This window comes from Nyctibius grandis, chromosome 24 (genome assembly GCF_013368605.1).
Source record: "Nyctibius grandis isolate bNycGra1 chromosome 24, bNycGra1.pri, whole genome shotgun sequence".
Lineage (NCBI taxonomy): Eukaryota > Metazoa > Chordata > Aves > Nyctibiiformes > Nyctibiidae > Nyctibius > Nyctibius grandis.
This window is the reverse complement of record NC_090681.1, coordinates 3,060,138-3,122,899: the sequence shown is the minus strand read 5'-3', so window position 1 is coordinate 3,122,899 and position 62,762 is coordinate 3,060,138. Positions and strand designations below refer to the sequence as shown.

Here is a 62,762-nt window from a genome sequence, read left to right as displayed (position 1 = left end):
AGTGCTGTGAAGAAGAGGTGAAAAAAAAAAGTCTCCCATTAAAAGAATCATTCAGGCAAGTGCCTGGCAGACAACGCGACGTACCGACACACTCTGCAGAGCCAAGTGTTTATAGTGAACTCTGTACAGATACGCACTCTAGGCTGGGCAGAGATCAGGATCACAGCAAGGGTGTAAATAAAATTATGAGTGTAACATTGATTCCAGTTTGCCCACTAACAACATTCCCATTCGCTGAAGTAAACATTCCCAGGGATCGCTCCTATCTGCTGTCTGGCAACTCAGGCTGCGCTTTTCTCCTCTGTTGAACCAACACTCCTGATAAAGCAGGGGGATCTTGGGGAATCGTGACTCCTGGATTCCTTCCTGGCCCTTCTGCAGACTCTGGGAGAGGCTCTCCACCCTCCACATGCAAAGGGGGGGCCCTGACATGTGCCTGCGCCCCACTGAAGCGGGTGCATTTATAAGCTCAGCTCCCCACGGACATGATAAGATCGATCCTTGGAAGCAGCGTAACCACAGCAGGACAGAACTGCAGCTGGGTGGTTTGATCTATATACAGCACCCCAGACAGAGCTTCACCCCTTTGGGCCAGGTCAGAGCCGGGGATCTCTCCTCCGGGCTGCGCTGCACCATGTAGACACGCACTGGGTGACTCACACAAGGGCACCCGGAGAGTCAGCAGCAGAGCCAGCTACTGCGCCCAAAAGCCAGTAACCTGGAGGGACCCCCAACGAAGCTGTGAAGCTCAGCTATTCTTGGGAACCAGTCACAACTTGCCTTGGTTTCAAGGCCTCCTCTTATCTTTTGCAGCAACTCGGGCTCATTGTGAAATCTTACCACTGGAGATGTTAACAGCCAGGATTTATGGCTTCTGTAGTTTCCCTTTAATAGCTTCAGCTGGGGAAGCGCTGGCGAAGGATGAAAGATGCTGGTACGGGATGGATGTCAGGAGAAGACTTCAAAGACTTCCAATACATTGAGTCGCGTTATGATACTCAGGATCCTTCTCTTACAACCATCCAACACTTTCAGGAGCCTCTCCCTCCTCTTTAAGCACAGGCTTAACCATTTGGATCCACAGTCAAGCACCTGCGTCTCAGTTCTCCAGGCTCACAGGCAGGATTTTGCCCTGAGGAGCCCCTGCTCAGTTGCTCCCAGCAGGTTTCTCATTGCCTACAGCACATCACACCGCAGTACCTTTCTCTTTACCCCAGACTTCCCCAAATCCTTCACTCCCAAAGACGCTACGAAATGCCAGCTGGTTCAGACCAGTGCAGTAGCCACTACCAAATCCAGTCTGCAGCAGGGAGTTTCATGGGAAAGCTGAGCAAGTTCTGCTGTAACCAGTAACTACCCAGAAGGAAAGTCTAGTCTGGAGGGGAAGGACAGAACAAGCCTGAGAAGGGATTTTGCACACTGGTGTCTATGGGATTGCGTTGCCCTGTGGGCCAGTCACACTGTGAGAAAGTTTGCTCATGTGCATCTTTCACTGCCCACTAGTACCAGAGGATCCTAGAGTAACCGAACTGGTCTCTCACACACTGTGCACCTGGAAGGCAGGTAGCTGGGACCCAGGGACGCTCTCCATCCTGTGAGTGGCCTGAAAGCGTGCAAAATTTCTCTCCTCAAGGAATCCAGCACAGAAGAATTCACCCAATGGTCCACGCTCCTTCCCATGGTAAGTTTTACTGCATAACTGGTTCTGGCTCAAAGTCCAGAAAACGCTCTGAAATTAGTTAGATCCCCTTGAAATCTCAAGCTGAACAATTCAAACCCACCAACCCTTGCTCGACGCCTGCAGTAAACGCGTATGTGCTGTTGTGTATCTGATTCTTAGGCAAGTGGGTGCAGCAAGACAAAGCCAACTGCTGCCTTAAAAAAACACAAACTACAGGAACTCCCAGTCCCTATAAGAAATATTGCCTGAGGAAATTAAAACTAAGAAGTAGCTGAGGCAGCATATGCCTGCCTACACCTTAACCCACATACACAAGCAGGAGCTCTAAAAACTCTCAGCATTTTCCTACCCTATGTCCTTGCATGGTGCATCCTGGCTTCACACGCTCGATTGTTGCAGGTAACGTGTCCTGTGTCACCCGGCATTCAAACAGCAGTTTAAGTTGTCCAAGTGCCCTGAATGACAAGAAGCACAAGCTTCATCATTCAGGTTTGTTTCAAGCACATCCACAGCAGGAGCCCATGGATACTGATCAACCCATCCAGATCAAATGAAAAAAATCAGCTACAAGCCACAGAATGGGCCTGAACGCTAACGCAGCTTTGTTACACTGATGTAACTTCATTCTCAGTCAGCCAGAAACAGATAACACGAGTCACTGTGACCAGCAGAGCTAATAAAAGCCAATGTCCTTAGGGCACATGCCCTTGTCCTCAAGCGCCCCGCTCTACTGCAGCAACCTCAGCTCCCCTCTTCACCCCATGTCTCCTGACACAAGGTGCAGCAGTGCCTTGACTCGTCTGGAGCTATGTGTGTGCTCAGGCCAGCTCTGCTGCCGGAGAGCAAGTGCATCAGCTGAGCTCTGCTCTCCAAAGGGCCTCCATTTGGATCTCGATGGGAGGTGATTGTCCATGATACCACCTTCTTTAAGTTTCCTCTTTGGTACCTACAGATGGAAAATACTACCAAAATCTTTTAAAGGAAATTATTCCCCTTTTAAGAAAGCAAAGCTGAGATAGTACAAACAGAAACAGCTTGCCCAACACAGACAAGAAATTAGCTCATGGCCCCTAGAGTCAAGTCTAGGGAACTATTGTCTAGACCACTCTTCTTCCTCGTTAGACTCTTCCCAACAAGAACTTCAGCCCAGAAATAACTTCCAGTGATTGTGCAGCTTCATAGTATTAACTCAACTTGTTGGCTCCTGCTTTATGTTTAAAGGTCCAAGTCTCTACTGGGACTCAAGCCTTGGGCAGTAATTTGTTCAGTAAGACGACCGGGGTCTTTGCCTTTTGCCTGGCATCCCGCAACAGCTGCAGGAGTACCCAGGAGTTTAAGTTCCCCTCGGAAAGCTGTGTGCAGACAGCATGACGTGTACAGAGCAGCTGGGCCTCTGGGAGAAGGCTGTGCCACTGGATTGAAAATAGGAGCCAGCTGCAGCTGTGCTCCACATCCCCGTTAAAGCACCACACAGCAAAGGCTGCAGCAGGGGTGTTCAACCAAAGGAGAAACAGGAGCAGAAGTTGGCAAGGATGGAAGTTCCTTAATGCTGGGAACAGGAAGGAGGAGTCAAGAGAGTTGTCTGTATGTTGGGCAAGTCTGACCAACAACCATCCGGTTCCCAGTTCATATCACTCTTCAAACTTGATAGGAGAAGGAAAAAAGGTAAAAATAATGGCTGTCTGCTCCCGGGTTCTGCTCCCACACCAACTTCTTGTAAGATACTGAGCAAACCCATTTCTGCGACCCACAGTCCCATCTTCCTAATGAGAAGGACTGGAACAGGAGGCTTGAAATGCATGTGAGATCAGAGAACCCCCTCCAGGGCCCAGCTCTGCCTTGCACGCGCCTCTCTCAGCTGACTGAGCTCCCTCTTCAGCACACTATCAACCCTGCTGCCTTCGAGGGTTTTACTAGTAACAGCTTCTCACCACCAGCTTTTTTAAAATCACACATGATTTAAAATTTTGCCATGTTCTACATTTAAGGCTCAGCACCGTAAATGCTTTCTCCTCTACCCTGCATTCAACCAATGCATGGACAGAGAAGGCCATTTTAACGAGCATAACCTTCAGACTCATTAAGAGGAGCACTATCACTTTAATCAGACTCTTCAAATTAAGAATTCCATGTGCAAACTGACAAAGTCATTCTCCTAGGTCCTGCCAAGCCCTTTGCCGTAGGCAAAGGAGTTGAGACGTCCCTTAGCATCAATTTTGTTTGTTTATTTATAAAGTTCACATGTTTGATCTTTGTTTAGCAACTGTTTTCATCTCTCTGTCCAGTGGTAAGAACACAGCAGTTCTTCTCTTGAGTCAAAGAATCATGAGTTCTCTTTTTCCAGCTCTGGAAACTATCCAGCACCAGCTTTGAGAGCTCATCAGAAATTTAGCAAGCCCGAGTGCAGTAGGATCTGCAGCAAGAAGGGTTGCTCACCTCCAGACTTTTCATTTCTCACACACAGTTCAGAGCTAGGCTCTGTAAAGTCGCCTTAAGTTAATACTTTTCAGAAATTATCTCCTGACACTTGACTAATTCACCTCCCCCAATCTCTGGTTACTTTTGAACACTGCGATCACGACCCCAAGCTGCTCAGCTACCACACGCTTTTGGCAGTCTTGGGAAAATATCAACCCAGACTAAAGGGCTTTGTTACTGCCAGTGTTGCTGCTTTTTTTTCATTCAACTGCTTTAAGTCTCACCGCTATGCCTGCTGACTTCAGGAGACCACCGCAAAACCAAGCGTTTGGTGTGAACTATTCACCAGTTCAAGGCGAATCTTGCTTTTGCAGAATGAATCCAATGAAGAAAGTAAAGCCCTCAAGCAGCAGTTCCTAAATGTTTTTTGACTAAAAGGTCAGTCAACTACTCATGGACCATTCACCCTCCGTTAATGCTATCCCCTCCTTCATATAAGCCCATCAGAGTCTCTCCTTGGCCTCCTGGACCACCTGTGATCCACTAAGAGGAGTCTGGGAACCATTACAGTTAAACATATTCTTGATTAATGAGTCACTACATCCACCCTTTCTCCTGGAGACTTTCAGAGACAGCAGAAGTGTTTAGACATTCAGCTCATACTTAACTTTCATTGTAATGAGTGTCCAAAAGCCCTCAGGCAACCAGGTCAGATGAGTTCCTTTTCCACCCCACTGAATACAAAGGTTTGTCCAGGTTTCTTTTTCCTTCCATAAAAATCTCAACTACCCTCTGACAAATTGGTTTACTCCTACACCAGTAAGTACTCAACAGAGATACTTGCAGGGTCTCCTCAGCCTTTTAGCTACTGTATTTTGCTGTTTATAGGAAAACTGAGTTGAGGAAGTAATTAGAAAATTGTTTCTGGAACTTCCACAGCACAATTACTACTACTGAAGCTTTTGGCAAATAGTATGTTTTAGCCTTTTTGCAGTAAGAAAAATGGAGCTCTGATAAAGCGTGCTAATGGCAAAAGGAATGAACCAAGACAAATCAGATCAATCTTCTGAAATGTGTGCAATAGCCCCACGTAAAAAATGGAACACTGCTAACAAAATAATAATTTAGCTCTAGGAACTTCTTAGTGAAACATCACAAAAATAAGTTGATGAGTATCTAAAATAGTATTTCCAAACAAGGTGCCAACAAGGCTAGTGCCAATCAATACACATCTCAAGGTGAACCAGTGCTCAAGATCACTACATCTCCCCCCTGGCTTGGTACCAGAGACTGACACCAATCTCCAGTACACTGTTAGGCTCACTCAGAATACGGCAGAGTACAAACAGAAAGAAAACCATCACTTAAATACAACTGGGGTCTAGCTAAAGCATGTTGATGTTGGGGGGGTGGACAGGACACAGAAGAAGGGTGACACACTGCATAGGAGTCACTGCAGTTCTCAGACTGCCCTGCTCTCGGTCCTTACGATGAGGTGAACAGATACCGACTGCTGTCACAACTCCTACTTATCACAGCTGAGGTAGTCCAGATCCTAAACCACTGGAGTTCATTACAAATCTCTAGACTAGTTTTCCTTGGGAACAAGGCAACATTTTCGGAGAGGTAAGCCAGAGCTATGAAACCTGGATTCAAGCCAAGTTCAAAATTATTTGCATCAGAGCTGTCCCTGACAACAGGGGAGAATGCAGTGGTCAGAAACAAGTATGAAACATTCAGCCTCACCTAGCTCCCCTCAAGCTCTTAAATTCTTCCCATTGCTCACAGAACTCCTTGGGAGTGGGATCCATAGCTTTTGCTGAAGCCAAAATCCAGCTGTTTCTTGCTAGGACATCCAGGAGGAACCTTCCGCACCAGACCGGGCAGTCACCTGAGGCGTCTTAAAAACAAAATCTAGCAAAAAATAGAAAGGTTATTAGCTAGTCCAAAGCAGCTTTTGCAGCAAATCATAATTATACAAAACACTAAGACTATTGCAGCTCAACACTATTCCCTTTCAGCGTGCTCTTCACACGAAGAGGGTGTTACGTTACCTTCTGGTCCACCCTGTGCGTTTCATGGAAGTACGTGACCAAACTCAACCAAGGCGACTGCAAATCTTACCGCAAAATCCACCTCTGATCACAAACCTCACAGTAAAATACTACAGTGATACAGGCATGTAATCCTACCAAGGGTTTAATTGCTGAATTTGCTACTCCTTCAAGCACGTCTGTTACTTCCCTGCACAGGCTCAAACTCAGATGATGGCATCCCAGATTACAGGCTCCAGGAATGTCTTTTGGATTCCACAAATTTCCTTTCAAAAACAAAAATCAGGCCCCAGATGCACCTCAAACACTCACAAGACAGACAAGAGATTGACGTGATAACGCTTAGGAAGTTTTGAAGAAAACTTCCACTAGTGGCTGGTGGTCTTTGCTCTGAAGACCTTGTACCTAGTTAACATATTCAAATCAAAAGCAAGGGTGGATGGTGTTTACCATGGCTAGCTGAGACATACTTGAAAGCAGCAGACAGGGAGGAAACACAGCTGAACCTCAGAGCACAGAGTCTGAAATCCACAAATTCTGCAGACAGGATCAATTCAGTCTCAACTCTTGAAATGGCTGTTTAGGGGATTATCTGGGTGGAAACAAGTTGAACCAAATATGAGAAGTTTTTTGATGTCGTCTTAATCAATTTTCACAGTTCAGCTCTGAAAACAGAGTAGTCCACAGAAAAACAAGCTACCAAAATTTATGTTCTTAAGATCTTCCACTTAAAACCTGAAAAAAAAACGCTTTTCATAATTTCTGTAGAAGAATTCAGTATTTCTCTATTTGTTCTTTAAGAAAGTTAAGTTCTTAACTTTGTTAAGGGGCACAACAGCTAGTAATAATGTTAGAATCACACACGTATTCTGCCTCACATCACACCACCACTGAAAAAAAAAAAGAGAAGGCCAAAAACTGAGGATATGATCACCACAAAGTTTTCTTCTGTAGTTTAGCACACCACATTCGAGTCGTTGCTTACGCACGCGAGAACTGTAGTCTCCAGAAAGAAGAGAAAGATCTGCTTGGTAGTGAAAATATAATTTTATTTTTAACAATAGCTGCCAGCAGTATACTGGTATATCTGTAAAAGTTGTTCCAGAGAGTGAAAGACATAAGCAAACTACAACAAATTGTATCAACTCTTCAAGTATTTCTGCAAACAATGCTCCAATTCTTGATGTCCTGGGAGTCTCGATATCCTGTTCTGCTCCACTATTCTCCCATCCCCCCCCACCCCCTCCAGAAACAAAATCTAATAGTTGGTGGCACAGGTTCTGAGGCAGATTAAATAGTTTTCACTTGGGATAAAGCCTTCTTCTGAAAATATTAACTGGATGTATTCAGATAGTACTCGGAGTGGCAAAGAGTAAAAAGAAGTTCACTGTACTTAGCCACTTTTTGTTCTACACTGAGATAGGCATCAGTGGGTTTGGCTCAAGCATCTTCTATTTATTCATGTCTGTGTTCCTTTGATACGAAATGCTAATTTGCTACTTTAGCATAGAAACTTGATTACATCTCTCTGCTTATCATGGAACTGCACGCAGCTCTCAATCAGTTTAGACATGCCCATTGAGGAAAACACACCAATTTTAGGGGGAAAATACAAACGTACAAGCTCCAGGGCTGCGACTGCCCGTGAGGGACGTTTACACAGACCGGCAGTGAACAGTAGACGGACAGGAAAGCTTTGGAGTGCATGAAATCGTTTCAGAATTCACATGCCTCTTGTTCAACAGGCAGCTCTTACACATAAGGAATCTCTTCAAGAAGGAAAGCTTTGTTAAGAAAAAAAAAAATTATGCATCTAGTATAATCTGTTCTCCCACACAAAACCAGGGTGAAGATGATGGATTTTCCCTTTATGTTCAGGAAATACACAAGTCACCTGTTTTAATGGGAATTTAAGCATATTTCAGCTTGAGAATAAAGTAGGTTATTCAGCATGCTAATACATGCAACCAACTTGCAAACTGGAATGCCTACTTGAAAGGGTAACTGCTGTTTTTAAATTGTAGAAGGGGTTAGAAGCATCATTTTAAATTTAAACAGGGGGTAGATTAATTGCTGTTTGATGAAATTAAAAATGCATTTAAAGATCAGATTGTAAACAAGTTGACAGAAGTCAAGAATTTACATAGTTATGAAAGGGCTTTTTTAATTAATGTAGCGCTGGTGATTGGGGCCAGATGAAAGTGCTCTACCCACACCAGACGCTGAGCTTTTTACACGCCACCCCAGCTCTGCTCTGCTGTTCTGAAGGGATCACCTACGGAGGTGAAAGCTGCTCGCTCGCCATCAGATCCCTCTGCTGAAGCCAGCCAGGGGCTGGGCAGCTTCTGCCACAACACACCACCACTGTGAACAGGAAGCCTAAAAGATACCGACTCCTTTCACACAGGACAGTTACAGCTCTCCTACGGTAACCGCCTTCGAAATTGCTACCCTGGTCCTCATTTGAATTACACCTACGAGGGAAAGGCTCCGACGCTCAATACTCCATTGTACTGAGATAAAAAATACATTAGTTACAGCAAGAGCTTTGACTTTGTTTACAAGCTTTCAGACACAATCATTAAAATACTTAATGCTGAATATAATGTATTACAGTTGTTTGAAGATTGCCTAAAAAGTAGAGAGAATATATTATCTATAAAAGACAACAAGCCTGGTGTTTTAACAAGTATTTGTGTGCATTGATATGCAGGCAGGGTGCACACTAGAGAACTGCATGGAAGTATTTTCATGCTCATATGCACTTAATTGGTGTACTGAAGTGTGCACACAACAGCTAATTTGCTTTTAAAAGGAGTGAGGCCTGATTACTACAACCTCAGACAACTTCCAAGGGCCATCCTGCTCTAGGTTTTAAAGTAGAGTCAAAAACTTCACAAAGATATGCCCACAAACACGTTGCTTCCTCTAGTTTTGTTTTTAAAGGTTAACTATAGGATGGCAAAGAGCACCAAACCAATGAGGGTTGGGTTTTTTTCACCCTATGTGTCATTAAAAATATTTTCTAACAAAAAAGGAAGTCATTCCTTTTTCTAGGTGTCACGTTGTAGCAAAGAGTGAACCCCTACAGAGGATTATTATGGCTGAGAAACTTTATTCAGGATGAGAACGTGACATTAGAATACAGTAATTATTAAAAGGCTACAGTTAAGTTTTTCCTAACCAAGTCACTCTGCAGAAATTTTCTTTCTGTGCCTAAACATCCCTGTAAAAAATCATAATAGGTCCTAAGTGTATCTACTGTTGTCTTCAAAAGACATGTAACAGGATTGCTAACTGCCTTTATATTGGAGTTCTAGCTTTAGGAAGGCAAGACAAGGCACCACAAGCCATGTATACAAATATGGAACTTTACTTCTTCTATGTCAAACTAACTTCACGGGTATATAAAGTAGCAAAAGCAGGATGCTTAGAAAAGTCAGGCTGGTCTTCATAAAGCCAGTGCTTACCAAAAAAATTAGTGTATAAAAGTGTTTATGTGAGCATTTCCATGTTATTGCAGAATGTTAAATATTCCAAAAAACAACCTACCAGGAATAGCACTTTCCAGCTTCTAAAATCAGTTAAATATAAAAGTATCTTTACAAAAAAATAGGCATATAAGTCTAGCATTCTTTGGAGTTGTTTATGATGGTCTTTTAAAAATAACCTAGCAGTTTACTTCATGCATCAAAATCATTAATTTTAAACAAAAAACTATTCCCTGGTTTAGAAATATTTGACAATTGCTTTTAAAAAAATTGTAGTGCTATTCCTCAGTGTTGCTGTAAAAAGATTATGTATAGTAGTGCAATGATTATGATTACGCAAAATTGCAGTCCAGGTGCACAGACAAGCAACTGGGATAAATTCAATATAAAGGACTTGATTTCATGCACCATTTCTTTACAAGAGTAATTAATAGATTTCCTTTCAGGAAAAAATGCATACTATAATTTAAGGCAAATGTTATCTTTAAAGGTCACTTTAGCTTTCTTCAGGAAAAAAAAAAGTTCCCAGAAAGACTCCCCCTTTATCAGCTATCAGTGTTCAGTCCTGCATCACTAATCATTGCACTGCTATTCACCGTATACAGTAGCTATTTATCAACTAGGACACTAATTGTTTACACGTACTTTGTTTATGACAGCACAGATTTTGTGAGTAAATATCACCAGAAAGACCTATACAAAATAAAAGGCTCTTAACTACCAAAAAGAAAGCCACTTGCAATTTTTAAGGTGAACAGATGGCAAGCATTCCATTCTTCTGGTCTCATGATGGTAAAGGGCATCCTGACAATTATTTGTTTGCTGCAACTCAGATTTCGGGACAAATGCAGGCTGCCAATTAAAAAAAAAAAAAGGTTTTTTTTAATCTCATCAAGCTCTTGAAGACACAACTAAATACTAACTCTGAACTGTGAGCTTCCTGCTATAGCACTCAAGCCTAGATTCAAACTTCCCCGATGTCTGAGGTCATTCAAATCCAAGTTTCACATTTGAGTCCATTCTCAACCATTAGTGTGGTTTCAAATCCAAGAGAAATTTTTTTTTAAAACGTTGCCAAATATTCTGCAAATGGCTCTTTTGGATAATAAGTTCCCTTCTATATGTAAGTAGGATAGACAGGCAGGTACAGTTCAATGTGTCACAGATATGACAATTGTGTAGAGATCTTCTGGAAAAGCAATAAATTCCAAAATACATAAATATTCCTTGTACCATATAGCAAGACAGTCTCCTAAACCAATTCGAAGACAGGGACCAAACGTTTGCAAAGAAAAGTAGCAGGGGCAAGATAACCCTTCATACTGAAGAATTCAGAGTTACCCCAGTGCAATATTAACATAACTGCATTAATGATATTCAAACTTGCTGTGAAAGGAGGTAAGGAAAAACAAGCCTATAATTAAGTCTGCAAACTTTAGGTAATTACTGTACCTGGTCTATCCACCATAACTTTGAATAACTGCAAGTTCATGCAAAAAAAATTGCTATCTTATATGAAAAGAGCAGTCTGTTAGAAGCATTGTTATGGAATATGCAAGAAGTCATCTCTTTTGCAAGTGCTGTTACTTGGTGAGTCTCTTGGCTACGTCGCTGTAAGCTATTTCAATTTCTTTGTCTCCAGGACAGGTATTGGTGAATTCATCCCTGCTATAAGCATTCGTCAGGTATCTCCAAATCCCTGTCATTTCCTTGGGAATCTCAAAGTTGCGGTATTTTTTGGCCACCACCTAGAACAAAAGAATCGGATTATGAATTTACATCCACTTTTCCATCCCTTGTCAGTCTCTCATCAAGCTCTCCTTCCAACACGTACGCTCAAGAGTCACTTCTGAAGTCGGCAGAACCTGCCCCTCTGGGATACGCCTGGACCTGGCAGCACGCTGCCTCGCTCAGTTTGTATTACTGCCCTCACCAAAACAAATCCTTCTGCACTCAGGCAGAAACTTAATCTGTGGCTCCATCTGCAGTACAAAACTGACAAAGATCATTGCAGACAGCGAAAAGAAATCAAACCACGATTACACTGGCACATCTTCGCTCCTGTAGTTACCCAAGGCTACGTCTTTCTAGACGTCAGACTTTTTTTTAATACAATCCTTGTATTTCACGTTGTGTCATTTACTTTGTGGCTAACGGAGCAGTTTTCTCTACAGATGTGAGAAGACATCCACTTCAAGCATTAACTGGTCACATGATGTTCACTTTCCTTCTTCTACCTCATTCTTTTAAGCGTTGCAACTTCTTCCTGTGACCACACTGGTGAGTGCAGTAAAGTGGGTTTTGCGTGTGCCATTTTATCAATGTGCCTACTGGTTCCTACCTTCACTGAATTCAACTCCTCTACTCCTAAAGTCTTTGTGAATTACCCAAATCTTATGCAATTTCATGTACTTTTACTACTGTAGTAAAACTTACATGGGAGCTTACAAACAGTTGAAATTAGCTGGACTCCAGAATGTCATAAACCTTAAGCACTTGGTCCATGATTATCATGTATCAACATACAAGACATTTACCTTGACGATGTGTAGTTTGGGTAGCAGGTTGCAGTCTGCTAATGTCATCTCATTGCCATCCAAAAACTTGCGGGTAGAAATTGTGATATCCTCCATGCTATTTTCATCTATCTCATCAGGTAGAGGAGAGTTCAGATACTCGTCCAGTTTCTGGAGGGTTTTCAAGAGGCCACGTTCTAAGGCTACAGAGGAAGGACCACTTTTAAGAACAAAAAAGAAAGCCAAACCACAGCATGCAAATTTCAAAGCAAATTATCATTTAGAATATTGATCTCAGTAGCAGAACTGAAAAACAAACCACATAATTTTTAACCCTTGTACAATTTTTTGTGTCTTCGTGGTCACTAGTACCACTGAAACTGAACAGGAATCCCTTTAAATATCACCCAGATGCAGGTTATTTAAAAGCTGATTTATTCATCAGTTTGCTCTAGTTTAGAATACTCTAAGACTGTCCACAAGTTTTTATTTTTTGTTTAAAAAGTGGCTTATGTCATTTTCTTCAGACTATTCCTAACTGACTTAAACCAATTAGAATTAAGCTATGCTAGGGTTTATATTCACTTGAAGGTAACCTGTTTAATGTCACAGGCTGAGCTAAGCCACCACTGAAGGCACAGCCTGCCGAGGAGGTGTGGAACAGAGCAGCAGAGGGCAGCACACCCCACAACATCCACAACTATTTCCCCTTGTTTACAAATATTTTCAGTCTCTCCATTTGAAATACAGCACAAAGGCACTCTCATTCCCTGGCTTAAGTTTTCCCTCCAAGTACACTGAGGACAAAAAATTTGTACTAAACTATTGAAAGGTCTAGTTGTGCATTCTTTATCTCTTATTGATGTCTCACCTTCCATCTGCTACGTTCTCTCCACACAGAAAGCTCTTACTTAATCCTTTAAAGAAAGCAACATGAACTTAACTCAGAACTCTGAATCCTAGAAAGGTCAAATATCAAGCGTGCAGAAAGGCCTCCCAGCAAACGCATGGAAACTCGACCACTGGGGCATGACACAAACTCTGCATGGAATTTGGTTCTGGATGTTAAAATCATTTCTACTTAGTTCAAGAGTACTGAGTGGCTGTTGCACAGAGAAGTTCCAGTGCCAGAGATACTTACAAAACCATGCATTCCCCACCAAAATTTTGAATGAACACTGTCTAACTGAAGTTCTCTTTGGAAGTGTTGAAACCTCTGACCACTAACTTTAAACCACAGGTTTAATTCATGAGAGTCCCTCAAGTGTTCATCAACATGAAGGCAAAATTTGTCAGTGAGACATTTTGCAGTAAAGCTGCTCTGAAAAACACAAGACAATGAAACAACGTTTGCTATCAGCCCCCAGGTAACCCACCTTCATTAGCTTCTGGTCTAGAATTTTTGATAAACGCAGAAAATTTGGCAAATATATCCATTCCAGCAGTGTTTGATTCTGGATGCTTTGGTGAAAGTTTTAGGTACCTAAAAAAGTAGAAAGGAGTAGATGTACAGCACGTTTAGCAGAATGATGCTCATCATACAGTAACTAGCACAAAACTGCAGGAAGGATGACAGGACTCTACAAAGGACAATTTAATCTTTAAAACATTTTTTAATATAAAGATGAGGGAGCTGGAGGGAGGAAAGGTATGACAAGCAAGAACACTATTTTCAATGTCTAATCTTCAGCTGATTAATGCTGAAGAACATCTTAATTAGTGCAGAAAACCCCTCTGAGGTGACAAATTATCATTTTAACTCTTACTTGGGTGGAGCCAAAACATCTTCCAGGAACTCTTCAATCTTATTCACATCTGTTTTCACTTCACCATTGTAAGTTATGAAGGGCGGATGAGTGCCTGGAGCCAAATTTTGAAGGTCTGCTGGTTTTCTGGGGTGGAATACAAACCGATACAAAAGTAAACACGGGACATCCATGACCCCTAGCTTTCATTGCTACAATCACAAAAGCACTGCCTGAGGTTTCCACATCCTTGCAGTTTTAAAAAGATATCACCAGTTTTCTTCTTAAAAAGTGAGTTTACAGCTTGATTAGCATTTTGAATATATACTTGATAACAATTATTTTCAAATACTTAAAAACAACTGCTTCCTCCAACCTCTGGCTATGTTTTTTCTGAAGTCAATATAATGTTGACTAGTTGGGGGGGGATATATACCACAAACACACTCTCTCTCTTTCCCAAGACCAGCAGTACAGTGTTTATATATAGTGTAATCTGTGATCAGCGATAATCCTCCCCCTTTACACACAGCTCCTCTGGAAATAAGCAAGTCTGAGATAGAGCAGTATGTATAAACCATTTATTATGTGCACGCAGAATATGGTTCTAGACAAGCTGACAGATGCTTAAACATCACGTTTAAAAATGACGCTCAAAGCTTCCTCCAGTGAAAAAACATTTACAAATAAAAGCAGCACACTTGGGCAGAGGGAGGAGAATCCCCAACATTCGTATGACTAGACACAAGAGAAACAGAATCGAGCTAAAATACTCAGACATTTCTAAATCTGAGTCAGTTTTGGCGAGACCTCTCGCTACTCACTCCAGCTCCTTTCACACTAATCCTGATCAAGTTAAGCCAGGCTATTTTATAAGCAATTGGCTTCTCTCTCCTCTAGTTGTGCCTTGATGCTGTAGTGACAAGAAACAACACTGCAGGCACTTAGGTAGAAGTTTGTATGTCAGCTGCACATACGTACCTACCCACTCACTCACCCCAAAATGCCTAACTTACTCTTTAACGTAAAGCTCTCGCATCCGCCTTGTCAGCAGATTCAGATGCAAAGCTGAAGCCAATAACGAGACGTGGATTCATTACAAGCTGTAAAACCCAAAGCATCATCTAAAAAGCTGCAGCCAATTTTTCCCCAGTAAATCATCATGGTATTAGTTAGTCCCATGCTAGTGCAACTGGCCCAGCGCAAGCAGAAATAAAATCACATTACTGCTTGGCACTTCTGCAGTAGCAGCACTTAAAACTTCCCTCTGATGAAGCTGTTGACTCCAGTCCAGGACGAGTGCTCAGAAGGACGCAGTTAGCTGACTTCTCAAAGAACCTCTCCACATTTCAGAGGACAGTCTGCAACTCCTAGTTCCTCAGACCATCCCTGCATCCTAACACCTGACAGGACACACGACCCACGTGAGGCACGACTTACAACCTCGTTTCTGTCAAGCTGACCGAAGCACACGCTCCAGGGTGACCACCACCTTTTGCTGGCGTTACGCTGGACGAGGAACAACAAACACCACCTGATCTAGCAGAATGTTTGCCAAGATAAAGTTGCCCCTTCGTTACTGTTTGAACAAATCCAAACCAGACCCTAACCCTTGAACTGGGTTGGTGTTTTGTACGACGTGGCCACATTTTTGAGCCAGCACCAGGCATCCAGGAACTGGATTTACTGGATACTGGAACTACAGTTCAAAAAAGCCTCCTGAAAGCCAGACAGGGAAACTGGATTAGTAATATACACACACATGGTCATTGAGGGTAGCATGAGAAAGCTGTGCTCTCAGGGATAGCATGCAGACTCTTAACTAAACACAGTTTACAAGTTTGTCCTGTAGAAACGTTGCTTTCAATTTCTTACAAAATTAAGAACCCCTGCCAGAATTTCATGTCCTGCTCACTGCTGAACCTTTTAAGGAGGGCAAACAGCAAGAGTATATAGTGCCAAAGTGTACTTAGGACAGATATGAGCACTTTGCAGTATATGTAAAACTGATTTTCATACTTAAGAACATTAAACACCCTGCTTTTAGCCAGGTGACAGAAGTCTCGTTAATAAAAGAATTTAACCATTTTCAATTTTTAAGCTTCCAAGAAGTTATTTCTCACTAATAGTTGCCATCACCCTCTTACTTTTAGGATTTAAAGTCTGTCATCGGTTAATGCTTTAAGTAGCTTAACACTTCATTTAAATACAGCTTTGTAACCCACAACAATTACAGGAAGTCATTGTGGCTCCCTTCCAATTTCACATGTTGGCTAGATAAAATTCCTCAAAAGGAATGTTATTTTAAAAACAAACACAGGCAAGACCACCGGATTTGCTGTAATACTATCAAAGGAAAGATTTCATTTCAGAAACAAACTAGTCTAATGAACTAACCAAAAAGTTTTCCAAAGAATCAGAGTGCACCTCAAGGGTCCCACAGCATTTTACTAACCCCTCCTGCCACTCCAGTCAGATCACCTGTATCCTTCAAGAAAAAGAAAGCAGAGAGTAACATACCACAGCCAAAGCCCAAACATAATACAGGGTTTGACTTCGTTTGCTACTCTTGCCAGGAGATTATAAACAAATCCTGGTTTACCACATACAGGCCACAGCCTTTAGAGCACCACAAGTACACAGGAATATCCTTAAAAGGCTAAGAGCAGAACTGCCCTTAACAGGCAAACAAGAAGGCAATATTCTAGTGAAGTTGACTTCAGAGATAAAACTGGACAGCTTTAAAAAAAAAGACAAAAAAACAAAACATAACAAAAAACCACACACACCCCCCAAAAACTTCTATAACCACTCAAAACAATTCCATGATAGCTAGTACCTGCCCCGATACCAGGGTATTTGCAGGCAGGGCCACGTACTCAAACACGTGGCCATCACTAGCTAATTAAGTGGGCAGGCTCTAGAACACCAGAGTTAAGGTATAAACATTTCACGGCTTTGCCACAAACCAGAATAGCAATTAGCATTCAAATAATTTCTTGAAAATCAGACAAAAGCCCACCCCCAAATGTAATATGCTCTGCAGTGATTTATAAATTACACAAGTATTGTGACGAGCATCTGAAGAGTAACATGGAAAAAAATGCCAGCAACAAAAAAAAAAACCCTGTCTCCACTTCCTAAGCAGTATTTCACACTGCTGAAGCTGCATTCACCTCTGGGCAGTTTTTAATATTTACTAATCTCTTTATTCAATCTTTGTCAACATAATTGTAAAACCACACAATCAAGATGTTTAAAACAGGATTCCAAAACTTAACTGAATGCAAGCTGGCCTTGAATGTCGTTACAAGCCCAACAAATGGTTTATGCACTGCAACTCTGCTCTAGTCACCACAAGTCAAATCTCTGAGCACTGAAACGCTGCTTCTGGAAAGGGAAAGAATAAAGCCTCTGTCTGACTAAACAGAATCAAGAACTGCACCATTTCTTCGAAAGGGCGGTACGTCCCACTTCGTTTGCCTATGTGCATATTTTTGTGTCTTAACAGTAGAACTGAGAGCTGCAAAATGTTCGTTTGTTACCACAGTATGATGCCCAGTGCAATTATGGAAGGGAAAAATACACGCCAGAGACTCAATCAAATCAGACTCAGTTTTTCCTGTGTCCCAAGTTACTTGCTTATGAACTTTTGTACCCAGCCATGACCTTTTAAGCCTCTCAAACAGAGCTTGCCTTACTGTTGTGCAGAAATTACGCTATGAGGCAGAAGCATGGTTTGCAAGTAAACCCTTTTTTTTGGGTTTTTTTGGCTAGCAAAATGAATTCAGATGCTTCAAAACATCACCACCTAACTCTTCAAGTTTTTGTCTTTAACAGGAAGAAAAAGAAGAGAGGGTAATTGGCTTGAATAATGTCATTGTAAAAGCAGTTTCTTGTGACAATATTAGAAGTATTAAGGCAACATCTAGCACCTATTATCATTCTGGTGATGCTAATGGGAAAAACACCATCTGGTATAAAACATTTCCACACGAGCAGTTAGCTGCATTTGACATTCTGCAAGCCATGCTACTGTGTGACTAGGTATCAGACAATCTAGAATGTTACATTTGTATTTATGAAGCTTTAAATAAAGTCTGAAAGGAATTAAGTTTGTATCAATAGCTATTCAAATTTGCTTTAGCTTCAGTGTTCCCTCTTTTCCTTTACCAGAAAATACATTCAGCACGCAACAAAAAAGCAGAGTTCACTTGAGCTATTCCTGTGCAGTTTTTAAATTTTGCACTTGTTTTGTGTTTTCTCCTCCCCAACATAAAAATACTGAAAGAAAGCTTTCCTTGTGTAAGAAAGGACAATTTTAAACATCTGCAACCAATTTATATTCTTAAAGTTAAGTCTTACATCCCATTCCTCCCTCCAATTAACTCAAAGTTGCCAAAGGGACACAAATAAAGCCAATTCATCAGGAATCTTTGACATTTTAATGGTATTTCTCAGACTGGTTCAAGCAGTAAAAATGCTTCCAAATATAAAATGTCTCTTTTAACCTTCTTCTCACCCCCCCGCCCACGCCCCGATAGCTGCAATAGGTTAACTAACACCATCATTAAAAGTAAAGGAAGTCCAAAACTACACACAGGATGCAAGCATAAGTCCTACTCCTGAGGTTTCCACGAACCACATGTGGTGTTAAATGGAAGATATGATACATTTGGTTTATGTGTGCTGGCAGCAACAATTACATTTGCAGTAAAAACCCACACTGGCCAGAGAAAATCTTTTGAGCTGCTACAAACACACACCCAGTTGACAAAAGCTGCTTTCTCCCCCTCTGAGTGGTCTGCCTCAGCCTTACCACACATGGAAATATTTAACACCAGTTGCCAGCACTGAAGCAGTAACTTCAGTGATTTTTAAAAATCAAAACAAGTCACCTCCTTCAAAAAAATTACAAGAAGAGGTTAAGTCTAGCAGGGTGATTTCTTTCTTACACATTTTACACTGGATTTGTTGGAGAACACTGTATATTTCTATTGGCTTTATTTCTGAAAATAAGGTTTGGAAGCACTGGCAGTCTCTCCTCTCTCCAGAGTTCAGTGACTAACATTACATTACATTAGTGCTGTGAAAACATTACTTCACTCCGAAAACAAATACAAGGCCTCTGCTGAATTTAGCATTACCACTTCTAATAAAAGTACACGCAACCTTAGGAAATTAAGACCCTGGATTCACATCTCACCCTTCTTAGCCACTAAGGTATTCATTTCATAGATGGAGAAGCTGCAATTTAGGTGACATGCAGCATCATGATGTATTTGACTAACACTATACAAAGGCAGAATATTTTACACTTTATTCCTATCCATTTCACATCTATTTCACTCGTATTTACCTCATGGACAGACATAATCACAGTGGTTTTATTCTTATTGCATAATAAGCAATATTATCTTAAAATCCTTAAAAAAGAGGAGTAGGCTGCACATTATTCGTGAGAGTTATCCAATAAACATTGGAATTTGATCAAAGATTCATTCATCTAAACTACTATTCAGTTATAAGAGACTTCATGTCAGCTATCAGTTTCACAGGAGAGCACCATTTAACACATTGAAGGGAATTTATCAGACCCATTCTTTTTGGTTACAGATACTTATAAATAACCATCAATGAATGCACCAATTACATCAAGGTTGCCTCTTTGTATTTATGAGGACAGATTTGCTTTTTAATTTCAGAAAAAAAGCCATGCAATATTTAGAAGCCCCAGACAAACGTTATTTACGCCAAGTGTACTGTACTCCTGCTTGTCAGACAAACCAAGTATTTCTTACCTCTTCAGGTCAACTGTTGTGACGCTGAACACCACTCCCTTCAGCCAAAGAATCATGAAGAGCCTCTGAGAAAAAGGACAGTTTCCTATGCTTTCACCATCACTGCCAGCCTGTGTAAGAGAACAGATCATTAATTAGAAGGTAGAGCTGTGCCATCTACACATGCTCACAATTACCAGAAGATCTTTATTTAAAGACAGACTCAGTAACAAATCATGGGGTTTATTGCCTGTACAGTCTTCACATCACTAACTCTTCTAAAAACCTAACAAGCTTAGAGTCAAACCTAGTATCATCTTTCAGGAACACTCCTTTGCTCTCAAAGTCCAGCTGAAGCACCTGGACCAGATATCCTGAAGGTATCTCCAAATAATGCACAAAGACGACCATCCTTAGAATATTTAAGTACACTTCATATACTGGGAAGGTACACAATGGACTTCTGCATCATTTTGTTTCTTTTTTTAAAATACTTGCACCTTCCAGTGATTTTTCTGCTGCAGACATAACAAGGATTTTATTACAGTGAAATTCACATATTTATGAAGTCAACTAACCTATTTACTTGTCATGTCCTCCAACAGCTGCTCACATAATGTATCAAAACAAGATTTTGGACAACAAAATAAGTTATCTTTCACACTGAAGATGATCCAACTGCTCTTAACAATCAAGAAAGGGCAGCTAATCACATTCATCTGAGCAGCGACATCTTTTGATGGCAGTTTTCCAATGTCAATATTGTTCTTTGTTCTTTATTATTCTTTTCTCCTTCTTCTACAAGGCATAGCTCATTAATTGTAGTCATCTTCCAGTTTATTGCTTCTATCTCTCACTGTGGGGTGCTACAGCGAGCCAACCGCAACCAGGAACTACGAACCTTTATTGTATTGCAGGTGTTGTAAGGAAAGACATAAGTACATAGAGACTTCACTGACAATAAAGTAATATTCCAAAGCCACTTTTTATAGGCAGTTTATCAGTAAGTCTTTGTCCTACCACAACAAAGGTCCATTACATAGCAACAGTAAGCCACCCCAGGGCACCCAGTGATGGCACACATCTCATGATTGCTCTGACAATGAAGTATGTACTGCCCAGTTGGAAAATTTTAGGTTTTAGTGGGCTAGAATTAGACAGGCGAAACCTTGAATCTCATTATAAAAGTTAATCCTCTGAAAACCGGTTCAGTAGTTAAAACAGACATTATGTCAGATTATCTTGATACATACTTTACATTAGACTAGTTTCAAAGGATTCTGCTTATTATTATTATTAGAGTACTTCCAAGAATAATTTTAATCAGTACAATTCCCAAAACCCGGCTAATTGTTTCATCATTACTATTACCTGGTCGCTAGGTCATTTTAAAACATATTGTAGATATGCTTGTGGTCTCATTTCTACAAGTATCCCCCATCAGAGCTGACTATACTTCTGAATACTTTGTTGTGGAGAACATACAGAGCTATTTTTCTTCAAATCTTTATTAGGGTCATTAACAAGACTTGAAGGAAAAAAGAAGTTGTCTTTCTGCTATAAATTACAAATTGCCTCCTTTATTTTTGGAAAGTAAAGTAAAACTTGCAGCAGATTAATGATACTAGATTGTCTTAAAAGAAAGGACAAAACAGAGTCAGTTTGGTTACTCTGGGCATTCTGCTTCATACCAGCTCAACTCACAGGATTCGATTGTGCGTGTGCTGCTGTAACCAAAGCACATGAGTTATGTGCAGTGACAGCACAGGCGTGCATGCCCCCATCCAACCAAGCTTTACCTCACCTCCTCTGATGGAAAAGCTACCACACGTTTACTATAAAGTAAAAGGAGGAATGTGGGCATTTACCAAGGTGCAACACCCTAAGAGCACAAAGCCAAGGCACCTCACAGGAACTCCTCCCTCTTCATCTTTTATTTAGCACTTCTGACCTCAAAACCAGAGACCAGAGCTGGTGCAATATGACATTGCCAAAGATCTCATCTGATACGGACTAAGGAAACCTCTGAATATAGAAAACAAAGCCATGTAACCAAAGGAAGAATCACTGGGATGCAACTGCAGATGATCCTCAGCACCAAATGAAGTCCAGAGTCTTAGCTTCAGTACTGCAACAACAACAAATGGAATTGAGGCATTGCCTGAGGAGAATTTTAAGTTAAATAAGCACTAGTCAGCTCCCCTCATTTCAAACCAGTATTTGAAAATGCATGAACAGTGTCCTAATGGCCAACAGGCCATTAGACAATCTAGAAGACAACTAGTTTTTACAAGTCACTTTGTTAATTTGTGAGTTGCAAAACACAACTTTAAAAAACTCATTGCAGAGGGCTGATTAAGAGCTTTAAAGATTTATGATCCATCACTAGATGTAGAAAGTAAGGAGTTACTCAGAAGCAGAGAATTAAAATACTTCTGGGTGACAGCACGAGAGGAAAAAGCAAAATGGTTCCCCTATGCACAAAATCGACTCTTTTTGCAGACAGAACCAAATATGAAGATTTGTTATTACAAAACTTCAGGGCTTTTCCTGAACTCAGGAGTTAGTTTTAACATCAACCAAGTATTTGGCTGCCAATGTGATAGGGAAAAGCAGTGACCCTCCACCAGCAAAGCACAGGAAAAAAAATAATGACTAAGAGATGTTAAACATTTTTATATCAGACAGACTTCAGAATTTATGAGCTGCAACAGCAATACAGTTTGAAAGAAAGTCAGGGTATTGGATTAAACCCCACGCCTTCTTTCACATGACAGAATTCCACCACGGAGCTTTATTATTTCTAGGGGAAGATTTAAAAATTGCAACTGAAATAAACCAAACTCACATTCAGAAGGCAGCTTTGTTTACTGTACTACAAATGAAATCTTAGCCTGGCTGGAACCCAAAGCAAAGCCACTTTTAAGTCATAGAACTGAACGAGAAATTGTTTAAAATGTAAGGCCTAGCACAGAACTGTGGCTTTCATTAAGGTCCATTTTCCTAAGCCAAAACCAATACCAAAACCAAAGCAACCAACTAGGATTAAAAAAGGTCAAACCCATTTACGCTGTAATGCCAACTTGTACTGAAACTTTTCTTCTCTCCCAACACATTTATTCAAAATGAATAAACAACAAATAGCATCTGCTTTTGTTTAAGCAAGACGGGCTTTCTGGATTATTTGAATCAGAAGAAAGGATTATAGCCTACTAGCATACAGTGCTTTGAACAAAACCTAATGCATTTTCAAAGCTGCAGCTGAACAGCTAAACTGAGCGTAGAGTTTTATGTCTACATTCAAACGTTTGTCCCACTTCTGCTCCAAACAGTCCCAAGTTATTCTGAGCACATACTGGAAAAGGAATGCAGTCAGAATGCCAAGAAACTTTTGGCTTCAGTGCTCCTGAGCCAAGGAATTCTGCTATGTAACCGTTTGCCCGAGAGGCCCGTTTTCTATCTTCTTGTATTTGATGCACTGAGAGCTACAGCACAGATCTGTTCCAACCAGTCATCAAGAGCAACACCGTGCTGGTGACGCAACACATGATTCTCCTTCCATCACATCAGGATTTTTTTCAGAGGGAGACAAGTTTGGTAGATGTTTCTGCGAGAGTCAGTTCTGACTCTGATTTTCTCCACTGGAGCAGAGCTGGGCTGGCACTAAACTGTAAACCTTTAAATACTGCAACAATATTCTGAAATACTACGTGACTGGTCATGCAGGGGGTTAATCATACAACAACTGTTGTTTAAGCCCACTACTAGAAGCCAGAAACCTGTCACTGCCTTATCTTTGAATTCAGGCCATAATATTCCAGGATATCTTCAGCGTCTAATCCTCATCACCATCAGAGTAAAGAAAATATTAAATGTTGACTTCTCTATATTAATGTCAGCCTAGATTACTTGTTAATTCAACAAGATTATACTCATTCTATACCAAGATGCTTTGAGTTTTTATTTCAAATTCCTTCTAAAACCAGTCTAAACATCTTTATTTCTAAATAATGCCAACCTTCCTATAATTAGGGCTAATTTTCAGTTATCACTACCAAATCAAGCTACCATTATCCACTGAAGGACACGTACTCAAGAACACCATCACACATCTATGTTGCACTAAATGCCTGATTATAACTTGTATGGATTAGGACCAGACAAAAAAGCGCAACACCACACACAGCAAGAAACATGGTGTTTTTCAGTTGTCAGTAAGTATTTTGCTTAAGGATTATACTGATTGAGAACCAGCTCTGAAGAGCCTGGTTTTAATTTACCACCAGGGAAAGTACTCTGTCAAACAGAGTGTTTAACTTGACCATGACCCACTGCCAACTCCTGCCGTGCTAGAGATGCTGTCGAGCAGTCTGAAAAGCTAACAGCTGCCACAGGGGATTTATCACAGTACGAAAAAACTAAAGATATCCAGTTGGTATCCTGAGCAAAGTGGTGTTACCCTCCACAAACTGACTGTAATTAAAACACTTCTGAAAAGGAGGCAAGTCATTAATTGTAAGATGTGACGTGGAGAAAGAGCCGGGCATACAGACATCAAAGCACACACCCACGGAATTACATGAAAAACAAACAGGCTTTTTAAAGAAGCTTAACTAAGAAAATAAGTTCAAATAAGAATGAAAGAGTTACAAGGCAGTAGAGCAAATGAGCATGCTCACTGAGAAGACAATCTGGTTTATCATACCCACAGTAAAACTGCTGGCAACTCCCCATGCCAAGTAGCTCAGCCCCTGCAAGAGTGCCAGCTACTTGGGAAAAAAAAACAAACCAACAAAAACCACACCAAAAAAACACCACAAATCTGCTTATCCCACTGTGTGGAAGATTGAGCTTAGCTGATCCAGCCAATGCAGAAGCCACCTCCTCCCCTTCTCTTCCCCTGAAGCAGTGATTTCATTCAAATGAGACCGTTTTTCCCAAAAACCTCAGAGCATGTAAGTAATCATACATCCATTTAAACAGCTAAACAAGCTAAGGGATGGAAAAAAAAAATCCATTTTCATTGTGAAATGTTTGTCTTTACAGCTGCCTAAAAATTAACTTGACTCATAACACAAAAGAACACTTTACTACTTGGTAAAGTATTTACTTTACCAAGGTAGTGCTGAAGTTTACTGAAAGACTAACAACAACAAAAAAAAATTTGACAAGCAAAGAAACACTTAAAAGGACACAAAGCCATTATTATATAGTATACATCTGAAAGGCCCAACAGAATTCTGGAAATCTTTGGTCCTGAAGGCCTGCAGAATTGTTTCAAACAGCAATCAGTTAAAAGGGGCACACTACAAGTTTCCCAAACTGGATCAAATGACTGCAGAAATAATAATAAAGTCAGAGCGCATCCAATGAGAAGTATAACACAGTTCAGTATCTGCCTACGTAAATAAAACAAAAGGGCAGAGCACTAGAAGACCATTTCCTAATTTATCCAAAACTACCAAGGGAATCTTTCCCAGACTTGACATACCAGAAGTATGGAAAAAATAATTTTGGTTGGAGAGGGAAAAATGTGTTTTAGAGAAGGATCTCACAGAACACCTTTCACCAAAGATTACTATTGAAGCTATTGACTGATTGATTATACCAAAGTCTCCATTCCCCTGAATAAGAAATCTGCAATCCACGAAGTCTAGAAGATTAACATTCAAATAGATTGGGGAAAAAAATATCAGAGGGTATTTTCAAATTTTGAACTCAGCAATCTTGAAACATCTTAGTTCTAACTAAAAAAAAAAAAAAATCTGCTGGGAAAACTACATGAGAAAAGCAGCATGATGCATATCCATTACCTCAAACAGCAGAAAACAATCACTCTTGCATGTTTCATGAACAGTAAGCTCATTCAAAAAATGAGTAAATTAGTAATAATCCTACATGGATTACTGTTCTGAGAGGAAATGGTCTAAGGTAAACTAACAAAGTGACTCAAGCGAAAAACATGCAGCAGTTCAAAACCCCTGAGATGAAAGAATACAGAAAGGAGTGGTTTAATGTTCCACACACAAATACTGAAAATGGTCTGGTAATATCAGTCTAAATCCTTGCAGCATCTACTCAGACCTTTGTCTTGCCCAGCTGGATGAACAGAATTCCCTGCTGTTTACTGGGCAGTGTTTTCAGATAAGATGTGAAGAATTACATCTGTGAAAGGACTCTAACAGTACTTGACGTAACACCAATCAAACACCTCCTCCATATGGTGCCACTACACCGACTGCTTTGTGTTTCTGTTCAGGCAGCAGACGGATGAGCTTCAGGGATGTTACCTGTAAGCATTCACCCTGCAAGCCAAAACATATCTTAAAGGGTCCCAATGTGTCAAATATTAATGAAGCATCATTCAAAAGAAGAAAACAAGTGACAAAGTGGCAAGCTGCAGAGCTCAGGACTGAAAAAGTGTCGTCTGCAATACACAATGTTCGATTCACCCTTACCTTTTCAGATTTGTTAGTTTGGGAAGGGAGTTCTTGTGTGTTTTTATGGGAGGAACAGGTCAGGGAGCAAGGTGGAGTCAAGCCCTGAACTCTGATGCTAACCAAAGCTGGTTCAACCAGATTTAATCCGGGGGATGACAAGACAAAAGGGACATTTCTGCTTGTCAGTTCACCTTTCATCTTGCCTCTCTAGGACAGTGGATAGCTGGTGCCCCAACTTCCACGTGAGAGCTTTTGTTTCTGTGTGGTGTCCTTTTCTTAATAGATAAAAAACTGTTGCACATTTAAAGATCCACGACAACCTCTTAAAAAGAGACAGGAGCAAAGGCAAGTCTCAAGACAGCTTCAGGCTGCTGCTATCTGAAGTGCCAAGACACAGGTCCTGTGTATTCCAGCTCATACTACGGAACAGCTTTTTAACAAAGCTGTCTAATGTATTTTGAAACCCACCCTATCACTTACTGCTAACATAAGTTAAAAAGTCACTCAAGATTCAGTCTAAGAACAAAGAACCTACATTCATCTCCAAATCAAAGACAGCTGGCCTCAGAAAGCACCAGATTAAGTTTACAGCACCTGTGTCACAGTCTTACCTTCATATGAACTGCACTGACTAGTGTAACCCCTTTATTTGACCTTTATAAGAGAACTTCAAAAGCTTGGTAACACTGTATTAAGTTAGACTTAAAACTCTCAAATCACAACCACCACATACCCCCCAATTTCAGTTCTATAGAACAATTTAGGTAATCACTACTATCCTTTAAGAAAAACATAGGAAAAATAGAAAACAAAAAGCCTAAGGCCAGTGCTCATACCTGGAATTAACTGCAAATACAAAAAACCTAAGATGATATTTTCTATATGCTGATTGATATCTACCCTACCCAGGGAAAAACCTGCCTTTTGACAAGCTGTCTCGCCTTTGCTTAATTTGTAATCAAGCCAACTTCCACATCAGCTGAAATTCCTGTAAACTCAAAAAGCATAAAAAAAAAACCCAACTCCCTGCATTTACTTGAGATCTGGCTATTAAACTAGGGAAAGGAATGTTTATCAGCCCATTCAAGTAGCCTCTTAAGTCATTACCTTTCTGATAAGGCACCACTGTGTTAGACATTTGACTGTAACAGCAACTGACCATTTTAGGATGATGCTATTTTTAGCCCTGTGATGCTATTCCTAACAAAATAATTACCAGGAAAGTGTACAAGACAAGTTTGCAACTCTTGGTCATTGCTATCTAACTCTCAGTGTAAAGCTTTTGGAAAAAAGCTATGGGATCTTCATGATGTACTACAGTAACTTCACAATTGAGTAGAAATTAATTAAGCATTTCTAGTTCTTTGGAGAAAAGAAATTATCCCATGTCCATCCTTTGGGAGAATCAGATGAAGAGTCAGAATCAAAATCCGCATTAAATACTAACCACCATTTTCTTCAGGGAAGAAATTAGCTTAATGCTATGAATACAAAAACTCAGGATTACTGTGGACAGCCACACACACGACACCTTCTAGCTGATGTATGAAAATTAAATTATTCATTAACGGCAGACGCCTGGCATCTCGTGTCTTCTGTCCCTCTTACTCCAGTGGCAGTATCTTTAACAAAGGGATCCAGTTGTAACAAACCTTGATATAATAAACAGGGCCAAACTGACTAAAATTTGCTGTGTAATGGCTTGACACATTCTTGCAATATTCTAGTAGGAAACTGGAAGCAGGCAGTTAACTATAGAGTACTAAGGGGTTTTTTATAGTGCTCGAAACTTGCCTTTGGGTACGTAGCATATGAACTTGGAATAGGCATTGCGTATGACAATGATTCACTCCCCCCACACTTATTAAACTTGTTAACAAAGTACAGTGTGTGCTTTGGCTACAGCCAGAGAGACTTATTTTCAAAACTCTCCCACCGAATAATGAAGCATCTATAAAAATTATAGGAAAAAACTGCAAACCTTGTCACCAGGGCTCAGAAGATCAAGTAAAAATTTTATCTTTGGCATTTAAGAGTTCTTCAAATAAACCTTTGAACATGCATCACTTCTGCAGGACAGAAAAACAAAGAATTCTGTTTACGGTATTTTATAACCTCATTTACAGAGTTAAGATGAGCAATGAGTTGGACAGATTAGCAGAGAGGAACGATGAAGAGATGCTCCAACCTCACCCTGTGCACTCCTCCTTCTCCACCAGCACCCAGGTCATTCCAGTCGCCACGCTGACTTAGCCTGAACCCCACCAGGAGCAGGAGAGCCCACGTCAAATGCCCAAATGAGTTTCATGTCAAAATGCCAGCCCAAAAGCAATCACCTGGGAGCTTCAAAATTCTCACAGAATAAGGAATACAGCTAAAAACTGCCTCCAAATCAGAATGTAAACAGCAATGTCCGCTGAATAATGTGCCAATGAACAAAGAAATGGCTCAAATTCTCAAAACTCACTGAGAGAGCTGCAGTTTTGAACCTGCACCCCCTGCTAACAGCATATTCAAAAGCTTTGGCAAGGAAAAACATCATCTTAGACGAAACTGCTGTTGGAATTTTTATTTTACAGCAGCTAGAGCAAAAAGGTTTCGAGGAAGGCTGCTCTCTGTTGCTTCTGGTTCCAACACAAGCAACGTGCAACTCCGTTACTAACAGACACCTCTATGAACGTATTCTACATTCCTTGGGAGATGGGTTCCAAGTTCTCCAGTTGCAGAGTAGAACTTCCTCCTTCGGGACATTTTGCCTTATCTCATTAAGCTCCAGTACAGCATGTCTCACAAGGGCAGCTAATACATCACTTTGAAAGACTACAGAAATAATACTTACACTTGCTTTGATTTTATTTTTAGACAAAACCATGTAAAAAACTATTTCCTTTATTTAAGCAACGCAGCTCTCCGGAGTACAGACCATCAAACTCAAGCCAAAATAGTAATGCTTTAACAGAGCCAAAAAACTCTGAAGCTGATCCAGTAGCACTGACTGATCTCATTAGCTCTTCTTATGAAAATATGCAGATATGACTTCACTCCTGGATTACACTCCTATATTTAGTTTATACCTAATATGGATATTCAGTGTACAGAACTAAGTCATTTCCTTTCCTCGGGTACAGTTCCTTGCCCTTTGTCTAGCCAACAATACAAGGAATAAGTTTGAACTCTCAGAGAACTCGCACACAAAGACATCTGCAATTAATAGCAGTTTAGCTTATGTTTTTCACTTCTGCATAAACAAACACTGCATTCAGAGCCCTAAATATCAGATTGTGCCACAAATGCATGTTTGACCTGAATTTAAAAAAAAAAAACAAACAGCTCAAAAGAAGTTAAAAAAAATTAACTATTAACTTTTTTAGGAAAAAATATTCTAAATAAAGGAGTTAAAGCTCCTGAAGTCAAAGTTCTATTTAAACTCATATCAAGGCAATATAATGATTTCGGGTTTGGGTGTTTTATTGGTTAAAATGTTCACAAACTCTTAATAAAACAAATAAGCAAAGAGCCAGTACGTAGCATCTATTTTAAGAGTGAAACCATATCATTCCGAAGTGAAGAATATGAAAAAAAAACCAAAACAAAACAAAACCACTTGATTAGGACAAAAAGTTGTCTGTTATGGGTTATTTACAAAGAACTTTGAAGATAAAAATCAAATTAGATTTAAATTATTTTTCAATGGACAGTCAGCTTGCAACCAACCACCATCTTAATTGAAGTTTGTCATCTTAGACGAGCTAAGTGTCTACACTGGCAGACAAAAATGCCTTACTTTTTCCCCACAGTGTCCAGTTAAGGTTTTATAGAATTGCACTGCTCACTTGATATCAGTTGCAAGGCAAAAGAGAACTTCTACCAAAAAAAAAGACAACAAATCCAATTACTGCCAAGTACAGTTATCCAGCCTCTAAAGTAGTTCTTGTGGATTTTAAGTGGTATGTCCAGCCGAGCCAGAACTTGGAACTGATGTAGGCACTGTCATAAGAGTGCTTAGGCCTTGGGTTAATCACATCACAATAAATGTCTCATTTAAAAGATAATCCAAACATGCTCACGCTGGTGAGAAAATAAGGAGAGCCCAGGGCTCTTTTTGTCCCTTTTAACTAATGTACACTTTGAAAATCAAACTTGCAACCTCAGAGTACAAAAGTCATTTTCCAAAGTACACAGATTACTATTTAGCTACAAGTTCAATGAATTCCCCAACTAGACTCTTCCGAACACAGATTTCTGTAAGAGACAAAACACAGCCTTCAAAGATCCACAAGTTCAGCTACAGAACCAACTACCTCTCTGCTCGCCCTTATTCACATTAAAAGACAGTAACACTTCAAATAAAGAACTTTCCTCACTGTTTCCTTCCACAAGATGAGGTCAGGATAACCAGCGAAAGACTAGACAGTGACACTGAGTCACTTCAAGCTGCGAGGTTAATGATTACTAAATCTTAGGATGCTCATACTGCCAGTGCTGCCCGCTGAAAGATTATCAGACCCTCCCACCCACTTCCTAACAGTGAAACTGAGTTTACATAAACATTCCTCATATCTACACGTTATTTCTCAACAATCAATTATCTTTATGTACAGACAAGACATCTCTTTCAAGAGGATTCTCGTTCTCTTCAAATATTTTCACAAGAACTTTGGTGTCAAGTATGCTCTTCCCTGCTTCTGTGAATTCCTTACTGGACACACACACAACCACAGACTGACATACAAAAGGATCAGGGACAAGACTCACTGCTCAGATCCTTGATGTGCATTTACCCCAGACTTTTGATACGTTCCAGGCCCTAAAGTCTGTCCCATAATACATGCTCTGATCCACAGGCTTCTCTTTCCCTTTCAAGCCTTCAACGCACAGCCTGAGACATTTCCCATCTGGGAAAACTGAGGACAGGTTTGTCTTTTATAGCAGTATCTGTGCCCAAAGAATGCAGCTATGGCACACAGCACGTGTGTGCACCATGGAGCAAACGACGCGGAGCACCACTGCAGATGACCATACAACCCCAGCCGGCAGATTAGCCCGCTGCGAAGGGCAAGGAGTTGAAATTCAGGAACTCAGCCAGTTCCCAGACCACTCTGTGGGGAAAGGACGAAAAGTAAAACATAAGTTCTCTTGATAACCTGAGCTGTCTCGATGTTAATCATTGGAAAGGGGAGGATAGATGCCAGTGCATAAAACCATTCCTGCTGAAGTATATTCAGAAGTAATTTCTGACCGAAGAAAAGCTAACTCATCTGTGTAATCCCTTTGAAAATGATTGCTAGGAGTTGTTAAGCTTACTTGCCAATGTTTTCCAAAAAAAAGTAACATTTACACTTGAGACCGACCATCTCTGTATTTTTAAACAATATTGTACCAAGTGCTCCAGTTTCTGTATTAGCACTCAGATTCAAATCAAAAAGCCAAGGCGGTTTCTGGCTACGAGAACTTTCCCAAGCAGAATTTAGAGGAATAGAGTTTGCTGGACAAAGAAGGAAAAAGCCTGATTTGTAACAACTAAGCACAGGATATACCAAGACGGTTACGCCTCAGTTTATAAAAGGATCCTTTACAATACTCCAGTCTGTGCTCACAAGAAATAAGCCACCCATGAAAATTTGCTATCTGTACCAAACGCATATCAAAGGCAGACTGAGAAAGTTCTCAGGTGCTGACGTTACTACACCAAAACCTCCAAAGGATGATCTGGTAGGTAAGGAAGAGACTTATCTGATAAGATTATCAAGTGACAAGCCTGCCCCTGACAAGATTACCTCTGAGAAGCAATGTTGCACGTCTCTAGTCTTGTTATTTCCTTATATTGATGTTCCTTCTAATTTTACAGCTACGCTGTAGTTGCCAAAAAAGAAAAAAAAAAAAGAAAAAAACCAATGATGACAAACAAGATCATGGGTTGGTTTGTAATAAACCAACATACAGCAGCTATACGGCTCCAGAATGTCACATCAGAGCTTACATATGGATATGTACAGGCAACGAGCAACCGCAAGACAAAGGCAGACCTGAACGCGTGCAATTCAGACACACGCCTCCTCTCCCCCAGCCCTGAGCTAACACCAAGTCTGCTGCTAGAGATGCAGATGCACACATCCCTTTCCTGCCACGAGCTCCAACATTTAACAGAACAAAACGGACCTAGATCCCGGAAGACAAACAGTTCACCTGCCAAATTTCTGTTTAATACAGATATATAAAAACATAGACAAGCTTCTGTTACAATCACTGGGAGTGTTTTAGAGTATGGTATTTATTAAATGTGAAAACATAGCTTTTTTCCTACTGACAGTACAATTCACAGGTAACCAGACAGTAGACACTGTCTGATTTTCAAAACAGGTGCCCAGTTTCGCAATGACATCTTATTTGAAAGCTGCCAGAAATCCAAGGTCTAATTAATTTGCAAGTATACACATGTTACACAGTTGAAGAGAGCACCTTCCTTAATGGTTACGTACATCTACTATAACCTGTCTCATGCCAGCAGATATACAACTATGAATTTCTTGTTTGTTGGGTTTTTTTCCTTAACACTGAACTTGTTGATCGTCTGTGTCTTCACCTTGCTATTACAGGAAGAATGCAGTCACCGAGGTCTGAGCTCTGAGCAGCTTCCCTCCTCATCTCCTTTGTACACTGCCTTAAAGAAACAGCACGAGTAGTTTTGTAAGCTCTGTCCTGTGGTTTCCACAGATGAGTGGTTCTATTTGACCAAGTCAGTCCACCACGCTTTTTATTTACAATAAAAATCCACACGCAATCAACTAAATTGCAGCTATTACAAGTGGCTTATACGAGTTGTATTCAGATCACAATGCTCGAGTTTCTGCGTGCATATTCCTCACAATGCAGTCTTCACTACTCTAAAATGCCACCAGGGCATATAAAAATATTCCGGTTAGACAATGGAAGCAGGCCTCCCACATTAATAAAACATGCGAACATACGAGGAAACTAAACGAAATCAGATACATCACTAGTTTCTCCTAATTAGCTCTCAGAGGAAAGACTTGAAAAATATTTACACTTAGTTTAAAAGAGACCCCAGGCAGCCCACCAGCACTGTAATGAAAAAGCTGCTGAAGCTACTCATTATATGAGACCAAGAAATAGATCATTCACCTCAGTTTCAGCACTGTAATACATTTTCTTACTTAGACACCCTAATTCTGCACATACATTATCACAGACTATGAAAATACAAGTCAGAGCTGACTGATACACTGTCTTCTATCATAAATCAAAGCAATTTGCTGGTGACAAACAGCCCTATATAGTTATTCATAACTGAAACCTAACCATGTGTGCACTCCTCCCCACGTCGTGCCCATCCTATTTTGTTACTGATCACAATTTAATAAGATTCAAACCCAACGCTTTGGGCATGAAGCCAAACAGTTTCTCCTGCTTCACAGGTTTGTTTCTCAAGCTTTAATCCATACCTTTATTTCATCTTAGTCTGGCTGCTACAATCCTTTGTATGCAGGTCATACAGTTGCCGCCCTTCAGCTGCAGGCATTTGGCAGAGATTTCTTTTTTGGTCAAGAAGGCTTTCCACTACCTCTATCTGAAGAGCTTTGCTGACTAACAGTGCACAGGTAGAACCAAGACCCCGTATATCGTTTGAAAAGTAATTATCTGCATCGTGAAATCTTGTTCTAACATTCACTCAGTAACTTCAGACTTTTTCTAGACTGCACCCATAATCAAGTGAAAACTGTGCAAAAGACAAAAGCAGGCACTGAGCTTCCCACTTACAGGGGAAAAAAACCAGACTAAATCAAAATCTAGTGCTCTTCTAGACAGATACTATTCGTTTTATTGAATAACCATAAATATTCTGCTTGCATTTTATGATGTGACCATCTTAACGAGACAGGTAGCAAACAAAGATTTCTATTAGCTTTACAAGAACACTGTTCTGATAATACTTAACAGCTTCAGCAAGCGTGGGACAGGCAGCCAACACCCAGGTGAAACAACTATTTTGGTCTGTCTTCTGGGCTGGGGGGTGTTTCCTCTGCAGGATTTTACAGGGAAATAACCTTTACCTGAAGATCATGAAGGCAGACATGAATAAATTCTTTTTTAACCTGAACTCTATCCTAAAGGCAGACGGTATATAGCTTGCAGCAGTCATTTCTAGGACTGGGAAAAGGCTTCCTTGAGGAAGATAGTACTCACTGATAATCCTCAATACAGCTGCCTTAAATCCATGCCAATAAAGACTTTTCAATTGAGAGGGACAGAAAAATTCCCTGCTTTTCCCCCTTCATATAGTATAACTTCCTTATTGGTCCAATACTGATTTAATCAGAATCAATAATCTTTCTCACAATTAATCTCATACCTTCTGCCATGCTACTCCTCATGCATGAAATATCCTCTTTAAACAGACCCACAAAGCTTATTCCCCCCTGACCCCAAAGCCTTCTGCCATCAATCACTGCTCTAACTTTTTTAGAAATAAGAAAAATCAGCCAACGAACTTGAGGACACATAAGCTGGCATGTTAATTAACAAAGTACTGCTATAAATAATTCAAAGTAATCTGTAACTCAACTGCTGTACTAGTAAGTTCTAACCTCTACACTAAGAACCTAAATATTCTGATTAAAATCAGCTCTGGAATCCTCCCCTGCAATGCTTTCTCTGGGTCCCATTACTGCCTCTCAAGACTACTAAAGTCTGAAATGGGAAAAATTCAATATTTTTAGAGTATCATTTAATAAATAAAATCTACATTTAATAACTTATTTGGAAAGCTCTACCTAGCCTGCTGGAAGTTGTCATGTTTGTCAGCATGGCTTTTATACTAAGCAATTCCCAAGATCTCAGATGAAGGCTCTACGTTATTTTCTCACTACAACAGAAAGAAATTTTAATCTGAAAAATTAAAATACTTCGTTTCTACAGCAGCTTTCTTCAAAGTAAGTTTTAGCATAGGAAAAAAAAAAGAAGAGACTACCACCATTTACTCTCTGCACTTTTGATAAGTAAAAGGAAGATGCTGCATCACTAGAGCCCCAGAGGATGCAAAATATTGCATCATGCTGCAATACGTGATGCAAAAAACGTGGAGATACCATATGGTATCTCTGCCAGATAAGGGCAGCACAAAACATGCTCGTTCTTCTAGTTTGGATGAAAAACTGGCGATGCATTTACATGTTCGGTTCCTGCCGCGAGAGCAGACTTTTTAGGCAGGAGATTGAGCGAAAAGTAACTCGTATTTTTATTACCTTCCTGCGCACACAATGCGGAGCGGGGAAGCGAGGGGGTGATGTCTTGCGGCGCACAGAGCGAGTTACTCCTCTCCGCTACCCGTGCCCAGTCCTGCCGGGCACCAGCTGCAGCGTTTGCTCTCGGGGAAAGAATTTTCCAGCACACGCACGCGGGGACACTTTCCAAAAGTGACTTATTTGCGGTTCGCGTTATCCCCCGCTCCCTCCGCGCACACTGACTCACCCCGCGGCCCCCCGCACGCCCCCGCCTCCCCGCCCAAGGGCCCTTTTGTGCGCCGCAGCCCCGCACCGCGGCGACCGACGGGGCGTCGCCTACAGCCCGGCGCGGAGCCGCCCTGAGCAGAGCCCCGCGCTCCCGCCGCCCGCCCGGGGAGCTCGGGGGGAGGCAGAAAGGGGCTCCCCAAGCCGGAGTGGGGGAGCCCCGACTGCAGACGGGCCGGGGGGGGTCCCGGAGGCGGCGGCCCCCCGCTCGCCCCCCGTCCGCCGGGGAGGAGCGGCCCCGAGCAAGTCGCTGAGGGGAAACTCGGAGCCTCCCGGGCGGGAAAAGGGCGGCTGGGGGAGGGGGCGCCCAACGGCCGGAGCGAGCGCTCAGCGCCGAGACGGGACGGGACAAGACACCCCCCCGCTGCCGCCGCCTTACCTTGACGAAGAGCTCGATGACCGGCTCCTTGTCGCCCTCCTTCAGCCCGTTGACCGGCACGGACAGCGCCATGCTTCAGCCTCCGCCCGCCTCTCCCCTCGCCAGCCGGGACGGCGACGCCACGCACCGATCGCCTCAACCACCCTGCGCGCGACTGCGGCCCGCCCCGCCCTCAGCGGCACCGGCGCCCGGGGGGGCGGGGCCGGCGGCGGGGGGCGGGGCCGGCGCCGACGGGGCAGAGGTTCCAATGGCGGGTCCCGGGGCGCGGCGCCGCCTGAGGCCGGGCGGGGGGGGGGGGTCCCCGGCGGGCAGGGCCGGGGGACGCCCCCGGGGCGGCGGAGGGGCCATCTCGGGTGACGGAGGGACACCTCCGCGGTGCCGGGGGACACGCCCGGTGTGACAGCCCTGGTGCGGTGCCCGATGACCTAACGTCTGGGAGCGGCCTGCTTGGGCCCGGCCTTGGCGGAGGCCGCAGCCCTGTGGGCGCTGCCAGGCCCGGGGTGGGGGGGTGCGTGTGTGTCGTCGTCTTCCCCCCGCCATCGCTTCAGCCCCGGGGCTGCAGCCTGCGGGGAAAAGCTGCAACACTAGAAACTTCCCCCGTCACGGCCCCGCCGCACCCCGGGGTGCGGGACCCGCCACACCAGAGCAGCAGAAGCAGCTTCTTTCCTGGCTGGGGGAAAATCTATTTCGAGAGGCAGGGAGGAGTGTTTCCAGCCTGGTTTCTCCCTTGCTATTAAGGTCAGGGACTGAGGAGCTGGACTGAAAACGCGCAGGAGAATTGCGCAAAACATCGGAATGAAATTAAACAGTTTGCCCTTTCCAGTCTTTTCACCAAAATAGCACAAGGCAGCACACAGCGTGCGATCACATTTTCCCCATGCGACTTTATGCCCGCGGAGTCCAAGCCGTTGCGAACAGAGCGGCTTTTATGCCTCGGCAGCACCCGCCCTCGCTCCCAGTCCTTCCGTTTTTTTTCTTCCAGGAGCTCAGACTCTATTTTTAATAGTCTGAGTTCAGCTGCACCTGAATGTCTCGGCAGAGCCGTTCCCAGGGTAGGATGCGCTGGGGCTGTGGGATACCCCGAGGTGGCACCGAACGACGTGCAGACACAGCTCTCCAGCCCTGCTGCTCTAATGCTGTCTGTGACCCCGTGCTGGGACGAGCCTCCCTGTAATTTGTACCCAAATGCATCCGTACAGCCAAGAAATGGCTCCGGATGAAATGGTTACCAACGGAGCATTCACTGGTAATAACAAAACCTCATATCTCTCCAGGCATTTTACTACCCCGAGTTCTGCATAACCGGATGCCTTTAAGCAAATTTCATCTTTGAATGCCCTTGAATTGTTCATCTAGAGCAGGAAAAACTGCTGCCAGCCCCTCTCCTGGTGCTGATAGGGCTGGGCAACCGATGTGACAAAGTCCTTTTCATTCCTGTTCCTACAGCTTCTGCACAGCCCTCCTCAGCTCAGTGGACTCCCTGGGACTCGGTGGAACATTCATTTGTTTGTTTTACAGAGAGTCCAAGGAATCTCGCTGATTCATGGGGTGGGACAGTCTAAATGGGAAATCAGTGTGTCACTGTAACCAAACTGATCTGGGAGCAAGGCAGAAGCGTGCAGTCCAGCCCTGTCCAGGAACCTCCCTAGATAATCGCCCTTAAATTAATTGCAGCCTGTACCACAAAGGACACTGTCGTTAGAATGTGGGTGGGATAGATGGGAGGGAAAAACATTTCCCTTAAATGGGATTGTCACAGAGACCTTCCTCAAGCATCACTTTTGGGGCTTTATATTCACTTTTTCCACATGGCAGAGTAAGAAATTTCCCCCAGCTGGGCCAAATGTCCCCAGTAGATCCAGGAACTGGTAATGAGGAGCTTTTATTGCAAAGTCATTGCAGCACGCTGGCAGGGGGACATTGTTATCCTCTGCTGCTGGTTTGGTGTCTGATGGGACAGGCAAGAGCCGAGTCCTCTGACTGGGGCTGAGCAGCACTGGGATAAGGAGCGCTGAGCCAGATCCCCGTCTCAGCTGAGGACCAAGCCTTCACCATCCTCCTCTGCCAAAAGTTTCAAAATCACGGCGTTTTGTAACTTTATAAGCCTCCCTAAAGCAAAGAACTGCCTACTTTTGAAAAGGTGGTGTTCTTGATACAAAGAAATCGCTCTCCCACAGTGCTGCTAAAGGTAGGTGTAAAGCCACAAATTTGAGGTCTGCGAGGCACTCTGTGCTTTTTTATGTTTTACCAGTCACACAGAGGAGCTGCCAGGGCTGTTTTTTTCCTCACTACCGCTGAATTTCTTCCCTAACAAAAGAGTTCACATGCTGTTATCTGGCAGAGCAGCTAATAGCTAGCTTATTTCATCTACATCCAGCTGCACCAGCCTTGTCTGGTGCTTAATATCTTTTCAGTTATTACATTTTTTAGAAGACATTTTCCTGGTTTCCAGCTGCCACCTACCAAACCCCTCATCCTCCCCATTCAAATGAAACCTCTAACGATGCTCAGAACAGTTTTGAATGTTGAAAGCTCTCGATTCTTTCCTAGTTCTGTAATTGCTGCTTATGTTATCCTGGAAGATTTTTTTTTTTTGATAATACTTAGAATTAATTTGTCCAAGCTTTACAAAACAACCAGTCCTCCTAACAATCTGTATGGAAATGAGTATTACCTACCTTTTACAGCTGTGAGGAATGAGTCAGAAAAGTTAAGTGACTTATTCAAAGCTAAATTTGCACGGAGTCAGAACAAAGCAATTCTGGCCCCCCACCTATGCTTAGATCAGGAGGTCACTCCCTCTATATTATTTTATTCTGTATTGAGAAGGCTTATTTCCATTTGGCAGAGCAGCTAAACAGCATATTATTGTTTCACTTCTCCGGCACTTTTGGCCTTTATGCAGCAATTTTCCATCTCCAGCTTTCCAAGTGCTTTTGAAACTGGAGGCATCAGATGTTAAAGATATCAAAGCAAGCGCTCTCCTGCCCCGGCCCTCGCTGTGCACGTCCAGCCGCTGGAATTCGCTGCCACATTGACCCCAGGGTTCAAAAACGGCTCTTTATTTCTAAGGGGAGTTTTTCAGGCACGGGAGGAGCTCGGCACGCAGGTCATGTTGCAGCTCAGCGGGACCACATGCCGTGTGGACATCGGGGCTTTTAAGCATAATGGAACTGCTTCGAGAAGCAGGGGTGCTGAGGACGGGTTGGAAGGCAGGATGCAGCATGGCAGCTCGCTGGACCGTCCGGTGCCAGCTGCGGCTGGAAGCGAGAGCCTGGCCTGGCAGCCAGCTTCATTATAGCTCCTTAGAGCGATGGTGGATGAAGCTGCGAGAAGAACCTGCCCGCAGACACCTATTAAAAGAAAGGCAGAAAAAACACACCCTGGTTTAAAAATACCAGCGTTCTCATTCCAGTGCTAATTCGGGTTCCTGGGCTGGTCTGCAGGCTGGGATGCTGCAAAGTCCTTCCCTGGAGACTTGAAGCGGAAGAGCAGTGACCACAAGCCCGGAGACCACGTGTCCCAGATGCTCTGCTGGGATGGTGCCCCTTTAGCAGAGTAACCCCGTAAGCTCCAATGTCCTTAAGCCTCCCATCCAGGCACCAAGCGAGATTTTGGGCTCCATCTGTGACCTGCCACGGAGGATGGACTATTTTGTTATTGCTCATTCATATTTTATCACCCCTGTGTTGAGCAGTGTTTGTTTTTGAAGCCGACCGGAGGGTGTTAGCCCGCCAGATTTACAGGGAGTGCAGGGGAAATCGAACTTCTGCTTGTGTCAGACTGTTTGCAGTTTGCAGTAACTCCCAACCAGCTGTCCCTAGATAGCTCATTTTCATCCGGGGCAGATGCCAAATTTTAGCATCAACTGCAGGCTCACGGAGCTGGTCCCACAAGACGCTGAAGATGAGCAGCTGAGGACAAGCAGCATCGCGTGGAACCGGACCCAGAATTAACATCTGACGGTGGTGAAAAATACAGCGGAAAACAACTCTGTGCTGTGGGTCGAGGCAGAATTACCAGAGCAGAGGACACATCCCCTATCATTATGTGGGAAGTTGACTTCATCCCACAATTTCTGGGTCGCTCCTCTTTTGCACGGTCCAAGTTAACACTCTTCCAAGCGCAGAGGTTGGAGGACTAAATGTTTCTAGGAAATGTTAATCAAGAACTTTTAGCAGCAGTAATTGCAGCTTGGAGTCAGTTAACAATCGATGTACTTTCCATGCAATAGCATGCTTTATTTTTTTTTTCCTGGCTACTGGCATATGGTCCTTACCCCAGGGAGCTGGACGGTAATTAATGCATTTTGTGGTTAAATGTTTGGACTCAGCATCTCACGGCGCCCGAGGAGAAGGGAGGTAGACAAAGCAGGCATTGTCTGCAGGTTTCCCTGGGCTGCTCTAGGTCCCCCACATTGAGGCACGGTGGGGGCAGGTTTATGGGAACGCTGACACAGGCAGAGTTTTCACCTCAGTTCCTTTAGTGTCGCTGAAACACTGGCAAAGTTAAACTGCTTGGCACCTCCCCGCGTTTGGAGGTGATATCCAAGGAGGGGAAAAGGGAAAGCTGGCTCTCAGGACCACACATACAACACGAGTAATTGAATGCCCGACTCTCCTCTTTCAGCGGGAGGCTGTTGCCATGCCTCTCGTCGCCTCGCTGTGTATTTCTCACTGCCCTACTTTTAAAATTCACATATCAGCCTTTTTTTTCTGCCTTGAACATCAGGAAACAAAGATTTCGGCTTCACCCTGTTGTAGAAAGGGACCTGGAAAGGACCAAAAGGCAGAGTTTGAGCCTCAGCTAAACGTGAAGGAAGCTGGAGCCGAGTCTGGGCGCAGGGAAACCTCCCGGGACACAGCCCTACAGCGGCAATGTGCAGACACACACCCCAGCCACCTGGAATTCCTTCCAGAAAAACCCCAAATCTACTGCAGTTCTGGGTTTAAAAGTTATTTGGGGAAAAGAAAAGACACTGTTTCCCGTGCCTGCTTAAATAAAATCCATATTTCCCCACCCTTATGTATAGAAGTTGCCTGAAAGTAAATAAATTAAGGTCATTGGCTGTTTTCTTTTAAGGTTAGTCTCTGGGTGTTTCAAAGAGCTGGACTGATAAGGTGATTTGGTTAAAGGAAAAAAACCACTATGGAACTTGCTCCTCTCAAAATAAAAATACCAAGTTTGCCTGGCTTTGGTTGAGTAAGTGGTTAAATCAGCCACACTACCCTGAAGCACCAGCAATCCAATGCCACCACCCAGCTTCCCTGCTGAATTTCCACCATCTGAGAAGCCTGAAAGTTGCCAGTAGCTGGGGACTCCCCTAATGAACTCTTTCCATTATAGCCCAGCAGCTCCCAGCTGGGTTTCAACACTGTGGACTGGCTTTTGTCATGAAGCTGAAATGGAAGAAACGCTGTTTGATGTGGCTTTTTAATGGTCTGCGAGCTCTGTAAAAGACCCCAGGGGAAGATGCGGTGTCGAAAGCCAGCGCAGCACCTCTCGTGTCCTGCGTGCTCGTTGTGTGTGAGCAGAGAGGGGAAGCACCAGCCCCTTTCCCTTCTTTCATCAGCCCACAAACGGCAGCTGCAGAGGATCAGGCCAATTAAAGTAATGACACCAAACCAGTGTATTTTCTCTCTGGGGTGCAGGCTAACATCAGAGCAAAAAAAAAAAAACCCAACCCCAGCACCAAAACCTCCTTATCCCCAGGCTTCCTTGTTCCAAAACCACCCTATCAGTGCAAGCACCTGATAACCCATCCCAGTTTATTGCAAGACCGTCACCTTTAAAAATACAAACCACTGGGTGTGTTTTCTTCTCCGTAATCATACTGCTGATGTTCTTTGCTCCACAGCAAAGCTTCAAGCATGGGAGAAGCCCTTGAAGGAGAGAAGGGGACTACTTTCTGCTCGTGAGTGGCTGCCAAACGTGCGCAGCTCGGGAAGGTGCACGGTGCTACCCCACACTGGGGCTGGGAGCCAGCAAGGGGAGGGAGAGGACAAAGCAAACAGCTCATTCGAGGCCCCAGCAAGGACCCCAGCTCGTTTTACTGCAATATCTGCTAAGGCTCAGCTCGCACCCAGGGTCTGAAATCTCTTTGTTTCCATGTTTGCACACTTGGAATGAAACGGGCCCGACCTGGCAGGGTCTTCTACTGACCCGGCAGTTGCTGGTGCGTCAGCAGTGATCGCAGTCAGCTTGCTTCAGAGGGGCCATCAAACCAAAATAATTCAATTAATTCCTTCTCCTTGGGGAACGGCTGGATGAGGTTAAGTGATTTGCCCCAGGATCGCCTGCAGATCATTCAGCAGTGCAGGTATAAACCAGTCAGCATCTGAAGTGTTACATCTCTGCCAGCTCCCAGGGCCATCCCCACTTCCAGCCATAACGACGAGCACCATCCCTCCAGGCTCAGTCCCTTTTTCCTTCCCAGGTGCCAATGTCCAGCCCCATTTTGCTCCCCCTAAACACCAACCCAAGCCCATTCCCAGCACAACCCCGCCGACATCAGCGGCGCATTTGCTCATCTAGGGTTTAAGATGGTCCAAATGGAGCTACACCAAGGGTGTAGCCCTGGGTTGGGCGACCAGGACACGGCACGGGAGATGCGGTCAGTGCCAGCTCCTCATGCAGAAGGGAGGATTTTCCACCTCCCCCTCACTGACCTGAGCACTTACCTGTTCCCGGTGCCATAATGTGCAAGCAGGAGGCAGGTCCCTGCTCCAGCCTGGGTGATGTGTCCGCATCACTTGTGTCCTGCCCCAGGTAAGGAAAAACATCAGTGCCCTCCTCTTCCTCCTGCTGTGAGCCTCAAAACCGCACGTGGCGCCGGGGTAAACACCCTCATGCCATAGGCACAAGAGCTTTTTACGGTGCACAGAATGGTTTTGGTTGGAAAGGACCTTTAAGATCATCGAGTCCAACCCTTAACCCAGCACTGCCCAGCCCACCACTAACCCCTGTCCCTCAGCACCACATCTACACGGCTTTTAGATCCCTCCAGGGATGGGGACTCCACCACTGCCCTGGGCAGCCTGTTCCAGCGCTTGACAACCCTTTCAGTGAAGAAGTCTTTCCTTATCTCCAATCTAAACCTCCCCTGGCACAACTTGAGGCCGTCTCCTCTTGTCCTAATGCCGCTTTGGCAACCGCCTCTCCCCATCTTCCCCCCCCGGCAGCACTCTCTGGCTGCTCCCGCAGCGCTGAGCCTTGAACATCAGACAAACCCCTCAGCAGATTAGGCAGCCATCAGAAGCAGCGAGGGACCCAAATTGGCTCCCTGGGTGCATTTGCCTGGCAGGCAGAAAGCGACTGATGTGACTATTTAATTGTCTTTTGATCACTTAAGGACAGTGGGATTATCAGAGCCCTGTCAGGGCTGTAAATCACAGCCAGAGCCCGCGGGAACCCGGCACTGTGGGGTGAGTGCTCGTGGGGAGCAGTTACATGAGTTACTCCTGCAGAAACGCGCGTCCCTCGCGGGTCGCAGATCTCCCAGCTCAGCCCCACACCTCCCCGGAGGGACCTCCTGTCTGTGGGGTGAAGCTGTGCACCACGAAGGAGGCATCCGAATCCCCCCCGAGCTTTCCAGGCAATTCTTTGGGCAAAGTCCCCCTCTAAGATTAATTATGTTCATCACAAGGAGCAAAGCAAACGCCCGTTGCGGAGCCAGCCTGCTCTGGACTGATGGTGTAAACCCGATCTGACTCAAGCGGTGACACGATAAATGTGGATTTTATTTCCTCCGATCTGAGTCACGGTGGAAGGAACCAGATTTTTTTTCAAAGGACTCGAGAAAGGAAAGGAAATGTGGTCAGGACGAGATGCCAAGACCTCACAGCTCTACCAGGACTTAGAAATAATCTTTCTGATAAAATTATTTGTATTGCAGCAGCACGTATAGTGCTGGCAGATCTCTAAACACAGCGATAGAAACTCCTCCACCTTCTTTAAACCCAAGGCAGCACAGCGGTGCCCAGGGACTGACATCCCAAAGCCCATATGCCCACAGCAGGACGGAGACCCCAACAGAAACCTCCTGAGTCACGGCTTAAAAACTCACCAAAGCAGCTGCTGTCCTCGGCGAAGCCTCTTCTGCAGCCGGGGAGAGCAACAGTCCTGGGGGGCAGAACCAGAGCAAAGATTTCCCGAACCTTCCCGTGACAGAGCCGGTTATCTGCCGCACGCGCTCGACCTGCTCGGGCTGAAATTCTGGTATTTCTGAACAGTGGGGATTTCATTTTGCAATTTTAATCATCACCTCTTTAGCCCAGTGGTTTTTCTGCGTAACGATCGCTGTAAGACACTTTTCACGCTCCTGCTAAGTTATGGTAAGAGCTGTTTAGAGCCAAAAGTTCAGGCACAAAAGTGGGGCAGATATTTGAGGGCTGGAACCATCCCACAAGGGCTGCCCAAGCCCACCCCGGCTCCGCACGGCATCTCTCCGAGCACCAACGCTGCCGAGATTTTCCCCTTTTAAACCCTTCGCATCTGGCCCGGCTGTGAATCGCAGTGGTTTAGGCGATCTGCAGTGGGCAAACGTGGCCACCAAGGTGGCTAAAACACGGGCTGGCCAAACCAGGACAGCTGCTTCTCCACCGCCGTCCTAGTGAGACAGAACCAGAGAATCGTCTTGGTTGAAAAGGACCTTTCAGATCATCACGATGCACAAGAGGTTTCCATGATTCAGGTTCCTTTTACTGACTTAACGCTTACTCTGGGTAAGCAAATGAGCAATTAGCAGGGCTGCATCTGTGATGTCATTTAAATTCAAATGACACCCTGGCTGCTCATTAATAGCAGGGATGTGCTGTTCCAGACAATGACCCCAAAGCCTCTGTTGGCAGCGGGCACAGATCCCCTCTCCGCACACCCTTTTTCCCAGGAGGACGGGGCCGTGCATCCAGCCACATCTCTGCTGGCTTCAGGGGGACTCACAGAATCAACCAGGTTGGAAGAGCCCTCTGGGATCATCGAGTCCAACCATTGTCCTGACACCACCATGTCAACCAGACCATGGCACTAAGTGCCATGTCCAGGCTTTTCTTAAACACCTCCAGAGATGGTGACTCCACCACCTCCCTGGGCAGCCCCTTCCAGTGTCTAATGACCCTTTCTGAGAAGAAATTCTTCCTAATGTCCAACCTGAACCTCCCCTGGCGAAGCTTGAGGCTGTGTCTTCTTGTCCTAGCGCTGGTTGCCTGGGAGAAGAGGCCGACTCCCACTGCGCTACAACCTCCCTTCAGGTAGTTGTAGACTGCAATAGACTCACCCCAGGGGCAGATGGATTTAGGGCTCCCTGAACACCTTGACAAACTCCCCCTGCTTTGTATGGGAAGGTCCCCGCTGCACCCACCCAATCACCACAAAATTCTGTGATTCTGTGATCTGCCTTGGCATTATGCTGCTCATCCACTCAGCACGTCGGAAGACGCTTTGCTTTGCATCAACGGGCACGATCTGGGGGAAAATCCAACCTGCACAACTGCTCAGGCTTCAGCCCCGCAGGGCAGGTCCCTATTTCTAGCACAGCAAACCTATGCGAGGTTTGGTTACATCCAGACCCACTGATTTCCACCGAACCACCCGCTGTCAGCACTCCCAAAGAGGTCCCATCCCCACCCCACTGAGGACAAGGCTCCGAGGGGTTGTTCCCTTACCGGCTGTCAGCACAGCTCCGTCTCAGCTCCTACGTGCCACAGAAAGCTGAAGTGAGCCCACCCCAAGGCAGGGCGGTGGCAGCTCATCCATCCTTGGTCTCAGCACCCAAGGTCCAACACGTGGCACGTCACCACAGGGGCCACCACGGCTGGTGCGGGGGAACTCTGCTCCTTGCTTTTTGTATCCTCGACATCTCCATCTCCGGAGAGCGCATGGGAAGGGAGACGAGGGTGGCGGCTGTGGGGACACTGACGGGCCACGGTGGCAACACGCAGCCCAGAGGCCACCGCGGGAGGAGCTGGAGGAGGGGCTGGTGCCACCTGAGCTCCACAGGGAAATCCCTGCCTGCAATCAGAGATAAACCGGCGCTGCTGGTTGCATCCGAACACCGCCTTGGTTCCTCCTTCCCATGGAGGAGACCCACACGGCACCGTGCCAGCATCCGCCTGCTCTCCCAGCTGGAAAACTGGTGTCCAGCCCAGGCAGAAACGGGGTCCCAGAGCTCAGAGCCCCCCCAGAACTCCTGATGCACCAGCTGCAGCACTGGAAAAATCTCTCAGCCACGATGGCAAAGTACGGGGGAAAAATTACCGCGGACAGATGGGGTTGATGGGGATGGGGACTTCAGCTCATTAATTTTTCTTTTGGGGGCCTCACTCCCAGCGAGATGCTGATTTGTTTTACAAAAATCAAAAGGTTTGTGGTTGATGGCAGGTGGGTGTAACACGTCCACAGCAAAGCAGATCCACGGCCATCACAGAGCCTGTCCCACACCCCGCCTGCTGCCGCACGCTTTGACGAGTGGCACAGCCAGGAGGGTATTTTTTTCGCTGCTTGCTCTTACCCCTGTGACTGTAAATCTTCACTCCTCTGTTTTCCCACCCCCCAGTCTGAACTTTATCCAGGTTTGGGATCCGGCCACGGGGAACCCCAGCACCAGGCGCCTCAGGGGGTTTTAGGAAAAGCATTGCACGAGCAAATGCACCATGAAGCCCTGGGGTGCTCCTGCCCTGGCCCCGTGGTACTCACGGGTGCTGCTCCTCAGCCTCACTGCAGCAACGTCACCTCCTGAACTGCCAAGAGAGTCTCAGATATCAGAACATGATGTCAGCCACATGAGTATCGCCGGGCATTTTATCCATACGAATCTTCATTATGCAACCAGGGAACGCGAAACCCACTGATGGGGAAACTGAGGCAGGAGGGAGGGACCCCATGAGCTGCCCGGCTTTACGCAGTGAGTCAGCATCCCCAGCTCAGCACCAGCCTCATCTCCTCCTCCTCCCCCAGCAAAAAACACCCAGAAAAAGACACCCAGCAGTAAATTAGGTTAACATTTGCTGCGGTTTCTCCGCGCAGGCAGTGGAAGGCACCGAATGCTGCGCCGAGGGCAGGGAGGAGGGGAGCAGCAGCTGGAGAAGGGCCGCACGGAGCCACTGGGGTGACTGAGCTCGTAGGATGCTCTGGCTCAAATAGTCTGATCACCCCTGGGAGGGTGAAAGGCTTTTCTTCAGCAGTGAGATGGACCCCGCAGCGGCCCAGAGAGCACCGACACGAGCCCCGCGCCCCTGGAGATGGGCTCCTCCTGGGGAATGCCCTGTTCTCCCACAAAACATGCGAGTTGCTCCTTTTTCACACAACTACCTTCGCTCCTCTCTGTCCTGGATAACAGCGAGGTGTCCACTTTCCTCCTCTGGAAAGAAGAGTCGGAGCTGAAAGCGGAGGCTGCCTCCTCCCGAAGCTGTGAGAGCAGCTCCCTTTATCCTCCGCATAAATAATAGATGGATTCATTCACATGCTTGTAACAGAGTAAAAATAAATAAGAGCGAGCTCAATTTTGTTTTGCCAATCATGCACTTAATGTAATTTTCGCTTCTCGTCCCCTTGTGCCAGTGCATGTGGACGCGCAAAGATTTTAATAAGCTGGAAAGGTGCCAAACCATTCCTGTCTCATTAAAACAAAATATCATCGTGGTGACAAAGGTGATTTTTTTCACATCACTAGTCAAATCCACTCACTGAATTAAAATCCAGCTGATGGAGAGACTATCAGTTTTTAACGGGAGCTTCCCCCCTCCTGCAGAGGGGAAGCGTGGGGGGTTTATTCACAAAAGAAATCAAATTTTTTTTGCAACCCCTCCGCTGGCTTCAGTTTCATTTGAAGCACGTAGCCAATTATTTTTAAAACCTGAATGAGGAATTACAAAAAAAGCTGCTGCCCCCCAGGCAAACACCCTCCCTTGAGCTTTCCACACCGGGAGCCCAGACACAGGGACATCCCCTTCTCCCACCGCACATGCGGGGTCGGGGCATGGGCGCCACGAAGGCAGCCGAGGTTTGTGCTCTGGGGACAGCCTGGAGCAGGACACGGAATCAGCACAGGTCAAGGCAGGGGAGAAAACTCCAAGGAAGATCTGGCCAAGCAGATAAGCCATGCACATGCTGTTGGGAGTCTGGCGGTGCGAGCTGGAGCTTGTCTCCAGGGGCCATCCCCGGGCTGACGTCGGCAGCTGAAACCCCATTTATTTCAGCGTAGCCACAACAGTTTACTCAAGCTGCAGCTCTGCCCCGGGACTTAACACAAAGCTTTTGTGGAAGAATTGAACAATTCTCCCCCCCTCAGAGCTGCTTTCCCAAGATAGCCGTTTTCCGTGTTTTCTTTTAAATAAACCAGAAGGATCCAGAGCTCCCCGGGCTGGGGCACCCAGAGCATCCCCAGGCTGGGGCACCCAGAGCTCCCCGGGCTGGGGCACCCAGAGCTCCCCGGGCTGGGGCACCCAGAGCTCCCCGGGCTGGGGCACCCAGAGCTCCCCGGGCTGGGGCACCCAGAGCTCCCCGGGCTGGGGCACCCAGAGCCACAATATGAACTCTAAAGATAATTAGTGATTAAAACACCTTGCACTGAAGGCTCAGAGTCATTCCCCCCCGCAGCAGCTCCTCTCCCCGTGCTGCCTCAGAGCTGTGCTCGCAGTCCAACACCAGTCCCGCTTTGGGAGCCAGCGCGCTCTTCCCCGCAGCGCTGATTTTTGGGGTCATCCACAACGATCTCAGCAGAAAACAAATGCAAAATGTCCCTGAAGGAACGGGCGCGGGTGGCACAAGGTGGCTGCTGGCACCGCGAGTCCCTGTGCCCTCTAATCCCAGTTTCACCCAGTGAAATTAGGGCGTCAAACGCTGACTCACCTGCCCCTGGAGTCGGCCACGTCCCATTATAAAATACGACACTCCCAGCTAAGGAAGCGTTTTCGCAGCATTTCCCCTCCCCGGGACACTCGGGCTGGCTCCGCGCGATACCTGTTCGCTGCTCGGGCACAGCCCCCTCTCAGCTGTACGAGACACCAGCAAACCTCAGAGGAAGCACATGGCAGCTCGTGTTTGCAAATTAAAGACTGGGAAGGGGAAAAAGGAACAAACCCCAACCCAAACCCCTCCTTTCCAGCAGTACTTTTAGCTCCGTGACAAACTGGCTGCGATCCTTCTCCCCTAAGCACCAGGTTTTGGTTCATTCCCACCGGTGAAGTACAGGCGAACCCGCTTGCAGAAGAGAAGATATAAAATGTAATTACCTGGCCCCACTGTTCGCTGGGACAGAGCTGGCTTTGCTAGGCCAGACTTAGAAATTACCTGAAAGGCCTGGGCTGTCCCACCTCATCTGCTCTCACCTCCACTGGCGCCCAGCCCCAAATTCCCTAAAGCATCAGCCACGAGGATGCCGGGCTCTGTCCTGGAGCCGGGGAGCTCCTGGCTTTAGCTCGCTCCAGAAGGGAGGGGTGGAACCAATGTTTCTTATGAGCCTGCTTGAATTAATTTAAATCACTAGTTTCAATCCTGGTTTGAATTAGCAGGCAGGAAGCATCTTCTCAACTAATCAGTTTTATCCTATTTTGCATTTGTAGTTTCATTTTCCTTAAGGAAGGTCATTGGTACAACCTTGGAGCGTGTGATTTACACTTCTCTAGTCTCTTGACTCTAAATTGAAGCTATTTTTGTAAACTTTATACACCATGCCTGGATGTTTTAAGCTGTTATCACACACAGGTGTTCGGGTTTTGTTAAATACATCCTTTTTTAACTACAATTTTTACTCATTAGTTTCCCAAGCCGTATGGAGGTGAAATTTAATTAAAACAAAACACAGGAATATTTTTTTTCAGTTGTTTTGCAATGGCTGATGATTTTAACAGCCCTTTGCCTCTCCAAAAGCTGAACGTTTGAAAAATTCCCACGCTGCTTGGGTAGGTTTGTGGCCAAGCTCAGTCCAGCTGCTTCTTCACTGCCTGGAACTGAATCTGTTTGAGGAAATTTAGTTTTTGTACTTTCTTGCTGTTCTTTCCCAGTTCAAGACAGCACAAATCACGCCTCTTACTTCAACATGTGCAGGGCTTAAAACAGCATCTTGGTAAAGTTTGGTATATTTTCTATATATTTTTCTTTGGAAAAATATTTACTGCTTTGCCACACTCTGCATCTGTTCTTCATTAGCGGTCATCAACAGCTGATGCTTTAGTCAAGGGGGCAAGGGAGCCCAGCACTATTTCCTTTCCACATCGTGAAGAAATTAAACCTCCGAGAGAAGAAGAACCCCTACTTAAAGATTATTTTTACTATTTTAATAAGACTTTTCTCTCACCGAAACACCCAAATCGTTGGGTGTTTGGGCCACGGACTCAAGTTCTGCAGCGATGTTCTTAAAATCGAGGCTTCGTGCCCATCTTCTAGGGTCCTTTTCTGAAAGTTTCTACACTGAGTAACTTTTCAATAGGTTAGACTAGATTAGTCAATAAAGTAGACTTTAACAGATATAATTTTGAACAGTGATTCTTCTAGAAACACGTCTCTGCCTCTTCAAGGGCACCCCAAGAGGCACAGCCCTGCAGGAACCGCAGCTTACATTTCAGACAAAACCCCAAATACTTTCCTTTAAAGGTAAAACCACACAGATCCCCTAAGGTGGATCCCTCTTCTCATAAGCATCTTCAGCTGCTAAAGCCACCCAGCACACACAGCGTCCGAGGTACCTGCGGAGCTCTCCGCTTGCGTTCGCCCCCTTCACCCAACCCTGCAAAACAACCAACTGTGTTAATAATAAATCCCCAGTGAATCATCGAGGACCACCCCTCTGAACAAAGCCAGATCACCTCCAGCTCGGTAGTGGTGGCTCTATTAGTTTAAGGCCAATTAAATTAAATCCCACTCTTCCCAGCCATCTTCCCCAGGCTTAATCCACGCACAGCATTGGGCATATAAAGAACTTGCCCACGTATTTGCCTGCTGATTGCCTCCAGGCAACCGAGGAAGCAAACACAAATTATCACAGGCAGACCATTAGATTTTTAAGCAGGATGGATGTCAGCTGAGCTTCAATCTTACTAGAAGGAAACACTACTGAGTCAAGTCAGAACTAAACCTGAACAAGAGAAAACATTAAGTCAAACTGCTTGTTTCAACCAGAACCTAGCCTGAAACAAAGACAGGGTTAGGAGACAAAGAGTTTCTGTATGTTATGCATTCAAGAATTTAACACAGCAGGAAAGAGGCAACGTTCTTGCTGCCCTTTAAGCAGCTGACACTCTGATTTCTGAGACAGTGACTCTTACCAGAGCTTTTTCTGTTAGAGGACATCGTCTCCCGCCAGCCAGCGGGCTGAGGAACGATGATCTCCATCTTCTCACTTCATGCCATAACCAAATGGACTCGATCAGCTACGATCTCTCTGAACTCATTCTAGCAGAGCTGAAGTAAAGTTCAAAAGTCAAAGTGTTGATTAAAGTCTGGAAATACACAACCGCCTACGCCATTGTTCTCAGATTCAATAATTTTTTATTATCCATAAAGAGATATACTACTTTCACAGTAATTTATTACAATGACTGAGACCTGATCAAGAGAAACAAACAACTCCACTGGAAAGTTCTGTGAATATGATAAGGGAGAAAAAAAATGTTGTACAAGAGGGAAATCAAGTCACCATTCAGCAAAGTAGGGGAAGCTGGAAAGTCACGTGGGAAGGCAACATGAAGGACCAGCACTTCTCCCTCACCTGCTCAAGTCTCTACTACTGTTCAGACTCCGTCTGAGAAGTGAATTGAGTGTTGTCAGTGCCACGACTGCCTTGACAGGACACTTATGTGACTTTAACAATGGACTTTAAGCCGAGGATTCAAGGTTTTATGAGCAGATGATCCTACACTGAAACATAAGTTAGCACACACAGCAGCTGAAATGAAATTCAATCAAAATACAGTTCAAGGCCTGCCTAAAGTTACTCTTCCAATAGTGCTACTTTTTATACCCAAATATACGTATCAGTAGGTTTGACGTTTGAGGAAGGTCAGCAGAGTGCAAAAATGCACATGAAGTTTAGGCTGCTCCTCCCAGTTAATTCCCATCACAGCCGGCACTCGCCAGCCCTCCAGCTCTGCGCCTCTGCTTGGATTAATTTGTGTCAGACAACGTGGAGCTGAGCAAGTGTGAGCTTCAATGGGTGAAGTTTTAGTTATGGCTCTGAGCACAGAACTCTGCCCGAGTGCTGTTACTTACCACTCACATCAGCTTTCCAGGAGCACTAGACATTGTCCAACCCAGCAGCAGAACAGCCTTTGTCCTCAACGTTGAGGCAATTCATAGTTTCAGAGGGTAAAACCACAGTGGTGAGGCTCAGGAAGCCGGTGCACACCGCACTCCCTAGGCAAATTTCTGAAGTCACACAAGTGGAAAGATTTAATGATCCAACACTGTTTCTATAAACTCCAAACTGTTGCACACCCACCTGCCATTGTCCCATCTGTTGACATAACAAATACATCTTTATTATGAACCACAGATATGGACCTGCCCGTGACTCACTTCATTCTGACGTTCGCTCCTGTGGACTCATTTTCATCTAAATTATACAGACCAATTAAACCTGAATTTATATTTTTTTTTTTGCGTAGTTAGATACAGTTATTCCAGCAAGTCACTTACCGAAACCCATGGATCTGTCATTCCAGAAAGGGAGCCTTGATTAACGAGCAAACATACAGCATTAGTGGAGTCACAATGAAAGATTCATGCACCAGAGGCCCTGCCGTGTTGCACAAGGCATCCTACGTGGTTACGCTCTGAACTCCAGCAGCGTGACTGCAAATAAAAGGACTGAGAAACAGAGAGAAGCGGTGAACTGAGAAGATCGAGTGGTGAACAGATTGGGCAAGTTTGGGTTTGGATGACAGGATCTCCCTGACACAGGATCAGGAGAGGAATTCAGTAAGTCAGCAGCTCACCAGGCCAAAGCTGCGCAGCACAGACACGAGCGCTGAAGGCTCGGCCCAGCACAGCGAGTTTGCACTGAAAAGTATCTGTGCAAGAGTATTTAGAGCAGCAAGGAACAGAGTAAGAGCACACGAGGAGGCAAGCGAAGGCTCGCTGTCGCTTGACTGGTGTTTGAATGCGACGTCAGTGTTTGAATGAACAGCTAAAATATTAAACTAAGCACAATTTAGAAGTTATATTCTTCTTAAAGAGCGTATTTAATGGCTCTTTTTAAACGTGAACAATTCTTTACGGATAGAGGTTTAAAAAAAAAAAAAGAAAGAAAGAGGGAGTAACAGACACTCCAAAGGAGAAAGAAAGGTGGGGGAAGGCCTGAGCGCGGTGGGAAGGTCTGCCCTTGCTTCATGGCCTGTCCAAACCCAACAGCGAAGGCCTTTATCAAGTGCAGTCCTGGAGGCAGGAGATGAAAAATAAGTATGAGGGAAGATAAGCAGTGACTCAGGTACTGAACATATTTAAAGAACTTCTGTTAGTCCTAAGATTAAAAGGCACATAGAGGTCACAAAACCCAGGTGCAAGTAAGATTCAGATTATAAAGAACAAGGCATTGACTCCTCCTGAAGGCTGCACACATGCGGCCTTTTAAGACTGAATTTCAGACTCATTTGTGCTGCCAGGACCACCACAGGAATAAAAAAAAGAGGACGGCAATGAGATCAGCACAATACGTTGTCAGGTTCTGCAGTTTCATAAGCACCAAATTCACTCAGATGTACTTTTAAAAATGTGTTTCTCCAGAAAGTTCTTGGAATTTATTATACACATTTAATAACAGATGATACTCAACATTCAAGTGTTGTCGAACTAAGTTTACAAGCACTTTGCATACAATGTGTACTTATGCTAAGAAACAAAAGATTCAGCATATCAGGAAGTGCAGAAGGAAGCTACTTCAAAGATATCCCCTTCCATCCAGTATTTACACAATACCTGTTTTATTTTAAAACCCTACACGATGTCAAGTAAAAAGACTACTCATATCTACACTTAGTTGTGCACATCACACCTACTCCAGATGCAGGACAAAAATTTCAAAAGCACGTTCCATTCCTCCTTCCAGAGGAACCTCAGACTTCAGAATTGACTTGGTTTCAGAAACAGAGCTTGGGTTTTTAAAAAAATTTGACAGTAGCAATCCAGCAAGTTTCAAACACGATTATGAAAGAGGCAGCGAGCCAGCAGGATTCGTTAGGTGAGATTCAAACCAGTGTTTGCCTGACTAAAGCTTGTAACTCACTTAATGCAAACCTGCCATTCATTTTTTGCAGGACCTTGAAACATTTTACTTCCTACAACAAGCAATTTTCACCAGCAAATATTCTGTTTGTTTGTTTTAAGCTTATCCATCCTAACAGAGGGCTGACCAGTGGTTTACTCTTGCTTTGCAAGAACACCAACCCAGCCACACCAGGAGCATCACTGAATTTACACAGGGCTTGTTTCTGCTCCCCCCAGGACAGTTACAGACCAAAGCCCCAGTCTCTCAGAATTCAGCATATTGGATCAAATACTTTTTTTTTTCCCCATATCTGTGTATTCACTAACCCTGTACAAAAGAAAGCTGATTAGGAAATGTAAGTGTTCATATAAAAATAGCCAACATCTGTTTAAATTTAGAAATTTATTTTGTTTAATCCACAAGCTTTATATAGCTTTAGTTAAAAAAAAAATAAAACAAAAACAAAAAACAGTGAAAACATGACAATATCCAAAGTTCAGGTTCCTCAAACTTTCAAAGACCCCATCTCTGAAAGTTGCTTACACCACTCAGAAGAACCGTAACGAGACAAGATTTATGAATGGGGCAACAACATCTCACAAACAAAATTTCATGTAACTGAAGGAATTTTTTTCTGGGATTGCTGATCATGGAAACTGCCCTTTAAAAAAAGAACAAAAATACAAATGAAATTCCAGTGTTCCAAATCAACATGTTACATCAATATAAACCCACAGTGTCCTGGTAAACAACATGCTTTCATTTATGTACCCTTCTAAATTGCTATTCTTGATTTGCTTTAATGGAGACTATACAGGCAACAGTAGAAAGCATTAAAATATATTTATTTCCTTGGTAATTCTGCAGTGGTTTTACTTCTGGGCAAGCTTACAAACCACAAAGGTTAGTAGCATAATGGAAGTGGATACAAAAGAAGTCAAATGAGACCCTCGCAAATTAATGCTAAAGGCTTTGTTGAATTTCAAAGAAACCAGGGAATTGATGGTCATGTTTAAAACCTTCAAAACAAATTCCTACTGCTTCTAAAAAGTCTCACTCTAAATGAAATTATGTCGACTGCCAATGAAAGAATGTCACTAGTACACTGTGGACACCTTTTGTAATGTAAATCCATGCCCTTTGTACATGGTGAACCTCAACCTAGCAATTATTACAACAAATGTTATATTCTAAAGCTCAAACACATTTAGCAATTTGAAATTGAATTCTGAGTACAAACCAAATAAAATGTACATTATATCAAAGGATTCAGCCTAGGATGGTGGGGACACTTGCGCCTTCCTCATCGACCTCAGGGCCTTCTCTCGCAGGTGTTTTTCTAGATCATCAAGGTTGTCTTCTGGTTCACTTTTCACCTCCTTCAAAAAAAGATAAAGCATTTCTTCAGACACCAAAAGCCAAGCCAGGCTGCAGCCCTCCCAATATTGCAAATGAGCAAGTAAAACCATAGACAAACTATCTTTTCTGAAGTCAGGCTGCTCTTTAGACCATCAAGAGTACCGCATACATTCATCTCCATCTATTTTCTTTTACTGGACTCAAAGTACAGCAGAGGTACCAAATTCCTACCTTTTTGGGTTCTATCTCTGCTTCCTGGTCTTCCTGTGCTGAGGTGGTATCTGCTGCAGCCACAGCAGCAGCTGCTGCAGCTGCTGCAGCCTTCTCCTTCTTATGTTTTTTGTGTTTCTTGTGCTTTTTATCCTTTTTATGCTTCTTATCCTTCTTTTTCTTCTTCTTCTTTCCACCCCCTTCTTGATCTGAATTCTGTAACAAACATTTCAACAGATATTACAACTCATTCCTAAGGCAAGCCTCTTTGTAAAAATTAATACTGCAGGTGGAGTCTAACTCCCTCAGACACTCCTCTGGCAAAGAATGGCAGTGTCCCTAGGAAACACCTCAGGAGAACAGATAAGGACGCCAAACAATCTGTTCTCTTCCTATTAGGAATAGCCTGAGTCTGCGTGTAAGACTACTAGGCATAAATAAGGCCACCTCACTTTCTAGACCATGAAACTCATGTAGACTCATGAATGGGCAAGTCCTTTCTTCCAGAAGTTAAGATTTATACACAATAGCACTTTTTTTCACACTCAGAGATGTTAAGTTTGAAAAAATTATGTTACATACAGTTCAAAACTTCTTAAAAACAATGAAAAAAATCACTCCAGGGATTTTTTTCCCCCCCATGTCAATAAGCTTAGAGCTGTTCTGCAGCTAAGTCTTCATGAAAATAACCTGCCATAGAACCCAAACCAGTATTGCTTTTATTATCAAACAAATACCCTTGCAGGTGATGGGCTCTGAGTTGGGCTTTTAGCCTTTTTCGCAGGTGACCAGTTTGCAGAAGGAGAACGAGACCGAGCAGGAGATGGAGGTCCTTGATGTTTTTTCGGTGCTGTCTCAGGTGATCCTGACGCAGACCGTGATGACGACACCCGTCTCGCAGATCGTGGACTTGGCGTGGAAGCCCTTAAAGATAAAAGAGCTACACTTAGATTCCAGTGCTAGAGATGTGAGAGACAAAACAAGAAAGTAAAAATTCACAAAAAACCCAGATGCACATATGTGCTCGTAAGTTGATCTGCCACTTAAAAAAAGTGCAAGACATTACATTCAGCTACATTTTCTTTCTGAATTAATAACCCAGCACCATACTTTTGACTATCTGCTCAAAGTTTTTCTTTAAACAAAGCTAGCAACAAAACTCCTCTCAAACTTCACCTGCTCAGTCCCAGTGCTTTGTTGTGCTATTAAGAGACCCCTCAAACCCTACACAAAACCTCTTTAACGCTTCTCTCCACGTTGCACTTTAACAGATGCTTCCAATCTAATAAACTTCTGATGAAAATCAGTGTTATGATGATGGAAGCCAAACAGAGCCACCAACACCTGAGCAATCTCAAGATATACGAGAGCCATTTCAATGCGATTCCCTAGCTATTCCCACTGGATTGAAACAAAAAACCTCTCACAAAACCACCAACAATAAAGATGGATTATTTACTTTGGCTTCTTAGGTTCTGGTGTTCTTGACACCCTCCTGATGGGTCTAGTGCTTGGAGATGGAGACTGTCTTCTCTGGGGTGAAGCTGAAGCTCCCCTTCGTGGTGGTGGTGGTGGGCTTGCAGAGGTATGAGGAGCTCTAGGCCGTGGTGAAGGTGAATGCCTTTTGTTTTGTGGTGGAGAACGTGCTTCCCGATTGGACCTACTGGGAGGAGATCCCTTCCTGTGCTTGGAAGATATCGAAGGTGAACGCCTTTTAGCAGCTGGCGAGCTCCTTTGTTTTGGCGGTGGTGAATGGGAGACTCTGCGTTTTGACTGTGGAGAAGGTGATGCCCTTCGTTTAGGCGGGGGAGGAGGAGAAGCTGTTCTTCTCTTGGGTGGTGGTGAAGGAGAATATCGTCTCTGTATCGGTGGAGAGTATCGCCGCGGAGAAGGTGAGCGTCTGCGTGGGGGTGGTGATGGAGACCTGGAGATAAAACAAATGTTCAGGTGCCACACGGGCATGGGAATTAGTTACAAGTGTCTTGCAATTCACCCAAAGAGGGGAAAAAGAATTCCGCTAAAAATTCTTTAAAACTTTACTTAATACCAAACTTTTTCAAATCAGCTTCATGGGTGTTATTCAGTATTTGATACAGCAACCAAGCGATATCCAGGCCACACACCTACCACACAAAATCTCACTAGCAAAACTACATTCCCCGCAGGAACTGTGAATCAAGCAGCTGGGCTTCCTCAATCACGGCATTTCTTTTTTACACATCATAGTTGGAAGTCAACAAACCAAACGCAAGCCCTTCATGACAAAAATGCAACACGCTACCTTCGCCGAGGTAAGGAAGGCGAGCGCCGCCGCCGAGGAGGAGGGGCAGGTGAAGGAGAGCGTCGCCGCCTGGCTGGGGGGGGCGATGGACTTCTCCTCCTCCTACTAAAGAGATAAAGGGATTTCTCAGAAAAGTTGCAATTGAGCCATGAGATTTCTTTTTTGTTCTTCTGCTTTCACTATCCAAAATCATCTTGTTCATGCACTTCAAAATGAAATTCTATTATTAGATGGAGAAAAATACACTCATCCTGCTGAGGAGTGTGAGACAACGCATCTCACTGGAGTTTTCAGAGTCCACAACAGTCATGAGAATTTCACATTCTGCTTAACCCAGTCTGTTCGCAGCCTGTAGCCAAAGAGGAAGCCCAACTCTCTCTCATTTTCTTCTCCTGAAAGCTCATTTCTGCCACTTCCCTTGCACTCAATCTAGTGATCATCTAATGAGTCAGACCAGCTTACTAATCCACCAGGAGACTAATCCAACAAAACCACCTCTGTCATCCTGCAGTGACATGAGCGCTAGAGCCAACACAAGGGAGGGACTGGGAATGCCCAGCTGTGTCAGGCACACCACAACTGCACTCAGCAACAGGCTGAAGCTGGATCAGATTAAACAGTGTGAAACTGTACTCTTGAAAACAGCTTTTATCTATAGATCTGAAACCAAAATGACTTATTTATTGAAATGCAGAGAAAAATCAGAGCTGTTCCTAAACTGCAGCTATCTGGATTAAAATTATTCACAAAATGAGCCGTTTTCTACTCTGCAACGTTTACAACAGACTTCTGGGAGGGGAAATTTTAATTGAACACATACTTTCCTAGAGTTTTAAAGGAGAGGAATATTGGTATTTTGTAAAGAACTTTTTTTTTAAAGCAATTCCAATAAAATGACTGGATAAAAAAAAATTAGAGTAATGAAAAAGCAAAGAAGCTCATCTACATAAACTGAGATTTGATTTCAAATACGCTGGCTGCTGTTCTCCAAGGCAATGAGTTACTCTTTTTACAGAGAAGAGTTTGCTCCAAAATACAATGTTCTTCTATGATCCAAGAAAACACCAGCCTTCAAATGTCATGGTTGTCCTAATTAAACACGTGTAATTACGCAATAGGCAGCAGGTGAATTTAGTATGTTGCAAAACAGATTAAGATCGTTGAATTACAGTCTGTTTTACACAGAATTGTTTGATAAAATCCATCATTAGAATGATCTACATCTGTAGTAGTCATACTTAATCTCATACATCATTATCTATGCTGCAACTATATTCTAGCTAGGTCTTAATTACAGATTGCTCACAAGGGTTATTATATCAGATTAATAAATCCATCAAGCACCCAGCTTCCTGTACCTTCCCATATTCTGAGATCAACATCGAGCAAACAATTTCACAAATAAAAGTGTTAACAATACTGCCTACATAAAAAAAGAGAAAATATAAGTAGGTGTTCACTACTAGTCTACTATTAGTAGTTCCAAATATATAATGAATAGAGGAATGAGACTTTCGAAAATGCCAGTTATCTGTGACCCAGAACACCAAGATCTTAATCATTTGCTGCAAGTCTACAGAAGGGTTTTAGCCAGAATGTCAATGACAGCAAGGACACAAAGTGATGCTCACCCACCCTTCAAATCTGTGTGTATGGAATAAGAAAACCCCTGAAGAATACAAGCATTCAGTTGTCTTCAGGCATCAGTAAGATGCTAGTAACAATGTTACTAGCTGTTACACGCTTATGTGAATTAAGAAATAGTGAACAATGAAGGAGACAGAGCAGGTGTTCCTTTTTTTTTTTGCCAGTGAAATGGCCCCAGATCCAATACATTAAGGAACACATCAGTCTAACATTTCCCTCACCCTACTACTTTGAGTGTGCAAGTCCAAATGAGAAAGGATGGCAAGCACTTATTCATGACAAAATAAATGAAAGCCTGTCTAAATGATTTTCTATACATAAATCCTATTTAACACATCAATTTCTAACCAACCTTTTCATCACTGGCGATTGCCACCTCTTTTCCATCTGCATCCTGATAGCAGTGGAGGAAAAACAAAACAAGACAAATCTATCTGCCATATATTTTAGGCAAAAATGAACATGTTCAAATAAAGTTCAAGGTAATTCTTAACAAATGAGCATTACAAGAATGCAATCTTGAAACAAGACTGGGCACATTGGACATGACTTAATTCTGTTGTGTATTCGCTGACACTTGCATAGCAGGTAAACAACATTAACTGAACAGTTAGAAAAAGACATCAGTTACATTCAGCTTAAGAAGAAATTACCGAGGGGAGGATTCCTTCTGTCGTTTTCGTGGAGATGGCGACGGACTGCGTGAATGGGAATGGCGTCGGCGTCTACCAACTTCCCCGTTCTTCACATTGGATCTTTTAGGTCTTTCCTCTTCTGATGAGGATGAAGAACCAGAATCTATAAGTGTAAAAGAATCACTCTCTGGAAAATTATTTTCATGACACTGTTAAGACAGTTACTGATAGGGCTATACTGCAGTTTAAACTGCAGTACTAACCTCCTCTCCCACAAAATAAGAAGCCTCTATTTTAAAGCAGTTCAACTAAAAATGTTAGTTGAAGTCAAGTGATAAATAAATCCATCAGGGCTGGGTAAAAATATCTGCAGCAACCTAACTGTCCACATAAAATCTGACTAGCCAGGCAATTTAAAAGGTGGACTGCTGTTACCCTACACCAGGCTCAGGTTAATTTACTGATCTCAAGCATACAAGAGTCCCAAATATTAGGAAATAACCTGTTGCAACAACAGATTAAGTAATCCACAGCAAACAATATCTGTGTGTCATGGTAAGGGTTTAAAAGGGCAAATTTTAAAGACGCAAACTAATTCACGAGAGATACCATAACCTTGGAAAATTATACTTCATTCTTCATGAGCAATCATTAAAGTGACTTCATTATGAGTGTTAAATCTAGAATTAAGTTTACAATAGCACTGCAGTGCACATAGCAAATAGTTTTCATCAGTATTTGTACTTAACATTAACTAGTTCCTGCAAAAGTAAACTACAATCCAGTTTTAGGAAATCTACATCATCCATACCAGATGAAGACTGCTGATTTTGCCTTCTGTACTGACGCCTCTGTTGAACAGAGTCTGCTGCAGCCGTTTTACCTCCTTTATCTTCTTCTGAAAAGGTACATATACAGACAGAGTATTTAAACTGAAGATACAAATTTGCCTTATTCAGGCAGAAGCAAAGTTGTGCTACAGCAGATGATCAAGCGCCCTTTTTTTTTTTAAAATCTTAAAATACCATGGAGGCTGGAGTATACTTTTGAGCTTTTTTTCCAAGAAAGCTTGCACAGAAATATTTGAGGCAGTTTCAGTGATCACCTTTATCCTACTAAAAACTCTTGCTTTCAACGCCAGCCTATCAAGGGAGATCAGCACTTTAACAACTGCCTTTTATTGTCACACACCTCTGATTAAACACCTCACCCAAAACCAGTGTTGAAAAGCGAGAGCCATACCTGATTCAGACAGTTCTGCTTTCCTTGGTTTTGGTGCTGGCGAAGGAGATTCTCTTTTTTCAGTACTCTTATGTTTGGGTGCTAGAAGAAAAAGTCAAATAACTCAGTTGCAATTCATTACATTCTTGCATGCTTTTCTGCTCATACAAACTGTACACACCATCTTTGAGAAAACAAAAGTACAAAACGATAAAGCTGGTGCAAGACAAATTTGTATTTGATTACCTGACGCTCTGCCAGGCGAAACAGAGCCACGGCTTTTCCTTGCACGATTCGACTGCTGGGGTGTTGGAGACCTACGTGGTTTTGGAGGTGGACTTGCTGGTGGGGATGGTCTGTGCCTCCGCCTAGGAGGGCTTGCAGAAGGAGAGAGCCGACGTGTTTTACGAGGAGGACTGGATACAGTTCTTTTAGGTGGTTTCTTTGGTGGTGATCGGGAACGTGAGGAGGAGGAGGAAGAGCTACTGCCAGATAAGGATGCTGATGACCGTCTTCTCCTGTAAATCAAATATAACATTAGATTCTGACTAGCCAGCCCAAGAAGTGTTTGAACATGAACACAGAATTGCATTTGTTTGCAAGCACATATACAGAGCCACATACAACAGCACTTGGAATGTCCAAAACATGGTGGACAGCCTTCCACTCTTGGTTTGTAGAAGAGGAGAATAACAACCAATCTTTCAGTTATTTTAAACTACATAGTGAGCAAAAAACTTAGTGTTACCTTTGCTTGCTTTCTGTCAATCTACAGAATACAACTAAACTTTTCTCCCAGGAGCAATTAGTTTAGTTTGGGCTCTCTAACTTTTGAATGGTTAAGAGAATTCTCCATGTTAGCACATGTGATTTAATGATCTTCAGAACAGATCTTTTGAAGAGTTTCGTGTACAAGTACACTAAAAAGTTTTTATACCATGAGGTAAAAATTTCAGACAACTTAAGAACTTAACATTTCAGAATCAATCTATCCATTCTTTCTAAGTCTTTCATCTTTACTTTGTCATTTTAAAAAAACAGGGCCTCTAGAATTCTGCGGCAAAATTTGTGGCAAGTTCTGTTGCAATTGTGTACCTGCAGAATCCACCTTTGGCTGCAGAATTCCTGAGAACCTGGAAAAAAGAAACCCTACCTTGAGTGAGACAAACATTTGCTGAAAGG

At 43.7% G+C, this 62,762-nt stretch overlaps 2 protein-coding genes across 21 annotated transcripts in view; both read right to left on the bottom strand.

Moving 5' to 3' along the window:
• Positions 1–7,181: 7,181 nt before the first annotated feature.
• On the bottom strand, positions 7,182–36,202 carry CLIC4 (chloride intracellular channel 4). The gene is made up of 6 exons (XM_068418071.1): positions 36,032–36,202; positions 19,707–19,816; positions 13,927–14,052; positions 13,537–13,643; positions 12,182–12,363; positions 7,182–11,392 (listed from the first exon to the last, which is right to left on the bottom strand). The coding sequence occupies exons 1-6, from the start codon at positions 36,101–36,103 to the stop codon at positions 11,228–11,230; spliced, it is 762 nt and encodes a 253-aa protein (XP_068274172.1). The 5' UTR covers positions 36,104–36,202; the 3' UTR covers positions 7,182–11,227.
• An 18,412-nt stretch (positions 36,203–54,614) lies between these two features.
• SRRM1 (serine and arginine repetitive matrix 1) overlaps positions 54,615–62,762 on the bottom strand; it is a 17,605-nt gene continuing 9,457 nt past the window's right edge. For 16 of the 20 annotated variants that reach the window (XM_068418048.1, XM_068418053.1, XM_068418054.1 and 13 more), the window contains 9 exons: positions 61,827–62,098; positions 61,602–61,682; positions 61,171–61,257; positions 60,378–60,522; positions 58,078–58,182; positions 57,256–57,720; positions 56,534–56,720; positions 55,818–56,012; positions 54,615–55,606 (listed from right to left, as the gene is read on the bottom strand). In XM_068418048.1, the coding sequence (XP_068274149.1) occupies positions 55,502–55,606; positions 55,818–56,012; positions 56,534–56,720; positions 57,256–57,720; positions 58,078–58,182; positions 60,378–60,522; positions 61,171–61,257; positions 61,602–61,682; positions 61,827–62,098 (1,642 nt within the window). In that variant the 3' untranslated portion in view covers positions 54,615–55,501. The remainder of the gene's footprint in view (positions 55,607–55,817; positions 56,013–56,533; positions 56,721–57,255; positions 57,721–58,077; positions 58,183–60,377; positions 60,523–61,170; positions 61,258–61,601; positions 61,683–61,826; positions 62,099–62,762) is intronic. The other 4 variants (XM_068418051.1, XM_068418052.1, XM_068418055.1 and 1 more) reach the window with 4 other exon arrangements.

What these genes read in the sequence shown, in the direction of transcription:
- CLIC4 (XM_068418071.1), bottom strand. Translation starts at nt 36,103, where the DNA reads ATGGCGCTGTCCGTGCCGGTCAACGGGCTGAAGGAGGGCGACAAGGAG. An exon ending in TAGACCAGAAGCTAATGAAG is followed by an intron (nt 12,364 to 13,536) that starts GTGGGTTACCTG and finishes CTTCCTCTGTAG; the next exon opens with CCTTAGAACGTGGCCTCTTG. An exon ending in CCAAACTACACATCGTCAAG is followed by an intron (nt 11,393 to 12,181) that starts GTAAATGTCTTG and finishes CTTTTGTTCTAG; the next exon opens with GTGGTGGCCAAAAAATACCG.